At 40.3% G+C, this 72,089-nt stretch overlaps 1 pseudogene; it reads left to right on the top strand.

Annotated features, from left to right (window-relative positions):
• The first annotated feature begins 18,285 nt into the window (after nt 1–18,285).
• On the top strand, nt 18,286–48,781 carry LOC122814105 (annotated as a pseudogene).
• Nucleotides 48,782–72,089: the final 23,308 nt, after the last annotated feature.

Genomic DNA, 72,089 nt, shown 5'->3' with positions numbered 1-72,089 from the left:
TCCAAATTTAGATAGGTAGCCAACAGGCAGTAAAGGGCACCTTTCCTGATGCAATCTCAAAAAAGATACTGGTTTATCTATCCTAGGGCATCTGCAGGCAACTAAAGGTTTGCATTCATATTGGGCCTATTATATACACACACGCGCACACACACACACACACACACACACACACACACACACACACACACACACACACACACAATTTTATATATCTGTATTTTTAAAAATGCAGACACATCATAACTTAGACACTCACATTACAGAGACCAAACCACAGACAATTTATAATTTGTACACATCAAAATATAGATATTCAAAACACAGATAAAGAATACATAAACCTGCATTAAAATAATTGCAAAAGACAGGCAAATACTTTACTTTCATGATCAATTTATAGTTAAATACACTAAAATGAAAAAAATAATTAAATAAACCATACCAATACCATAAGATATGATTTGGCTGAAAGCTGTAGTGTCATGAAGCCATGTCATGAAGTGTCATGTCAGTGTCATGAAGGGAAGCCATAATTGACTCTCCGGCTGACACGAACATCCTCCAAAAGGGCCTTACTGAGACTGACACCTGGTGTCAAAGTCATGGCCTCAAGCTAAATGCCAAAAAATGCATAGTCATCCCGTTTGGAAAAAACAAAACACCCACGAATTACCACATAGGTGGCAGCCCCCTTAATACAGAAGAGGTAATAAGAGATCTAGGGACCCAGGTAGATAGTAATCTCTCCTTTGACAATCATATTGCCAAAGTAGTTAGGAAATCCTTCTGTGTGGCCCATCTAATTACTAAAAGGTTCACATCTAGAAATAAAGAGGTTATAGTGCCCCTCTACTCGTCACTCATTAGACCCATCATAGAGTACAATGCCCTATTTGGGAAAGACCACAAAAATACCTCACCAAGAGGATTACTGGTCTCAAACATATGTCCTATGCAGCCCGACTGAAAAAACTCTGGCTGTACTCAGTGGCATATCGCTTACTCAGAGGTGATCTCTGCTTGACTTTCAAAGCCAATTCCAACTCAGAATTGATGGACATGCTCCACCTAAAGAAATCCAAGCCACTGCAAGCCACGCACTCTAGTGAGCTAAACCTCGCCACAACAATAAATAGAACATGCTGGAAGGATAGATTCCTGTCACAGAAACTCCCCATGCTTTGGAACAAAATTCCAAATTACATCAGGCAGAGCCCCTCACTAACACTCTTCAAGACAAGCCTTGACGAGTGGATGGGTAACAGAAAGTACACCCCTGTAATCACTTCATTGGCTCTACTTGACAGAGGATCAGTTAATTAATCAATGGGGTGGTGAAAGCCGACACACTGTGGCTAGGCTTATAAATGCCCTTGGGCAGATAGCCTAGTACCTACCTATGAACCTATGAAATTTTCTTTTTATAAGATAAGGTGCAGGGTTTAGGTTAGGAGTAGGGTTAGGGTTATTGGTAGGGGAAGAGGCAGAGCTAGGGTTATGGTTAGGGATCTATTCAGGATTAACATGCGTTAAGTATGTGGGCATGACCCCCAACTACCACCTTAGTAATGAATGTTAATCCTGACCCATCGCTAAACTAATCATAAACATAACCCCGATTGTGTGCTTTACCTAAGAAAAACCCATTCTGTGGAAATACCACTACATAAGACAGGGTCAGACACAGAAAAAATCACCAATAGACATGCGCAATGATAAAGTGATCCTCTTACCTAACTTCTGCCAACGCCTGCGCAAACATATTCTCAGCCCTATGACCAACCCACTTACTTCTGTCCACATTGTTGACATTGTGAACTGTCAACATTCTGACCAACTTGCACTCTGACAGTGCCCTTCTGTGTGTCGACATTTGGAATTGTTGACATTCTGAATGGTATATATATATATATATATATATATATATATATATATATATATATATATATATATATATATATATGTATATATATATATATATATATATATATATATATATATATATATATATATATATATTTGTGTGTGTATGTGTGTGTGTGTGTGTGTGTGTGTGTGTGTGTGTGTGTGTGTGTATATATATATATATATATATATATATATATATATATATATATATATATATATATATATATACAAATATACATAGATAGCCAGATATCTATATGGGTCCCGCACATTTTGTCAAGTGTTGTTTCTTCGACAAACACTGTGGTTGCAGTTTAGCATCAGTGGTACAGCTAGCCCAGCCGTGGAAATATCCATGGTGTGTAATGTCAATACAGGTAAGTGGAGTTGAAAGGGTGAGAGTTTGTGGTGGTGTATGTAAGTTAGGTTTAGGGTCAAGGATGAGTAAAGGGTAGGTGTTGCATGTTTGTGTGAAAGTTTATGTATTTTAGGGTTAGGGTTATGGTTAGGTAAGGTTAGGTTAGAGAATAGATATAGTACTGTTTTGGTGTGTTTGTGACTGTTTCTGTGTCCAAGTATGTCTTGTGTAGTGGCAGTGTTACGGAAAGGTATTTATGAAGTTATGGTGTAGGGTTATGGTTGAGGGAATGGGCAGTTTTAGGGTTAGGGTTAGCACTCGTCTATAAAGAGATCAGGGGGCTCCACTGCTATTCAGATTATTCTGAGGCAAGTATTATGCAGGGTTTTAGTGTTAATATTGGGAGAGGAAATAATTTTCTTTTCTCGATATTATTTCATTCAATATTTTTAATTTTTGATATTGTTCAAATTTTTTTTGTTAGTGTTTTCATTTGACATTAATTTAGTTTGATCACACACAACTGAAATATATATATATATATATATATATATATATATATATATATATATATATATATATATATATATATATATATATATATATATATATGGATTCACTTCAGAATCCCGAAATTCTGAAACATCGAATTTCATATGATCGAGACCATATGATCGATGTTTCAGAATATCAAAATTCCAAAAAAAGAACAACAATTTAAATGTTTCAGCAGGTGGCCAAGCCCCCCTGCTCCCCCCACACCACCGCTACATAAGTATTCCAACTCCGAGATTGCACAACAGCGAAGAAAAGGGAAATCACCCATTCCGTTCCATATGCAGATCTCCGTTCACAATTTCGGGATTCCGAAAGTTTGTAAGAGCAATATTTAAAATTTGTCCCTATTTGTCCTCGCACCATTTTAGGCTTTGTCCAGGTTTTTGCTCTAAGAGGTTGAGAGATATGGGGGGGGGGTCATTTCTTTTTAGTTTTTTTATTTTTTTTTATTTTAACATCTTTCCAGTGGTACTAATAGTTTGCTGGAATTACTGATTAGAACATAAGTTACAGCTCAAGTCTACTTTTGCTAGTGGTGAAATGATTAAGAACGGGAACAGAAACATTATCAATTTTTTTTTTTTTCCATTTCTCCATGGTTGTTCCATTGTGATGTTAACAAATTTTAGAAAGAGGATATAGGAAAAACAGCTGATACAGTAAGGGTTCAACAACTTGACGTTATTTTTAAGTGCCTTTACATTATAGAATATGCAACTTCATAAGAATAAAGAAACAAAGCAAAATGCTCAATAAATATAAACTAAAAAGAACATGTGATTTGAATTAACCAATGATGTTGCTGTGACATTAACTTTAAAATACTCATGAAGGAAGTGGAATCTTTAGTACCTGGAGACAGAGCTATATTTATTTTACTGCCAATGTACTTCTTTTTCTAAAATAGATTTAAAATTGCCATACATAAAATCCAACTCTATAGAGTCTTGGACAAGAAAAAAATTGTAAATGTTCTAAAGGTATTACAAGTAATATTGTTCGTTTAATGTGCCTTGCCAAACAGCTTTTTTATTCCATCTAGATATGCAATATATGCATTATACACATGAAATCAGAAAAAAAACAGAATTTGTATGCTTGACAACTCATTGATAAGGTCTTATTTTAGTTTTACCAATGTAAAACACATTACAGATGTCACAAAGAGCTAATTAAGCAATATCAGTTGATAAACAAATGTTTGCTAAAACCAGTGGTACTTGAATAATTAGCAAATAATTACATATGGATCTTCATTAATAAATTGGAATTGTGCACAAAAGACACAGCTGCATGTTCCAGATTTTTGTTTGCTATGACACCAGCTACACTGCATATGGATTCTACTATATGTTTAAAATTACCAATCCTCTTATTTGTAAACATTTTCCAACTGATCTAAATAGATCTGCACATTTCTTTAAAATGTTTCAGTTTTCATCATTGATTTTTTATTTTTTTTTTTACAGTAAGTGTATCAAGTATATAACCACCTTTTAACATGGGTTTGTGCATGCCCCATCTACCCTCTTTAATTTGTTGAAGGATTTCAACAATTTTAGTAGACTTATAACTTCTTTCTTGTTTTGCTAGTTGCCAGGGTGCTCTGTGTCCAGTATAGCATTACAGTAGTGTTTGTCAATTTGCCCTTTTTCTGCTGTTGTGTGATTTCAGAATTTGTATATATAATTAGCAGAGGATGCAGGGGTTAGAAAGCTTTATGAAAGAACTGATAGAACTGATAGAAAAAGTGAGTGTATGTATACATGGGTCCCAGTTAGGTTGTCAAAGTGGTTTTATTCTAATGAAATAGGATCAAATTTATAATAGTCAAAATTCCAGTTCATTGATTGTAGTTTTATGTTTTGGTTTGTCTAAATGTATGTTTTTTTTGTTTTTGTTTTTCATAACAGATTATAGTTTGGTAATAGTTTTATGTACTGGAATTATTTTTGGGAGGGTGCTTGGGTGAGTAGTACAAGATACTTTTTACATTTTTCTTTTCTTTTGCCAGTATTCCCCATTCCAGAGTAAATATACTAGGGAGGTTTCCATTTCTTGAAATGTTGTGTGATCTGGGAGTTGGTTTATGTAAGTTACAGGAGACGTGTTTTTTTTTTTTTTTTTCATTTGCTTGGGATTCAAGGGCATTTTTTTCTATTATTATTATTTTTAGTTTTATTGTTTTTGTTGTTCAAATATGCATCATATAATCGAAAGTGTGTGTGTGTGTGTGTGTGTGTGTGTGTGTGTGTGTGTGTGTGTGTGTGTGTGTGTGTGTGTGTGTGTGTTAAAAATAAGTGAACAGTTCTAACTACTGCTAACAAAATAATATTGTAAGTGCAGGATATCAACAGTACATAATATCAAAAAGTAGAGTGAACATTGCTCTATAATTGAGCTACAAGAGATATTGTTATTGTGCAAATAGACGGTTTGTATCATGATATCTACAATGCAAGTTATATTTTGTGCCGTGTAAATCTTTTTCATTATCTTCTTGCTGTGTACTCCATCTTCCTGTGTCATAGTCAATGCCAGTCAATTTTGCAATATTTTCCAGCAACAGTTTTCTCTTTTTCTTGGAGATGCCTCCTTTCTTTGAGTTGAAGCAACCATTGAGTTGCCTTATATATCTTTAGGAGGTTAGACCCCCCCCATGAGAGGCCACTCTGAAAACAATTGGAAAAGTAACTTTGTGGACAGGAATGCTGATACTTAATTAATTAAGGTAGAGGTATATGTGTCACTGCCTTGCCATATATTGATTTAGTTTTTTAGAGGTGAATTTCAATATCAATTACTGTCTCATATGCTTAGTTGTTGATGTATTTATCAGCATATTTTTTCCTGTGCACAACTGCTCAATTTAGTCAAGTTTTTTTGCAGACATGAGCCCTGCCTATAACATATATAACCACTTTTCTGATTTTCAAGTCATATGCATGGAGACTATAAAAGAGCTCAGATGAAAAAGATAAATCAGGGAGATACAACTTAAACAAGTATGGACTCAGGACAGAGTCCCATGGGTCACCCTAGCTATAACCTAAAATATCACCTGGCCAATTGCTGTACAGTATGTATAAATATATACTATACCTACCTAACTATATAATATATATCTATAAATATCTATCTATGTATGGGTCTACTATAGAAAATTAAAATTAAAACAATACACTTGCCCAATGTTTCCTGGAATTCATTAATTCCAGTGCCCTGGACCAGCTCATTCTTTCACCCCACTAGAGGTAGCAACATCCTTGATCTGGTTATTACTAACATGGGCAACCATAGCTCTACACCAACAGTCAACTCCTCCCTGGTTAGATCCGACCACTAAGTAATCACCTTGGAAATCCACATACCTCCCACCCCCCACCCCCAGCAAAGGTAACCACCATGAAAATCTTCTCCAAAGCTAACTTTGGGCTCCTAAGAACAGAGGTGGCTAAATTCACAGCACCCATGCAAATCGAGAATAGTTGCATGACCACCAAATCATACACCAATACACTGTACGAACATGTACACAAATGCATGGATCTCACCATACCCAATAGAACTAAGATGCTCTCCTCCAAAAAAAGGAAGCCAGTCTGATGGTTCCCTGTCATAAACAAACTCTACAACAGAAGGAGGAAACTGATGCAGAATAAGGTGAAGTCCCAAGAATGGAAAAACTCCCTTATCAGTTTTAAATAAAGGTTGAGATCCCTCATCAAATCCTCTATAGCTAGCTATGAAAACAGAATTGTAGGAGATAGTAAAGGCAGCCTCAAGGCCTTCTATAGTTATGCAAAGAATCTCCATAACAATACCCAGATTTGCTCTGAGCTACTGCACAATGGTACATCCTATACCAAGCCAACAGATATTGCCAATATACTGACTGACAGATTCAGTGACAAATTTACCCCTCCCCCCCAAAGGACCAATCACAATACCAGTAGATTGGCGGGCACCCAGTATTACTGCTGCACAGGTTAAAACAGCACTGTCCAAGGCCAAGAAAACAGATTCTATGGGACCTGATAATATCCTCACTGGCCCTTTTCAAGAGAAATATTGATGAGTGGATGGGAAATAGAAAATTCACCCCAGGGATCACTCCAGTGACTCTACTCGACAGAGGGACTGGAAACTAAGGTTGGGTGGCACGATGCCAGGGTAATCCTATGTGCTAGGCTTGTAAAGGCTCCAAGGCCATTAGCCTAGTACACACCTATGAACCTATGAACTACATTGTCAAATTACTTTTCATTGAGGCAAGTTTGTCAAATGTGCACATAATCAAATTTACATAACGTCAAACCATGGAACATCGAATACAGGTTACTGATGTGTAGTCAGTATCAGTAATGGTAATGTACTTGTAAATATGCTTTTTCTTTGCAGTAGTGCGATATTGGAGTTAGTATATTTAATGTAGGAGGTGGGGGTTGAGCCCCCACATGGGGGGTGCAGGGGACTTACTCACCTGCAAATACGGAGAAATATAGTTTTTATTTTATTTTTTGTGTTGGAGTGCTGTTCCTTTAAGGTGGTGTGGAATTATGGGTAAAGGCAGTAGTGGATGTTGAAGTTGCAGTGTTGAGTGAATTATTTCTTACTGTTGTTAGTCTTAGAGTTTAGGTTGCTGTTTTGTGGTATTTTTAGTGTTGGGTTGGTTAGGGATATCCGTGGAGTTGTTTTGATGTTCTGTGGTCCAATGATGTATAAATTCGATTATGTGCACATTTGGCAAACTTGTCTCGATAAACTTAATTCAGTAATGTGGTATTTTGATTTTATGAAGTAGACCCATATATCTATAACTATATCTATATCTATATATATATATGTTTGTAAATGTATTCTATTTGAAAGCCATGCAGCTACCCATCTTATCGAGATTACAGTAATCCCTTGTTTTCCTAATTTATTCATAAGTGTTTCATATGTTTCTATCAAGGTTAAAGATAGAACTATACAACTTATATTACAGCACACTTTTTCATTCATAGCTATTATATTATTAGGCAGTGGGCTAAATGTACATTGTCCATCTTTTTGGAGAATAAATATTTTCGAAGAGGGTATTAATGTACAGATAAAGCCCATTAAAAAAAGAAGTCTAACACATAGCAGCATATTAACAAAATCTGCAGGAAGGTACATTGCATTAATGTTCCTGCTCCATGTACTCCTGTATGCCACTCCTATACTTAGTAGCCTGCAAGAAACATAATACAAACTCGTTCAGCAATGTTATAATAAAGTCAGAAAATTTTCCACCAGCTTACCTTATAATGCACACCACTGACTTTTTCTTAAAAAAGCTGTTAAAGGCTAGAACTATCCTACTACATATCCTTCTCAGTTACTGTTCATACAAAAAATGACCAATGCCCAGTTCTAAGCAATATTCATCAACATTACTCCACAAGAAGACAGCTCCACTACACTAACAAACTACTTTTGCATATAACACCAGCTAATAATTCAGTAGGTGTCACCATGGACTCAGTCTGTGTATCTAGAATAGGGAACTCTCTCCTCCTACTCCTTATAGAATATGACATTAACAGACTGTTCAGTCTTAAACTCAAACACCATTTATTGGATACATGGTTCTGCCCTTATTCCACAACAGGCAAACTTTATGTCTTCATCCTTCTAGACAGATTTGTTTCACCCCAATTTATAACTTATATTTACCATACAGCGGGCTGGCCTCCATCTTGTTTCCCTATTTTCAACACATACTGATATTCTACCCCAAATGCTTCTTACCTACCTTTTCCACTCCTCATTTTCCTCCCTAGCTCTATCTTTCTATCAGTTATTTTGCTTTTCCAATTCTACTTTCCTTTCTTTCTCTTTCCCAAACTCCACTAACTCTGATTCCTCTAGAACTAAAGTTTTGTTTTCCTTACCTATCTCAGCTCCAATCTCTCAGTCTATAATCTAATAACTCTTCTTTACTACTACCCGTGTTTGTGCCCTGCAGTACATTGAAACTGCTATCCCAACTGTGCTCTGATAGTGCTATGAACTGTATATGAATGTGGCTAATTTTTAAAATTGATCTATCATAAATCTGTTTTGTAAAACTAATAACTATCACTTCCATGGTGGTGCAGCGGTAGCATTGTTGCCTCACAGCAAGAGGTTCTCTTGTTTGATTCTCGGCTTGGGTTGGGAGTGCCTTCTTTTTGGAGTCTGCATGTCCTCCCTGTGGTTGAGTGGGCGTTCGAAAGACATGCGTTGAGTAGGCGTGCCTTTGTTGAAGGTTGGGCGTCAGGCTGGCAACTCGACACCATAAAAAAAACAACTGCCAATCATTAGCAGACCTGAGTTCCGCTGTGGCGACCCCTAAAAAAAAAAAGCCGAAAGACAAAGAAAGAATGGTGACTAACTATCAATATAATTTATTGTAAATCTGTAAGATCAACTCCTGTGTTGCAACTATTTGCTCATATGTTTATTTGTATTATTATTATGTAATCCAGCTTGTAAAATTGTTGAAACCTTTTCTCTTTCATGTATTTTGTCTTGTTTCATATTTTATGGATCTTTTCTCCTTGAGCCTCTACTAAAGAAGGATTACTTTGCTGTTTGCAGTATGGGCTATCCTGGAAAACAATGTTAATAAATAAATATGTAAATGTGAAGCAGGGTCTGAAGAATGGCAAATGGCCAATGCCGCTTGTCTCATGCATTCAAAAGAGACAATGAAGTGGTCTATGAGTTCAAGATAATTATTGTACATAAATATTGTCAGGAACTGTAATTAGAACATGTATTTAAGCTAACTGATTCACACATTACTTCAAACACACTTGCATGTGCATCTCCATTCATGACAGCATTTGCTCAGACTGACTACAAAATGACACTGTTCTTGCACATGCTCAGTACTTACGTCCACACGTTATCTAGCTACAGTAGCTGAATAGTAACAATACACTCAATAATCTGCATCCTCCCTCTTTGAATTGTTCAACATGCAATAGGAGAACAATACAATCTACACACTAGACAACATTTCAGTATTAATAACAAATCAGAGCTCAAGTCCAAGTTGCTGTATATTTTGGATTGAGTTTGGAAATTCTACCTGATCTGGTTATATAAAAACTTTGACCGGGCTTAGCAACAGGGACAGTCTCTGGGGAATTCTTCTCAATAGGAACTTCAGAGATTATATCAGGATTATTCAAGGAAAGTACACTGTCCTCTTAAATTGGAACAAGTGTAGGATCACTCTGAGAGATTAAGTCTTTAGCACAGGCAATCTGCTGTGTCGCTGGTTCAGAAACTGGAAGTATATGGCTTCAGTTCCTTCTGAAATCCATTCCTTCTGATTGTACAATACAAGATTTTGGTTCTTCACAAATATTTTTGAAAATGCCCACTCAGTCATATCCTTTAGATGTCTGCATCATTGCGATCTCTCCTCATCTTAATGGTCTAAGAGATTTGCTAGATTTATCATAGTATAACATTTATGACTGGCATTTCTTTTTCAAAAGTTGATTTTTGACCACTCTGTTATTATTAGCATTTGGAATCAATAGTTGTTTACTGATCGGCAGGGTTATTCTTGTCTGTCTAGATATTAATCTCTCAGCAGGTGAACCAAGCTAGTTATCTCATGGAATGTTTCTGATATGAAGTAGGTTAAAAAAAATCAATACCATCTCTCTTTGATTTCCTTAACAAATGTTTCACACTTTGAACTGCATGATCAGCTAATCCATTAGACTGTGGATACTCAGGACTACTAGTAACATGGACAAAGTCCCAAGACTTGGCAAATTTCTTAAACTGCTAACTTGTAAACTCTATACAATTGTCAGATATAACTTTATGTGGACTACCATGGACAGAAAAAATGCCTCTTCAATTTTATAATGACAGTGCTGGACATTACGTTAAGAAGGTCAATTTCAAACCAATTCGAATAAGAGTCTAACACTAAATAATGCTAACCATTCTATTTGAAAATATCAGTATCAACCATCAACCATGGTAATTCAGGAATCTGCTTTGGCTGAAGTGGTTCTTTTTGTTGGTGCAATTTAGTGCTGTTGCAAATGGAACATGCCAGAGTTTCCTTCTCTATATCTTTTGACATAGAAGGCCAAAATACTATGCCTCTTGCCCTTCTTTTGGTAGAATCGGTACCCGAGTGACCATAATGCAAAATCTGGATATATTCCTGTTGTAATGCTGTAGGAATAACCACTTTCGGACATTACATGATGATTTCATATTCCATTATGACATTGTCTTGGTAAGGAAAATACTTCTGTATGTCAAGTGGTAGACTGTTTTGTTGCAATGACCATCCTTGACTGATAAAATGTGTCAGCTTCTGAAGAATAGGGTCTAAAGCTATATGATTTCTGAGTTCATCAAGGTATGATGAGGAAAAATGTTTGACTTCCATGACTTCAAAGTCTAATTTCTCATTGTCATGCTGTTCTGTTGTTTGTCTAGGCACTTTTGACAAATTATCTGCAAAGTAAAGATATTTGCCTTTTGTATAAACAATATTGAGATTGTACTTTTGCAATTTTAGCATCATGCATTGCAGACATGCTGGGGCTGAATGTATTGGCTTTTTTTAGAATTGTCACTAGAGGTGGTGAGCAGTCTTTATTTAAACAGGTTTGCCATAAATATAATGATGGAACTTCGAACATGCGAGCACTACTGCCAAAAGCTCTTTTTCAGTTTGGGCATACTGCATCTCAGTTTGGGTTAAAGTTCTGAATGCATAGGTTACTGGTATGCCTTCTTGAAGACATACTGCATCAAGACCATACTTTTAATCATAGCATGAAAGAGTTACAGGTTTGTGAGCATCATAATATCTCAAAGTGGGTGGACAAACAATTTTCTGTTTCAGAACTTCAAATACTCTTTGGTGTTGTTCTAACCAGGACCAGTTTATATTTTTGCATGTCAGCTCATGTAACAGTGCTGAAAGTTCACTTACATCTTGGGATAAACATTCCTAAATAGTTGACCATATGAAGAAAACTTTGCAAAGTTGTGACATTGTCTGGAACTGGCATCTCAAGGATTGCTGTTTGCTTAGATGGATCTGGTTGAAAACCAGAACTGGTAAACAAATGACCCACATAAGTAACTTCTCTCAGCTTGAATTTACATTTCTGAGGATTCAGTTTAAGAATTACTTCATTTGTACAGTCTACAACTTTCTTAAGGTTTCCGTCATGTTCATCTTCACCATTGTCCCCTACAATAATGTCGTCTACTATGACAGCACAAGAGTAACCTGAAAAAAATTGCTCCATCATACATTGAAATACTTCACTGGCAGAATTTATCCTAAATGGCATTCTCAAGAATCCATGTCTATCAAATGATGCACTGAAAGTAGTTAAGGAGAAAGATTAGTGGTTCAGCACAATTTGCCAAAATGAACTTTTTGCATCTAAGACAGAAAAAATAGCATAATTTGGCATAAGACCTGCTACTTCTTTTAGTGTGTACATCAGATGATGAGGACATTTATGCACTTTGTTTAAATCTCTGGGATCTATACATATCTGAATATCATCTGAGAGGACATTTAAGTGCTTTGTTTATATCTCTAGGATCTATACATATTTGAATATCATCTCAGCTTTTCTTATGAGCTACGAACATGGATGATACCTATTCAGTTGTTTCTTTTACTGGCATTATCACATCTAAATTCACCATTTTGTCTAGTGCTGTTTTCACTTTGCTCTGCATTGCTACCAGAACTTTCTTTGCTGGTCTGACAATTGGGCCTATTTCTTGGTTTAACTTCATGGAATATGTGACTGACAGTTTGCCAATCTCGTCTTTGAAAATAGCATATTCACAAAAAAAAATTCTGTGTAAAACTATTATAGTTGTTCAGATTTATATGGTGAATCACTTAATTAAGTGAAATCAGTCCCATTCTCAAGTTATATTGGCCTAACAGTGACTGCATGTGTCTTTTGACTACGTAAAACTGCTCCCAGCAGAATGGCGTGTGAAAACTACTGCACCATCAGTTTGATTCTCTTCTCCAACATAAGCAACTAGTTTCACACACTTTGCTGAATCAAGGTTCTCACTAGCTTTTACTTTGGCAAACATTTGTGCTGATATAATGTTGCACTTGGACTCGCTGTGTCTACTTTAAGCCCTACAGGTTTTCCATTAATTCGAACAGTACAAAATATTTCACCCTTTGCTGACAATTGATAATCTACCATATTGACACATTCATCAATCACAGAGGCAGCATCAACACAGAAAGTTTGCTTACGGCTTTCTATCTGATCTACTTGCTTCTTTGGATGCTCTCTTTTAATAAAAGTATTGTCACTTAAAGTCTTTTGAAATTATTCCACATTTTACATTTGTGACATACCTGAACAAAAGCTAAGCACTTTTCTCAATTAGGCTCCTGGTTGCCTCCATAGTTATGGCATTTAGCAATAAGGTCTTGGGTAACAAACAACCTCTTTGATTTATGGTTAAGGTTGGGTGGTGCAACACCCTTTGGTTTATACCCCTTTTTCATCTTAGCTTATTGTTGTACACTATCAACATTAGTTACTGTAAGTACATTTTTCTCCGTAAACATATTTGTGTGGTTTTCTGTGCGCTCTTATATTTGACAAATCTCTCTGACTTTGCTCAATGTTAAATCACTATCTCAAAGCAAAATCTTTCTCACTATATCATTATTAACACCACACACGTCTATCTTTTATCAATTCATCTTGAAAATCACCAAATCTGCATGTTTTAGCTTTATTTCTCAAGTCAGTAACATATACTGCTATAGTTTCACCAGGGTTTTGATTTCTTGTAAAAATATGTGCCTTTTCATTATAATATTCATTTGATTGTTACACATTTCTCTAAATTTATGTTTTAAGCACTCAGGGTCTTCCTGCATTTCAGCTTGTATCACAATATGGAGGTTCCCCCTACCCTGCATACACAGCAGGTGCATACACAAATGAGTGTTCCCTCTCAATGGCTTTCAAGACTGATAAATTAAGAAGTATGAAGGCTTTTGTATGTGTATCTTTATCAGAAAAAGCAGCCTGTATGAAAATGTATTCTTGCTCAAACACTCTCCAATTCTCAGCAATATTGTTACCAAACACCAGCGGTTTGTGGTCTGTGCAATCCCTCTGCCATAATAACAGAATACATTTAAACACAAGCATAGACCAGGTACTTGTACTTATGTTCAAATACACAGCAATCGCTTTGAAAATGGCTTCACTATGACACTGCAAACACTGCAAACATTCCAGAAACTTTTGACACTTTGAATAGCTTTAATAAATATGAAAAAGTAGTACATTGTGAAGAAATGCAGTTGTTTTAGAACTGTCATATATTTTAACATTTCAGAAATTGTTTCAAACACTTTTGTATTTATATCTAATAATTTTATCAGTATGTCACAATTTCTGACATTGTGTTTATCTTGGTAATTATTTTTAACATTTTGAATGCTTCACCATACATTCAGTGACTGAAAAATCATTTAAACAAGTTTAAGTACCTTTGAATAACCACTGACCTGTTTGTGAGTTCACTCCAATATATTCCTCCTGTTTTAACTGTGCACCTCATGGCTTGTGTGCTACTTCAACTTCAGATCCCATTCTGGCACCATGCCGCTTGTGTCATGCATTCAAAAGAGATGATAAGGCTGCATACCTCTCAACCACTCAGAGCAAGAAATCTGGACAAACCATAAGTAAAAGTGGGACAAAGGCCCAAAAATAGTAAATATTTTTAAATATTGCTCTTACAAATTTATAAAGTTGATAGAATAACAGGTTTTACATTAGCATGAATTTTCTGAAGGGTATGAAGTCTAAAACTCAAATGTCTGTCATTATTTTCTAACTTCTGTCTTTAATGAGTTGCCACTAATTTGCTAGAAAACCACACTTTTATGAAAAATGGACCAAAAATAGGAGGCAAAAATCTGGACAGTCTGTAAAAATCTGTACAGTCGAGAGGTATGTAAAGTGGTATATGGGTTCAAGATATTTATTGCACATAAACATTGTCAGGAACTGTAATTAGAAGATGTATTTAAGCTAACTGATTCACACATTACTTCAAACACACTCACATGTGTGTCTCCATTCATGACTGCATTCACTCTGATTGACTGCAAAATGGCACTGTTCTTGCCCAAGCTCAATACTTATATGCAAATTCTATCTAGCTACAGTGGCTGAATAGAAACAATGCACTTAGTTATCTACAGCCAACATGTTTATGCTGTATAAATGTTGCTTTGCTTTTTAGCATCATGAAATAATTAATAAAAAAGGTAAAGAAGCACTCACCTAGCAAAATTAATTGCAATAATAGTTACAAGGACTTGCCATTTCATTTTCTCCTCATAAATCATAGTTTAAAAGACTACAATAAAGTGATGTGGAAAAATAAAGAAAAAAACTCAACTAAGAGAGAGAGTGTGTGTGTGTGTGTGTGTGTGTGTGTGTGTGTGTGTGTGTGTGTGTAAGTGCATGGAAAGGGCAAGTGAGCATGATAGACAGTGAGTGAGTGAGTGAGTGAGTGAGTGAGTGAGTGAGTGAGTGAGTGAGTGAGTGAGATAGGGCATACCTCTCAAGTCCTTTGTTCAATAACTCAGATCCAAACATACTTTTCAGTAGCAGTCATTATCTTAACAAAAAAAGTATGAAACTACAAGGTCTAGCTTTATTGACTAACAGTAATCCTTAGCTACTTCCAAAACATAAAAGAGGCATATCAGGGATATTCTGCAAAATTGTTGATTTTAGACACAGACAACAGTTTCACACAGTTTGGACATTTATGCTTTGACTTGTATTCTTTGTTGAACAGATTTTCTTTTCTCCTTCAGTAGCTAGTTTTTGATATATTAAACACAGGACCACAGAATTTTGTATTGAAGGTTGTGTCCTAGATCTGCTTCAATAAACCATTGATGTCAATGTAGTTTGAACAGATGATTCAGCCAGAGCCTCTAACTACTACATAGCATCATAGCTGATGTTATTTTCTTTCACCTTATCTACTGTACTACAAGCTGATATGGAAAATGGTGACCCAAACTCAGAAGATGTTTTCAAGAGATCATCAGAGACTTTCATGCTAGCTGGAAATGCCAGCAGAAACAAAAGGCTTTCAGTTCATGATATAAATGGGATAAATAACAGGAGTCTTCCAGACATGATGAAATGTGAAGTAGATTAGCCAGTTACTTATACTCAGTATGTGTAAAATGTTTTGCATTCTACACAGGAAAAACTGAGAGGGCTCTCAAGGACAGAATCTATGAACATGCTTATAATATTATGATCAAAAAAGAGGCTAGTGCACTATATAAGCATTCCATTTACTGTTCTGGCTTTAATGGTTTTAAATTTGGCATTATAGACGTGGTTAAAATGAATCCTAGAGGGGAAGATGTTAAAAATCTATTGTTGAATAAAGAGTTAAAGTGGTAACTACGATTAAAATCTAATATTTTTCCAGGCTTAAATGAATATATTACTATTAAACCAGTGTTATTAGCTAAAGCTACACAAGTTTAACTAATTCATAAAAGTATGTTGTATGTACTACATTTTTACCACTATACAGTTATGAAAGGTTATTTTAAAGTATTTTTAAAGATTCAGTGTATATTATATTAACTACCCAAGTGGTTATATATGAATTTTATTAAAAGGCACTGTGTGTCTTTAAATTTTAACTAGACTTAATGGAATAAGGTATAAATGGTTAAGAAATGTAATATGGAGGCATCTGATGAAGTCTTGTACACAAGACGAAAGTGCTTCTCCTGCCTGTGAATAAAGTGTTTTGCTACTATCTGTGGATTTGGACCCCTGTTCTGTGGTTTTTTGAGTTTCTACAATTATACCGTTTAGCTGGTTACTTATACTCAGTAAGACAGAGGTGTATACAATATAAATAATTTACATAATGCAATAGATACAAGACTGGCACAATGCAAAAAGCTGTGAATGGAATATAAGGGCTAAAGCCAGGAAATGCTGAAAGCAGTTGCTAGATGTTTAAGGTTTAAAGTTAATAGGTAAAATCTTTAATTACTTGCAAATATCAAAAAAGGTCCTGGCAGTTAAAATGAAGAAAGATTGATTTGCAACCAGGTGCATCAGTAGGTAGGGAAGACTGGTCTAGAGTTTACCAAATTTCAAAATATACAACTATACCAAGAAGAATAAAAACATGCACATGAGAGGTAACCCATCCATATCTGCCAGCTCTCAATTTAGTAAGGTGTTAGATTTTTGAGGGCTAGGAGACTGGACATCAATTGTCTACAGCTATGACTTAAAATTTACATTTAAATCTGAGAAAATATTTTAATAACAAGAAAATCAGATTGTTCACATTGTTGCTTAGTACAGATCTTGCCATTTTATTATATTATTTGCACATCACAAGAAATAAACCAACTTTAAGTAACAGCAAAATAAATGGCAGTAACAACAATCACAAATTTACCATTCTTATACATTAGCAATAAATAATCAGTAAAGAAAAGGAAGAACAAAAAACAATTAGATGAAACAATCATGTCAGCGTGATTAAAAGGAGATTTTTTTACTAATACCTATTCCAAGTAGAGCAAGAGAGCATTTTTTTCATAGATAAATCTGAAATTTCACATAAATTTCAAACACTTGAATCACTTCATTAGGTATACGCTCACTATGAGCATTGTATAGTATTGTCATACACAGATATCCAATCCACTTTTCAAAATGTGTCTAACCAAAATTTGTGTATATAACACAAAATAATGAGTATCAGATGGAAAAAAATGTCATAAAACATAAAGCAAAGAATGGAATGAAGTCATGTTCTCACTTTTAAGCTGCTTAATTATGGTGGTGAGTACCATACATTCAGTACTATAATTCAGCTACACAGTAACAATAATAATTTGTGAGTTGCATAATGTAGGCTTTACTGAGACAAGACAGCCCACACAACAAACACTGCAGTTGTGAATCAGTATACACTACAGGCATTTGTAATGGCATGAATTAGTTAAATTAAACAATACAATTTTTAGAATATATGTTGGAGATAAAGACAGGTTTGGGTCCTGGGAGGAAATATTCTGGGAATCTAATAAGCCAAAGTATAAATAGATTATGCGGAGTATTTATAGAAGAGACTGTGTTATAGAAATATTAACTATTTTTTTTGTGTATATCAGTGGAAAGATTGCTGTGCCATAAAACTATGTACAGAACTGAGTAGTCTACACCTGTAGTAAAACCAATGTCAAAAGTTTGTTTCAGTTATAGAATTAATCTGTTTTAATTTTGAGAAATGGGTCACATAACTGGACTTTGTACTAGTGCTTACCAGCACTCTTATACCTCTGAAAGCTATAACCTCTGAAAAGCATGCTATCATGTACTGAAGGAATATTAAATGTCAATGGTTCAGTCCGTCTGGACCTCATCACATTTTATAAGATATTTCTACAAGAGGCACATCGGCAACAGTGGATTGATTCCATTGAGCAGCACAAGACAGAATCTGGTTATGGCTCAGAATCAGTTTGCGCCGTCATGGCTCCATGCTCTCTCTTGTTTCAGGAGCAAGTGGATATTCTGCCACATCCACCTCATCATTTAAGAAAGGTCACAGTTTACGTGAAAAGCTTGTAGAAATGGAAACTTTTAGGGACATCTTGTGCAGACAGTTCGATACTCTGCAAAAGTACTTTGATGCTTGTGCTGATGCAGTCAGCAAAGATGAACTTCAGAGGGATAAAGTAGTGGAAGATGATGAAGATGACTTTCCAACAACCCATCCAGAAGGAGAATATTTGCACAATAATAATGACAGTAAGGAAAAGCTATTCCCATGTGTGACAGCAAAAGGAATCAATGGCATAGACTTCAAAGGGGAAGCAATAACTTTCAAGGCTACTACAGCTGGTAACCTTGCTACTCTGTCTCACTGTATTGATCTCATGGTGAAAAGGGAGGACAGCTGGCAGAAGAGGATTGATAAGGAAGTTGAAAAAAGAAGAAGAGTAGAAGATGCATACAAGATTGCCATGACAGAACTTAAGAAAAAATCTCATTTTGGAGGACCAGACTATGAGGAAGGTCCTAACAGTCTGATTAATGAAGAGGAATTTTTTGATGCTGTGGAAGCAGCACTTGACAGACAAGATAAAATCAAGGAGCAGTCACATACAGAGAAAGTCAGGCTACATCGATAGACGTCAATGCCTTTTGGAGATGCATACTCTGCAGTGGGCACTCACAGATTTGCCAAGAAGGTGGAGGAGATGGTCCAGAGTCACATTACCTACTCTTTACAGGATGTAAGTGGGGATGCCAATTGGAAGCTAGTAGTGGAAGAGGGAAAATGAAGGTGTACAGGAGAGAAGTTGAAGAGAATGGTATTGTTTTGGATCCTTTAAAAGCAACACATGCAGTGAAAGGTGTTACAGGGCATGAAGTCGCCACTATTTTTGGAATGTTGATGTCCGTAATGATTGGGAAAGATGTGGCTCAGGTCCATTTGTTAGCGGTGAAGCAGATGACGGCATACCACAGCCAGCAGGTCCATCTGATGGAAGTGAAGCAGATGACAGCATACCACAGCCAGCAGGTCCATCTGATGGCAGTGAAGCAGATGACAGCATACCACCGCCAGCAGGTCCATTTGTTGGCGATGAAGCAGATGACAGCATACCACAGCCAGCAGGTCCATCTGATGGCAGTGAAGTAGATGACAGCATACCACAGCCAGCAGGTCCATCTGATGGCAGTGAAGCAGATGACAGCATACCACAGCCAGCAGGTCCATCTGATGGAGGTAAAGCAGATGACAGCATACCACAGCCAGCAGGTCCATCTGATGGAGGTGAAGCAGATGACAGCATACCACAGCCAGCAGGTCCATCTGATGGAGGTGAAGCAGATGACAGCATACCAGAGCCAGCAGGTCCATCTGATGGCGGTGAAGCAGATGACAGCATACCACAGCCAGCAGGTCCATCTGATGGTGGTGAAGCGGATGACAACATACTACAGCCAGCAGGTCCATCTGATGGCGGTGAAGCGGATGACAGCATACCACAGCCAGCAGGTCCATCTGATGGCAGTGAAGCAGATGACAGCATACCACTGCCAGCAGGTCCATCTGATGGAGGTAAAGCAGATGACAGCATACCACAGCCAGCAGGTCCATCTGATGGAGGTGAAGCGGATGACAGCATACCACAGCCAGCAGGTCCATCTCATGGCGGTGAAGCGGATGACAGCATGCCACAGCCAGCAGGTCCATCTGATGGCAATGCACCAGATGACAGCATATCACAGCCAGCAGGTCCATCTGATAACAGTGAAGCAGATGGCAGCATACCACAGCCAGCAGGTTCATCCAATGACAGTGAAGCAGATGACAGCATACCACAGTCAGCAGGTCCATCCGATGGCACTGAAGCAGATGACAGCATACCACAGTCAGCAGGTCCATCCAATGGCACTGAAGCAGATGACAGCATACTACAGCCAGCAGGTCCATCTGATGGCAGTGAAGCAGTTGACAGCATACCACAGCCAGCAGATCCATCTGATGGCAGTGAAGCAGATAACAGCATACCACAGCCAACAGTGGAATGTCAAGAAGATGTGGATTGCTGTCCTCCTCAACACCATGAATGACTTGAGCAGACACCATTAATCAGAAATGGTAGTGATGAGGAACTCTTTAGGAGCCCGAACCATGCAGCAGAGGGCAGTATCAACATACCCACAGAGCGGGGCACTGTCATTGAAGAGCCCACTGCCATCAGCTTTGTAAGTGCCCTAAAAATTCCAGGTGTGTTGGAGTTTTCCCTCTGCTTACTATTTGCCAAGCTTGTCAACTACACCTTCCTTTACTGGCTACCACTGTTCATTCCCAACGTAGCACATTTGGAGTCAAAAGGTGCTGGAGATATATCTACGCTCTTTGATTTTGGAGGAATTTTAGGTGGGATAATTGCAGGTATAGTTTCTAACTACATGGGAGGGAGAGCGACAACCTGCTGTGTGATGCTCATTGTAGCAGCTCCCATGTTGTTCCTGTATAACAATATCGGTCAGAATGGAATTGGAACCACAATTGCTATGTTGATTGTGTGTGGAGGCCTGGTGAATGGTCCATATGCTCTCATCACTACAGCCATCTCAGATGATCTGTTTCAGCTCCTGCTTCACATCTGGAATACATTTTGGATTGCACCTAGTTTCTACAACAAGCTTTCTGTACTTTTTAAGGGACCAAGATGGGGACCAGGAAAGCTAAGACTGGGTCTTCCAGAGGAAATTCCCAAGGTTTGCTGTACTGTGAAAGTAGAACCGGTATACCTGAAGAAGAAAAACAGTAATTCTTCAGATATGGGACTGATGCACGATTATCAGTACAAGCAGAGGTCATTGTCACCTTTTCATGCAAATGTCCGAGAGCAGCGAACAAGACATGGTGGTTACATTGGTGAAACTGGTGGACTTTCAAGAGAAAAAGAGCGACCTTTGGAACATTACAGTTTGCATGATGAGCATAGCACTTCATACACACACCAATATCATACACACCCCCACCCTCTCTCATACATACACCACACCTCACATATATATATACTACAATGCCCTCCTTCCCACAACAAGCTCTACTACTATCTACCCTTTTAATATCCCTAACCTACATTACCCAACTTAGCCTCCACACTAATACATACATACCTCTAACCACCACCTCACACCCCCCAGATATATCCCACTCATATTCATAGATCTCTCCGGGACTTTACTCCTCCAGCCCATCCAATCTTTTCAAACTCTCCTTACTCCCTACATCACCATCTCCTTACCCCACTCTATCTACTTTCTCTAAGACAACCCTCCCCCCAAAAAAACATACTTCCCTTTATCCTCTACTTTTCTTCAATCAGCTCCTCTCTCATATCTCACTCTCTCTGTCAGGTGACATCCACCCTAACCCAGGCCCAACCCCTACCTGTACCCACCCTAACCCTAGTTCTAATCAACAAAAACACAAGACTATCCACCTCATGACCCTAAATACACAAAGTCTCCATAATAAAATCCCCAACCTTCATGCCTGGCTCTCTTACAACCAGCCAGACATAACCGCTGTCTCTGAGACCTGGCTCAAACCCTCCATCAGAGATAATGAAATCCTTCCTCCAGGCTACCACATTATACGCAATGATAGAACTCATAGAAAAGGAGGTGGCCTAGCAATTATCTACTCCTCCACACTCACTTTTACTCCATTGATCAACCCCATCCCAACATTTGCCAATGAAAAAATGACTGTAGGCTTTCTAAAACTTAACAACTATAAATCCATCTGCATCTGCTCCATCTACATCCCACCCGGAGACACTACCAAAACTCTGGAAGACATCCTCTCTTGGTTTAACTCAAACATCAAATATGAAACCTACATTCTTGGTGATGTAAATATTAACAGAACCTCCTTCCTCGTAGATACCCCATCTCACTCTATCAACCTCTACAATTTCACCCAACTCATAGATCTCCCTACTAGGCCAAACAAAGATGGTTCCTCCGGTACCATCTTAGATTGTATATTAACAACACATTCCAACCGTATCTCGAAAGCTGGTGTAATACCAGACCCCCTAGGTGACCACTTACCAGCCTTCACTGACTGCCTATCCTCACACATAGAAAAACAACACATTTTCAAACAATCCCGTAACCTTTCTTCCTTCAACCCCGAAATCTTCTCTGAATGCCTCAAGGTTACTAATTGGTCCCCACTGAAAATCCTTCCACTAGATAACACCGTCACATATTTTAACCAAACCGTCCTTACCTTACTTGATAAAGTAGCCCCTTTACAAACCAAATGTATCAAAACAAATTCCTGCCCCTTGCTATCCCAAGAAACTAAATTGATAACCACTCAAAGAAACAAAATGTGGAAACTGTACCAAAAACAGAAAAACCCCACCACCCTCCAAGAATATAAACATCTTCGTAACCTGGCCAAAAAATCAATAACAAAAGATTGCAAAAACTACTACAGCAGTCTGCAATACAAACACTCAAACAATCCTAAGAAATTCTGGACATCCATCTCTTCAATACTCAACCCTGGTAATACTTCCAACCCCTGCCCCAATCCCAACCTCTCAAGTCTTGAAACGGCCACTAACTTCAACACATTTGTCATTGATTGTATAGCTAAATTATCCTCCACTTTCCCCAATCCATCCATCAATATTAACCCCTCACCCTGCACCCCAAACCCTCTCTCTCACCCCCTCCTCCACCACTATTCTCACTTAAACCTGTCTCCACCTATACTATAAAAAGACTACTACAAAAGCTAAAACCATGCCGCAATGCCCCTGACAACCTTCCAGCAAATTTTCTTCAAATATCAGCCGAAAATGTAGCCTATCCCATATCCATCCTCATTAATAGATCCATTCAGGAATCCTATGTACCAACCATCTGGCGTTATGCATACATAATTCCTCTCCACAAAGGTGGTAAAAACACAGACACTACCAACTTCAGACCCATAGCTATACTCTCTCCTCTCTCTAAAATTCTAGAGAAAGCCATCCACTCCCAGCTCATGCCCTACCTAATCCAGCACAAACTCCTCTCTTCCACCCAGCACGGCTTCTGCCCAGGCCACAGCACCATGACAGCCCTCATTTCCTTCCTCGAAACAGTCAACCTAGCACGTGAGAGCGGCAAATATGTATCTTCTCTTTTTCTTGACCTCTCAAAGGCATTCAACACTATTTCCCATTCCCTCCTCCTGTCCCAGCTCTCACACTTGCATCTATCTCCTTCAACCCTAGACTGGTTCTCCAGCTACCTTTCCACGCGCCAGCAGGCTGTACAATGGAAAGAGTCAACCTCCTCTTTCTTTCCTACACCCACTGGAGTTCCACAAGGATCAGTACTTGGCCCTCTGCTCTTCAACTTATTCATTAACAACTTTCACCTCTCCATCCCTGAAGTCTCAGTCATCCAATACAAAGATGACTCCACTATCATCTGCTCAGCCTCCTGCCCCTCCAAACTTCTACTTAATATCCAAACAGCCTTCTCCAAAATTGAATCATGGATGCAATTGCATCACTTGGCCCTAAATGCCAGCAAAACAAAGCTAACGATATTTCCTCCCACTAAAACTTCCCAGTTCCACAAAGTCCAATTTTCCATCAAAAGCCACAATAACATCCCTCTTGAAATCGTTCCTAGTACCAAACTACTTGGCATTACCATCGATGAAAACCTAAAATTCGACTCCCACATCCTCCCAGCAATCAAAAAAACCCACCAGAAAATCGGCCTCCTCTACAGACACAACTACTACCTTACTCCATCTTCCCATCATACCCTTGCATCTACCTTCCTTCTCCCCTCTCTCTTGTATGGTGCTCCCCTATTCTCCAACCTACAACTCGGACTCCGTGCTAAACTTGAGGCCTGTTACAACAAAATCTGCAAATTTGCAACCAATTCTAAGAACTCTTCCCATCACTGTCACTCTCTACATACCCTAAACTGGCTAGAACTCCACAACCACCTAAAGTACCTACAACTTACAACAGCCCACAAACTCATCTTTAAACCAGCAGAATGCCCCTCTCTTGCTAAATCTCTAACACCCTACACACCTACCCATACCCTGAGATCCACAGGCCAAAACCTCCTGCATGTACACAAACCCATCCACCCTACTGGTAAACTACTACTATCCCACACTATAGCCAAACTATGGAACAATCTCCCCACACCACTATGTAATATACCTAACCACAACAATTTCAAATCCATGCTTCTCTCCCATCTCTCCTCCAAATGGGAATGTCCTTCACATGCTCCCACCTAAAACTCCCACACTGCTAACTCCACACCTAAATCATAATTTCTTTGCCTACTTTAACTTATTTCAGAGATCTTGCTCAGAACGCCTTTTCATAAATCTTTTGCATGCATGCCTCTGGACTACCTTACTCATATTCTCAAACTTTCATTGTTTGTTTTTCTTATCCATTGTACCCATAATATTGTTTTCCTCTGTAGTATTGTTAATTTGTCTCTATTCGTATGTATTTGTATGTCTGTTTGGGGCTTTTCCCCTTGGGTCTCCACTGAAAAAGGGTAATTCTTACCCAGCTGGACCAACCCAGTTAACAAATGCAAATCAATAAATAAATAAATAACAGAAAATGTTTGCTTTAAAAGATCTATGCTATTAACAGGTGTTCAAAACTTGAAATATTAGCAACCACAGTTTTATGCAAATATGTTTACTGATGTGGAAATTTTGTGTAATTTTAACCAATACAAATTGTCTTTAGCAAAAAAAAAAAAAGAACTGCTTAAAATGAATTACAGTATGTCTGATGGAGGTCTTTATCAGTTCAGTGAAAAATCAGTTCAGTGAATGGCATTTTCAGTGCACTTACATCAAACATGCTGTTCATCAAACTGTTTATACTGAGATCACTGTACAGTGAGGATCAGGAAATTTGCACTTTCCCCACTGTAGTGCGATCTTGGTGTTAGTATATGTGATGATTGGGGAGAGATGGGCGAAAGCTGCCAGCCTAGTCAAATAGAATTTGATACATAATTCTATCAACTGTATAAATAAATGTAAAATACAGGCATGATTTTTTGAGTGAAAAAGAATACTGTGAATTGTGAAACTGCAAAATATGTGGCAACATTGCACTCTACTGGCCCATTAAAGCATGCTGTGATCCTTTCATGTTTTACAAGTCGGCTCCAGTGAGTCTGGATGAAGGTTTCTCGCTCATTGTTTTAAGGCTAAAGTTTGTGACCAGAATTTACATGTGGAAGGTGCTGTATTGTTCTGGTTTCTGCTAGAGTGTATATGTGAATTGTCTTGTATTGTTGTAGTTTACTGAGCAGGTGTTAGCTTGCTAAATAATGCAGTTTGTGGCCTGAGAAAACCTAAGTGTCAAAATTATGTAATTTGAGAGGGCCTCAGCAGAGTTGTTGGTTAGTGTTTAAAAACTATTGTTCAGTGAGAGACTGGGAGCATTTTGACTTTGGACATCTAACTCAGCACTTTGCCTTATGCTCACATGTAAGTTTTAGCACTGTGATTTCTTGTAGGAATAGTTAAAGCTAGTAAAGATTAATTAGGTATTTTTCTTTGAAATCAGACCTGTACTACTGTATTATTTTAAGTTTCTGTGTGATCTCGGAACTCTTAGATATATCTGTAGTGTAATAGTTTTGTCTTGTGTTTTAGTTATTTATTATTAAATATTTTTAAAACCTTCTACCTGTGGCTGGTTTATGTAGAGATAAAGTATGCTTTAGAGTACATTATATATTTATAGAGTTTATTGTAATAAGCCCTTCCAATAAGCCTTGAGGCTGATTAGTCATGCTACCATTGGATTATAATCTTGCACAGTAATAATTGGACACCCTTTTAAGGGCCTTTTTGTAGCTGATAATTAACTGGGTGGTGGCAGGAATTACTACCATATGGTCTGGGGGCACAGCTGGAGAACCTGTGCCAGTCATTTCCCTGGAAAGTCTGTGTGGTTGTATAACCTCTTCTCAAAGTGTGTGTGTGTGTGTGTGTGTGTGTGTGTGTGTGTGTGTGTGTGTGTGTGTGTGTGTGTGTGTGTGCGTGTGTCAGCTATCTGGGCAGAGACACGAAGCACTGGTTGGACAAAGAGGGTACTAGAGGTTTTAGCTTGCCCAGTTAGGCTGTGACCTGGACCCTATAGCTGTGCCAGTGGGGAGTCTTATTGGGGACCCGGTGAGCAAAGGAGCAACCAGCCCCAGACTGACTGTGATCTCTGTGTGCACTTAAAGGAAATTGTGCTTTACTGTGTGTATTAGTTATCCTTTCCTCTTCTAGGAGATGACCTCCCTGGTGTTAGTGGTGAGGACTGAGGCTCCTTGATTGCTGGGCCAGGGCACAGCTGTCACATGTGGTTTGCAGTGGTGAGATCTACTTCACACACTAATTGGCTTGTAGTGGTATGGGGAGAGTAAATCCCTATAGCTTATGTACAGTGATCTCTAAAAGTGTTTTGTACTCTAAAACAGCCATGCAGTCTATACTCAGAGTTCAGATCACAATTGTTTTATTTCTTTTGTTAGCTTAGTTTTAGTCAGGGTGAGCAGGCAGCATGTCAGCAGAGGAGTATGGAAAGCTGACAAGAAGCCAGCTGGCGGAGATGTGCCAGGCTAGGTGACTGGTACATGGAAACCTGACTAAGGCAGACCTGATTGCAGCCTTGGTTACAGCTGCATCAGAGAACAGCAGCCTGGAGGACAATCAGACTGACAGCAGAGATACAATATCCTCAGGGAATGGACAGCTCAACCTTTCTGCATTGGGCTTAAAAATCCAGCTGGAGCTGAAGAGACTTCAGTTGAAGGCCAGGCGTATGGAACTAGAAGCAGCTGAGAGAATGAGGAGCCTAGAAGCTGAAGAAGAGGAATGGCAGAGAAAGCATAAGAGGATAATGCTGACTCTTCGCCGGAGTCATGGACGTAATGGGGAAGTGAGTAACCTGACCCCAGAAGCACAAAATGTCAGTAAATTCCTTCCACAGTTTAAAGAGGGAGATAATGTTGATAGCTTCATTCATATGTTTGAGCGGGTATGTAAACAGTATGGAGTTGACCAAAGGCTCTGGGTATGGTTTCTGACCCCCTTATTCCATGGTAAAGCTGTAACTTGTTTAGCAGAAATGCATGACACTGACTGTTTTGATTATACTGCTATAAAAAGACATTTATTAGAATGTTTTAAGGTAACACTTGAAATGTACAGGAAAATGTTTTGTGAGCATAGACGCAAGGCAGATGAAAATGTATGTGAATATCTTCTTGAACTGAACACTTATTTTCATAGTTGGGTGAGTGGATGTCAGGTCACCACTTTTGAAGGGCTGGCAGACCTTTTAGTAAGGAAACAAGCCCTTAGCACTTTGCCTGAGGACATGAGAATCTGGTTAGCTGATAAACAGTGTGCTACTTCAAAGGAGTTGGGGAAGAAGAGAGACCTATACATAGCAAGCAGGGCAGCCCTGCACAGGAAAGGGACCCCCAGTACTGCTCATGGGTCTAAAGGAACCCATGGTGGGCAGCACAGACTGCCCCAACAGAATCTGCCAGTAACAGGGGAAGCCAATAGTCCAGGTACATGTCCAGGACCTAGGGTGAAATGTTTTGAATGCAACCAGTGGGGCCAGGTGGCATACAGGTGTCCACAGAGGCAGGGTGGGGAACCAAAGGTGAGGGAGCCAGTAAGTGATAAAGACAAAATGCCAATAGTAGGTTGTCTTGAGACAACAGGGGTATGAAACTGCCATCCTGCAGATGTCCTGAGAGGGAAGGATTTGGAAAAGGCAGTACCATGTACTTATGCAGTTAAAAGCAGTCAGGCTAGGAGACAAGCATTCGAGTCTGGTAGCCTGGGGAGACCCAGAGAGACCGCTTACTTACAGCCAGGACTGGTGAGGTGGTTACTTCAGGGAGTGAGCTTCTCTGTAGGAGTGAAGCTGAATGTGAGGCACAACTGCTTGTGGGTACTGATGTTCAATTGGACGGGGTAACTGCAAGGGTAGAGGTGAGTAGTAGTACCCAGGCTGACAGCGAGGCACCACTGTCAGAGGATGCTGGACTTCCTGTGGAAGGGGAGCTGGGAAGGGTTACAAGGAGAGACTTAAGACAGGCTCAGCTCTCAGACCCTACATTACAAGGCCTGAGGCAGGTAGCTAGGGAGGCACCTGATTCTCAAGGGAAGGGGGAATCTGTATACTGGAACAAAGGGTAACTGGTAACTGTACAGATAGTGGACTGCTGAGGGAGGGCTAGAAGGTGAGAGAGTACAGCAGTTGGTAGTGCCTAGAGATTACCCTCTGGCACTTCTAGCCATAGCCCACGATATTCCCTTTGCAGGGCATATGGGCATACAACATACAAAGAGGTGTATTATGCAAAACTTCTATTGGCCTGGAATTTCCAGAGATGTAACAGGGTACTGCAGGACCTGTGACCAGTGCCAAAAGGTAGGCAAGGCAGGAGACAAGGTGAGAGCTCTTTTGATGTCTTTGCCTGTGATTAAGGAGCCATTTCAGAGGGTAGCTATGGATATTGTGGGTCCTTTGAGTACCCCAAGTTCCACACGGAAAAATTATATCCTAGTGATAGTAGATTATGCTAGACAATACCCTGAGGCAGTGGCTTTGTCCTCCATTGAAGACAAGAAGGTGGCAAATGCTTTGCTAGAGATTTTCAGCAGGGTAGGTTTCCCAAAGGAAATACTGTCTGACAGAGGTGCCAGTTTCATGTCAGATCTGCTGGCTTGTCTGTGGAAGTCCTGTGGGGTGAAGCACATGAAACCCCCCCCTACCATCCCCAGACTAATGGTCTTGTGGAGAGGTTAAACTCTACAATCAAGTCCATGCTATGGGCATTTGCAGATCAGTTTAAGAGGGAGTGGAACAGATATTCACTCCATCTATTGTTTGCTTAAAGAGGTTCCCCAGGAATCCACAGGTTTTTCACCCTTTGAGTTTCTGTATGGGCATAGGGTAAGGGGACCTCTAGATTTAATATGAGATGAGTGGGAAGGTGAGTGTGAGTCTCACAAGGAGCCTGTTGTGGCATATGTCCTGCACCTCAGGACAAGGCTCAAGGAACTCATGGGCCTGGCCCAAGAGAACCTGGCAGAAGCCCAACAACAGAAAAAGATGTGATATGACAGGAATGCTGGAGCTAGAGTGTATGCTGTAGGGCAGCAGGTAATGGTTCTCATTCCTGTCAGACACAACAAGTTGCAAGCAGCTTGGGAGGGACCCTACAAGGTGGTAAGAAAGGTAAGTGATGTTAACTACATGGTGAAAGTGCTAGGCAGATGGCGGGGGCACAAATTGTACCATGTTAACATGATGAAACCTTACCATGATAGGGTAATGTGCTGAGCATTTGCAGTGGATTACAGGAGGAGTCTGAGAGAGATCTGGTGACTGATCTCCTCAGTGAAGCTCGGGCTGACACCTTGGTGGAAGGGGTAGCAATGTCCCAGCAGCTATCTCCTATCCAGGTTTGAGAAATCTGAGTAGTGTTGCAGGAGTTTGGGGGCATGTTCACCAGGAAACCAGGGAGCTCCCACCTGGTGCAGCACTAGGTGGATACAGGACCCCAAAGACCTATTAGGCAAGCCTCTTATAGGGTGCCTGAGAGAGTCAAACAGACCTTGAGGGAAGAGGTACAGGAGATGTTGGAACTAGGGGTGATTCAAGAGTCCAACAGTCCCTGGGCCTCGCCAGTAGTGTTGGTGCCAAAGAAGGATGGCAGCACCAAGTTCTGTGTGGATTACAGGAAATTAAATAGTCACACAGAGGCAGATGCGTACTCCATGCCTAGGCCAGATGAGGCCCTAGAGCAGCTGGGTGGGGCTAAATATCTTACAACCGTTGACCTTACCAAGGGTTACTGGCAGGTACTCTGACTCCCAGTGCTAAAGAGAAGTCAGCCTTTGTGACTCCTTTTGGCTTGTATGAGTTCACAAATATGCCCTTTGGAATGAAGAAATCCCCAGCGACTTTCCAGAAGCTGGTAGATAATATCCTAGCAGGAGCAGGAGGGTTTGCCCTTACTTACCTAGATGATATTACCATCTACAGCTATTCCTGGCAAGAGCACCTTCAGCATGTCAGGGAGGTGCTGGGCAGACTACAGAGGGCAGGGTTGACCATTAAGCCAAGCAAATGTTAGGTGGGCATGGCAGAGATCTCCTACCTAGCACATAGAGTGGAGAGTGGTAAGATTTTTTTTTTTTTTCTTATAACTAGCCAGTTTTCTAGTTTCAGCACTCAAATCTGTTTCTTTGATCTCAGCACTTGTTCAGAAAAAAAAAAAAAAAAAATTTTCATCTGCTTTTACTGTACTTGTGTTTTTACCTACTTCTTTTTACTTTTGCATTATCTTAAAATACTCAATTGTATTTATTACTGCTTGGTGTAACTCATTCTAAGCCTTTTGGTTTAAACACTTGGGCTTCGGACCAGTTAGTTGTTTTGCACTGAGAGGGTTTGTGGTCTGCACTGTTGTGGCAGAACAGGTAGCTTACATCCTTCTAGGTTGAGAACTGCTGATTGAGGGCTCAGTGTCTGTTATTCTAAAAGTGTATTAATTCTGGTTTAAGCACTTGGGCTTTCAAGCCAGTTATTTTACATTAAGAGGGTTCGTGGTCTGCACTCTTGTGGGAGGAGAGGCTGGACTCTGCCCTTCTGAGCTGGGAATTTCTGGTTGAAGGCTTATAGTGCATGCATATCTGAACTGTTTCTTACTGAAGTTGGTGCGCCTTGTTTGCTGTGGCATAGACTGGATTCGGGCCTGCTGGATCTAGCTTTGTTTGTGTAACTTGAGCACTAATCCAGACATTCTCTATAGTATTCAATGGTATTTATTACTGCTTGGTTGTAACTTGATTAAAGTGTAGCTATCATTCAAGTCTTTTGGATTAAGCACTTGGGCTTCAGACCAGTTGTTTTACATTAGGAAGGTTTGTGGCAAGCACTGTGGTGGCAGGACAGGTAGCTTTCATCCTTCTAAGTTGGGAACTGCTGATTGAGAGCCCAGTGTCCAAGTGTATTAGTTCTGGTTTAGGCACTTGAGCTTCAGGCCAGTTATTTTACATTAAGAAGATTCGTGGTCTGCACTCTTGTGGGAGAAGAGGCTGGACTCTGCCCTTCTGAGCTGGGAATTTCTGGTTAAAGGTTTATAGTGCCTGAATATTTGAACTGTATCTTACTGAAATTGGTTCACCTTGTTTGCTCTAGCATAGACTAGATCCAGGCCTGCTGAATCTAGCTTTGTTTATATGCTTGTTGTTTGTTTGCTTGTTATTTCCCTGGAAGCTAATTCCACCTAATACGCAACTTCTCAGCTTCTGTGGATCACTAGTGATATCTGCATTGCTTACTGTACTTATTTCCTTGTTTCACTTGAAAGAAAGTTACTGTTTGTCATTTTTGCATTTAGTTACTTGTAACACATTGCACTCAAGTTACCTGGCACTTGCTCACTAAAGCAATTATATAAGTCAGCACTAAAAATTAAAAGCACTACACCCTCACTCCCCACTGGCCCTTGTTTTCAATTAAGGAATTCCCAATATTATTCTAGCATGTCCAAAGGTCAGTTGTTAATCTTCTCTCCGGTCCAGCTGGTGAATCTGGGAATCTTGAGGCAATGTTATAACTGCCTCATGTACACAGACAACCCTCTCCTCCTCCCACATAACACAAATACTTGCGAGAGATGCAGCTATTTAGCCAAACTGGAGGCTGAGCTCTCTCAACTCAGGACTGGCAAGACCAGACAGGAGGAGAAGGCAACTACACACACCACAAAACCAGCCTCACATAATGCTACCACTCCACTGAATCAAACACATAAACACACAAAGACATACTGAGGCTCTGAGTAAAAATTTACCTAAACAGCAGAGGCCTCCAAAGCAGACACCCAAACAACTGCTACCTCAAGACACCCCACAAGCAACACATAAACCACAAAAGCAGTGTGCAAAGCAGTCACAGCCCTTAAGGCCAAATACAACACCAAACATACTTGTCATAGGTGACTCCATAGTCAGACACACTGACGTCCCACTCACCAGGCTGAACAAGGAGAGGGTCACAGTAAGCTGCCTATCGGGCGCTAGAATCCTCCACATAACACAAGCACTCAGGTCACTCCACGGCAAGTACAAATATGACACAGTCATTGTCCATGCTGGTGTGAACGACCTGAGATGTACCTCCCTGGACTACATGAAAAGAGACATAGAGGAGCTCTCTGATTATGTAGCCCAGGCAGGTATGACCCTAACCCTGAGCAGTATCCTTCCTTCACCAAGAATGATGCCACAATATAGAGACAAGATGATCAGCTTTAACAATTGGCTTAATGTCTGGTGTCATTCAAAGGGGATCCAGTGTCTGTCTGCCTGGGATGACATGCTTGACAAGCCACGCTGCTTCGCAAGGGACGGCTTGCACCTGTCACCCCTGGGATTCCGGATATTGGCTAAGGCTCTTGCCACCCCATAGTGCCTTTTTTAGGCAAGGCTCAAATTCTAAACCTACCACCATAGAAAACAAAAATGGGAAGAAACTGAGGGTAATGCTGCTCAATGCCAGAAGTCTAAATCTCAAAATGCACGCACTCGAGGCCCTTCTCAGTATGGAGAACATTGATGTCTGTGCTGTAACTGAAACCTGGTTCAAGGCTCCTGAGAGCACCCGGCACTATTAGGTTTTACCTCATATCATGCGTTCCGGCCCCAAAACCCGGGCCACACCACAAAAGGAGGGGTGTATCCATATTCATAAAGGATACCCACACCTCCAGGTTGGTGGCAACGCATCAAGCTTCGAAACCATCCAGGTGCAACTAACCATAGGCAAAACTGCTCTACAAATTGTAGCATGCTACAGGCCACCCTCTCAAACTCAGGAACCCCACACAGCCTTCCTGAAGACACTGGAGGGTATAAATGTATCTCCAAACACCATCATATTGGGTGACTTCAACTACCGAATATAGACTGGGAACATTACTCAAGCCCTAACTTTCTAGCCCAACGGTTCCTGGAGTTCATAAATTCAAATGCCATGGAACAGCTAGTCACTGTTCCCACGAGAGGAGAAAATATACTAGATCTCATTGTCACAAACATGGGGACAAAATGCTCTACACCGGAAGTATATCCCTCATTGGTGAGATCTGATCATAAACTAATCTCACTGGAAATCCACATCCCCCCCCACCCCCAACAAAAAAGACCATAGTGAAGAACTTCTCTAAAGCAAACTTCACACTACTCAAGACTGGTGTGGTATCCTTCAAGGCCCCTGAGCCAGTGGAAACCACAACCCAAGCTGCGGAAGCCCTTACAAATGCCTTCTATGAACACCTCCAGGACTGCATGGATCAGGCAATCCCAAATAAAACCAAGACTCTTTCCACAAAGGGCAAACGTCCAGTCTGGTGGACGCCAGCCATTAACAAACTTTACAATAAGAGGAGAAAGCTATTACATGATAGAACAAAATCCATAAAAGGGAAGTCACCCCTGATCATTATTAGTAAAAACGTACGAGCACTCATAAAATCAACTAAGGCCAATTTTGAGAGAAAAATTGCCATGGATTCAAAGGACAATCATAAGGCCTTTTTCAGCTATGTTAGGAACCTGGGTGGAAACACCCAGATATGCTCAGAATTAGTCCAAAATGATACAAAAATCACTGAACCCACAGACATTGCCAACATACTGGCAGACAGGTTCAGTGCAAACTTCACCCCCCTCTCCCCCCCTAAAGGAGAGATAACTATCCCAGCCGAGTGTAGCCTCCCGGACATCTCAAATGCGCAGGTGAAAGCTGCTCTCTCTAAAGCTAAAAACACAGCATCAATGGGACCGGATGGTGTCCCCGGCTGTGTGCTACACGAGCTAAATGAGGAATTAAACCCGCACATAAGGCAGCTGTTTAATCTCAGCCTTACCACAGGATACGTGCCCAAGGAGTGGCGTACGGCAACTGTTGTCCCACTCCACAAAGGCGGCGCCTCTATGGACCCTGGTAATTACCGCCCCATAAGCTTAACAAGTCTAGTCTGCAAAGCTATGGAGAGGATCATAATGGAGCTCATAAACAAAGATAAAGGGGACTTGCAGACATTGGACCCGACCCAGTTTGGCTTTGTCAAGGGAAGATCATGCCTTTTGAACTTGGTCGACTTCTTCAAAACAGTCACCAAGGCCATTGATGAGGGAAAGGCAGTCCATACAACCTACCTTGACCTTGCAAAGGCTTTCGACACAATACCCCACTCGGGTATTGTAGAAAAACTTACCAGCTTAAATGTAAACCCATATGTCACAAGATGGGTTGCAAACTGGCTTAAGGACAGAACCCACAGGGTTAGAGTTGCTGGCGCTGTGTCAGACTCCAAGCCGGTCACAAGTGGTGTCCCACAGGGCTCGGTCCTTGGCCCCTATTGTTTGGCATCTACTTCTCAGAAGTACAGGCCAACATAGGAGGACTTTGGCTGACAAAGTTTGCAGACGACTGCAAACTGGGCCATAGTGGAAAGTGCATCAGACACGGATATCCTTCAGAAGGGACTCACGGAAACAGATAGCTGGTGCCAGAGCCATGGCCTGAAGTTAAACGCCAAAAAATGTATAGTCATACCCTTCGGGAAAAACAAGGTAACCCCAAGCTACCATATAGGTGGCAATCCACCAAGCACAGAAGAGGTTATCAGGGACCTGGGGACCCAGGTTGACAGTGGCCTTTCTTTTGACACTCACATTGCTAAAGTGGTTAGAAAGACCTTCTACATTGCCCACCTGATCATGAAGGGATTCACATCCAGATCTAGTGAGGTCATTGTTCCCCTGTACTCTTCACTTATCAGACCAATGATCGAGTACAATGCCCCATTCGGGATGTATCTCACCCGACATCTGCAGCAATTGGAGAGACCCCAAATGTTCCTCACCAAAAGGATAAAGGGACTCCAAAATCTGTCATATGCTGCCAGATTGAAGAAACTCCAGCTCTATTCAGTCGCATACCGTCTGCTCAGAGGTGACATGTGCCTGACATACAAGGCCATGTCCAACCCGGAATTAATGGACATGCTCCACCTCAAAAAAATCCAAATCCACCAAAACCACTAGAGCAAGTGACTTAAACCTTAGCACGGATATAAATAGGACGTGCTGGAGGGATAGATTTATCACTCAGAGACTCCCTATGCTGTGGAATAAAATCCCGGTCCATGTGAGGCAGAGCACCTCGCTGACTCTGTTCAAGAGAAATCTAGACCTGTGGATGGGAGATCGTAGGTTTACCCCGGGAATCATCTCTGTGTCACTGCTGGACAGAGGCACAACAAACTAATGAGCACAGTATTTTTTCATATAAGGGGTGGCGTAAGCCACAATAATTTGGGCTAGGCTTATAAATGCCTTAGGGCAGATAGCCTAGTATAAACCTATGAACCTATGAACCTGTAAGGTTAGAACCTGCCAAAGTGGAAGTTATTCTGGCATGGCCTGCACCTGTTAACAAAAAGCAGGTGAGGGCATTCTTAGGGACAGCAGGGTACTACAGAAAGTTTGTTCCCAATTACAGTACCATAGCTGCTCCCCTCTCAGACCTGACAAGGAAGAACAGGCCTGATAAGGTAGTGTGAACCCCAGCATGTGAGCAGGCATTTCAGAATCTTAAGGAAGCTTTGGGATGACTCCCTATGTTAGCCAGTTCAGACTATAGCAAATAATTTGTTGTGCAGGTGGATGCTTCAAACTATGGGGTGGGGGCTGTACTTAGCCAGATTTCTTCAGAGGGAGAAGAGCACCCAGTGTTTTATCTCAGTTGTAGGCTCCAAAACAGGGAGGAATGCTATGCAGCGGTAGAAAAGGAATGTCTAGCTGTAGTGTGGGCACTACAAAAAACTTCAGCCTTATTTGTATGGAAGAAAATTCACTGTGATGACAGATCACAACCCTCTAACATGGTTAAACACAGCCAGTCAGCAAAATGCCAAATTGCTAAGATGGAGCTTGGGGTTAAAACATATGATATGTCAGTGCAGCACCACAGTGGGAGTAGCAATGCCAATGCAGATGGGCTCTCAAGATAGGGAATGGGGTGAGGTACACCCAGATATACCTGACACTCTAAAGTGACATTTCTCAAGGAGCACTTGAAAAACTAGCTTGAGTTCCCAGGGGGGAAGACATGTGATGATTGGGGATAGATAGGCAAAGGCTGCCAGCCTAGTCAAATAGAATTTGATACATAATTCTATCAACTGTATAAATAAATGTAAAACACAGACATGCCCATTGTTTTAAGGCTAAAGTTTATGACCAGAATTTACATGTGGAAGGTGCTTTATTGCTTTGGTTTCTGCTAGAGTGTATATGTGAAATGCCTTGTATTGTTGAAGTTTACTGTGTAGGTATTAGCTTGCTAAATAATGCAGTTTGTGGCCTGAGAAAACCAAAGTGTCAAAATGATGTAATCTGAGAGGGCCTTAGCAGAGCTGTTGGTTAGTGTTTAAAAACTATTCTTCAGTGAGAGACTGGGAGCGTTTTGACTTTGGACATCTAATTCAGCACTTTGCCTTATGCTCACATGTAAGTTTTAGCACTGTGATTTCTTGTAGGAATAGTTAAAGCTAGTAAAGATTAATTAGGTATTTTTCTTTGAAATCAGACCTGTACTACTGTATTATTTTAAGTTTCTGTGTGATCTCTAAACACTTAGATATCTCTACAGTGTAGTAGTTTTGTCTTGTGTTTTAATTATTTATTATTAAATATTTTTAAAACCTTCTACCTGTGGCTTGTTTATGTAGAGATAATGTATGCTTTAGAGTACTTTATATATTTATAGAGTTTATTGTAATAAGCCCTTCCAATAAGCCTTGAGACTGATTAGTCATACTACCTTTGGATTGTAATCTTGCACAGTAACACTTGGACACCCTTTTAAGGGCCTTTTAGTAGCTGATAATTAACTGAGTGGTGGCAGAAATTACTACTGTATGGTCTGGGTAATAGAGGCACAGCTGGAGAACCTGTGACAGCCTTTTCCCAGGAAAGTCTGTGTGGTTGTATAACCTCGTCTCAAAGTGTGTGTGTGTGGATGTGTCAGCTATCTGGGCAGAGACACGAAGCACTGGTTGGACAGAGAGGGTACTGGAGGTTTTAGTTTGCCCAGTTAGGCTGAGACCTGGAACATATAGCTGTGCCAGTGGGGAGTCTTATTGGAGACCTGGTGAGCAAAGGAGCAACCATCCCCAGACTGACTGTTATCTCTGTGTGCACTTAAGGGAAATTGTACTTTACTGTGTGTATTAGTTATCCTTTCCTCTTCTAGGAGATGATCTCCCTGGTGTTAGTTGTGAGGATTGAGGCTCCTTGATGGCTGGGCCAGGGCACAGCCATCGCAGTATATATAATTAGCAGGGGGTGGAACTCGAGGAATGGCATTTCTGATGAAATGCTATTCACTGAACTAATGTTTTGATATAGTGACATAGACCCGTCTGATGGTTCTTCAAGAATAACCAAAAATGTAGATTTTGCAATTGTGCAATATTCCATATAGAGTCTGTATTCCAGTTTATCTAAGTGTTATATTTAGATTATTATTATTATTGCCAATTTTATTCATTATTTTTATATTATGTAATTTAAACTCCTTAATTTTTACTTGTATATTTTATTCTTATAAATAAATTGTTTATGTCTGTAGAGGCTACTATGTTTACATTCACTGTGATATGAAAGTTTTAGCAGTTTTACATTTCCCTGGGATTCAATAATCTCTGTGTAGGCTTCACACAAGGCCTACAAGTTTACATGTGTGAGCAGTGATGGGTGGTGAGCAGCAGCGCTCATTGCATATTCATGCCATGCACCGCATTTAAATGTAAATAAGTGAGGTTTTGTGGCTAGAAACAGTGTTGCTAGCCAGGAAACCATGTAAGCAAACATGAATAGCAATCCTGTTTAAATCAGAGCATTGAAAGTCTGCAGTTTTGCACAGAATGCCACAGTGATCACCAGGGCTTAACAGATAGTTCTCAATTTCTTAATGCAAGACATCTAGAGAAAGGCCAAAATAATGGGGGGACAATGACGCAGAAATAGGGACATATTTGACATATTTGCTATTTAGAAATGTGCTAGAATAACTAGAGGGTTGTGTTAAGATACATGTTCTGAAGGATTTGAAGTCTGAAACTCAAAGGTATGTAATTACTGAGTCACATCAGTCCTGAGATCATTCCATTGATATTGCAGAAAACCACAAACTTGATAAGGAACACACCAAAAGATAAAAATGCAAAAATCTGGGCATTCTGTGAAAATCTTGATAGTTGAGACATACGATTGTTAAGTATATGCTCCAAAGACATTACAGGACAGTGTATCTACAGTACAGATTATTGTAAATCCCATTCTGTACTGAAGTTGTGTAAATGATCTGTAATGGTACATAGACTGCCATATAAAATAAATATTCAGGAGAAGTGTGTTTATTGAATAGGGACACACATATGAACTGTGAGAATGAACACAGGGAAAGAGGACAGGTGAAACGACCTAATGTACAGCAGATGAAGCCAAGTCAATGGAAAACTGTTGTAGTAGCAACATCAATCAAATATCAATTTGATACAGTAGGGACTGCACAGTGAAAATGTGTATTATGTGACTGTCACACAAGGTGACATAGCAATGGGGAGGATGTATGTGCAAGATAAGCATCCTTACATAAACAATGCACAGAACATCTATCGGGGAAGTTATATACAATTGGGTTAGGGTGCATTTTGTGAAGCTGTGCAATCTTATTTGCCTGAATATGAGTGCAATCTCAGCAGAGGTCTCCAGCAAGTGGGTCACAAGTAAAGGCTCATGGACATCATAAAAAAGCATTCAGAATCATGGACAATATCAGAATAATACCACCTGTAATCCCATATCTCTGATATAACATATTTGATTTAGAGTGATCAGAGAGGGTTCTACATAAATACTCTTGTACAACTATTATGTAACACCATTATACCTGTCTGTGACATTATGATCAAAACAGGCTAGTTGACTGGTGTGCATGGTTTATGTGTGTGTGTGTGTGTGTGTCTATATATATATATATATATATATATATATATATATATATATATATATATATATATATATATCACAATCTACACTGTCACATATGTTACTCATGCCATTAATGTTGTCAAATAGCTTTGTATGTACTGTGTTCATCACCAGAATAGGTATCACACATGCATGTGGTGTAACACCTACATGGGATTTCCACACTATCAGATAGTAATCTTTATGCCACAAAAATAATGCAATAAGATGTGTGATGGATCACTGTGGCAAAGGTGGTACAATTCAGTTACACATCACTGGAAGATCTGTAGGGAGGTACATGAAGAAGGGTGCATTGTACTCATTATTGGTGTGATGAAGGCTGCAAACTATGGAGGTATTTTGGCCTCTCATGTGGATGCCCTTTACATACTCAGTAGTTGTGTTACATACAAGGGAGTACTGTGGCCACATGCTGATGTACATTCCACATACCATCTATTCCAGGACAGAGGTCACGTACCTATTGGTCTGATTATAGGGTGTGATGTCTACATTATGCTTAAGTTGTGTGTTTGTTTTCTTGATGTAAACAATCCCTCTCATCTTTTTTGTGTCATTGCAGGTGTTGTCATGGCTATGGTGGTAATCTTTGGTGTGTTGATACTGTCTGTTTTATACTAATATCACAACTGGAGAAAATGATTGCCCACAAACTGCAGACCTTCAGCCAGTTGTTTGAACACAAGATGTATATGTCATTTAGGATGTCTGTGACTTAAATAGTAGACAGGAAAGGACCTAGCAGACAGCCCTGATGTACTGACCTGATCACTGGACCTGAGATATACTTTCCACATTTCAGCACATTTCAATGACATGTATGTGATGCATTGGTCTCCCCACTTGGTGATATAGATGTTTGTGGCCACATTTGATAGTGTTGAGTGAATACCTGTGTGTGGATTTGCATCAAATGCCTTGGCCTGGTCAAGTTCAAAAGGATGACAGTGTTGTTGTCATGCATGTCCTCGATGACCTATTTGAGGACATCTAACAGATGTAAAAGACATGATGGAGCATTAACAACTCACACAGGTCTATTGCACAGAACTGGGATATTATTAGTGTCTGTTTAGTAAAAGGTCCATGATGGCATGTTAGTCTATTTCACAGATGAGGAGAGTTAGGGTGTGCATATAAATGCATGCATTGGTTGCTCCCTCCCAACTCACATGGATGCATGTTGATATACACCCTTCTACAGGAACATAGTCTGTGTAGAGAGTACATTGGACATAGTCTGTGTGGAAGATATGTTTAAGTGTTTATTCAACTGTGTCAGGAAGGTATATGTGCTGAGCCATGTGATAGGCAATCTGTGATGTTGCCACAGTCCTTTGATTTTGTGTGATAGGCCTGGATGAAGGCAGGACAGTGCATACTAGCTATCCTGATCTGGCCTAGGGTTTGGACACAATCCCCCATGCAGGTATCATTGAAAAACTCACCCAGTTGAGGATTAACCCTTACATCACTAGATGGTTAGCCACTGGCTCACTGACAAAACACATACTGTGAAAGCCGGTGAATCAACCTGTACCAGTAGAGCTGTCACCATTGGCATACCCTAAGGATCTGTGCTTGACCCTTTACTGTTTGGACTCTGTTTCTTGGCAGTTCAGGCTAAGGTATATAGCCTTTGGCTTATGGCTTTTCCTGATTCTTGCATACTGGGTACAATCATTGAGTCCACCTATGATGATAACATAATACAATAGGGGCTAACACAGACAAATGACTGATGACAAATAAATGCAAAAATGTATCTTTATGTTGTTCTTCCGCAAAGTGGAATTCCCTGTAATTACAGCATTGACAACAGTCCCACTATGTAGAAACCCAGTGATGTAAGTACTGAGAACACACATAGATACCAATCTGAATTTCGACCAAGTGTCCACGCTGTTATTGAAAGCCTATGTTGTACACATTATGAATCATGCCATTGTATTCAGATCTGAGGATTATATTACAGCACCATACTGGAAGCTCATCAGAACACTAATAGAGTATAATGGCCTCTTATGCACGTACCTCACCAGACACATGCAGCAGCTGGAGACACCACATGTGTTTCTCACCAAGAAAACACAAGGCCTACAAAACATGCCGTGATGTATGTGGATAGATTGAAAGCCATGTCACTGTAATCTGGTTCTTATAGGATGATATGACTTCTGCCTGGCCTCCAGGCCAGTTTCTGACCCTGACCTGGAGGGAATAGTGCTCATTCCCAAATCAGATATAGCTGATGACATCAGTGGTTTCTGGTGAGGAGAATATGGTAATAACAGTGTCCCACATGCTGGTGTAAAAGGTTCATTGTAATGTCAACCAAGAGCAGAAACACACATGCACACACGCACAGTTGACTGAGGTGAGATTAGAACCTCTACCTATCCAAGTACAGTGACTACAGAACTTTACATTTAAGGCAAGCACTACAACTCAAGTCTGACTTGAAGTGTCTCAGACAACACTTTATAGCTGATGACATCAGCAGTGTCTGGTGAGGAGAATATGGTAATAACAGTGTCCCACATGCTGGTATAAAAGGTTCTCTGTAATGTCAAGCAGAAGTACAAATACATATCTCCAGTTGACTGCAGTGAGAATAGAACCCCTACCTAACGAAGTACACAGACTACAGAACTCTGTATTTAAGGCAAATGCCACAGCTAAAGTGCGATTTGGAGCATTTCAGAGAACACTTTATAGCTGATGACATCAGCAGTCTCTGGTGAGGAGAATATGGCAATAACAGTGTCCCACATACTGGTGTAAAATGCACTCTGTAATCTAAGTACAAAGACTACACAATTCAGTACTTTACACAAGCATCACAGCACAAGTCTGACTTGTATAAGACTACAGGTCAGCTTATAGTGGATGTCATCAGCAGGGCATGTTGGAGAGAAGATTTTGGGAAGCCTGCATGGCATGGATGTATAGGCATGTGCAAGTATCAAAACTCTGTCAATCCATGAGATTGGAGCAGTAACTGTAGGATACACACTTCAGCTGTTTGGGCTAAACACACACACACACACACACACACACACACACACACACACACACACACACACACACACACATACACACACACACACACATGCACACATTTGACTGCATTGAGAACAGAACCCCTACCTAAGTACACAGACTACAGACCTCAATAATTTACAGTACTACAGGTCAAATTATAGTGGATGACATCAGCAGAGAATGTTGAAGGAAAGATGTTGGGAGGCCTGCATGAAACGGATGTGTAGCCATGTGCAAGTATCAAAATGCTGTCAATTCGTGGGTCTGGAGGAGTTACTGTAGGATATACACTTCACTCATCAGGCTGGACACACACACGCACACACACACACACACACACACACACACACACACACACACACACACACACACACACACACACACACACACACACACACACACACACACACACACACACACACACACACACACACACACACACACACACACACAAACAAACACACACACACTCACACAGTTGACTGCAGTGAAAACAGAATCCCTACCTATCTAACTGCACAGACTACAGAACTCAGTACGTTACACAAGCTGCATAGCACAAGTCTGACAATTACAAGACTACAGGTCAACATTTAGTGTAAGACATCAGCAGGGCATATTGGAGTGAAGATGTTAGGAGGCCTGTATAGGTTTGTTGCTTAAGAGGTTTATAGGAGGTCACCATCCTATTGGCCCTAGAGTGTTTACAAGCCTAGACATGTAAAACACCAGTACCCTTATTGATCATAGTTAGATAATTGTGTTAGAGCAATTTTGTGATCGGCGCCAACTGGGCCTGCCCATGAGGGACACAGGTACCACACCAGGGGTGAATTTACAATCACCCATCCAGTTGTCAAAGTTGCACTTGAATAGGGTCATTGAGGAGCACTGCTTCACAAGCTGTGGCAGCCTATTACAGAGGAGTGGCAATTGCTGGGAGATATATCTGTCTCCCCAGCATGCACTGTTTAATTCACAGGCTAGGTTGAGATCCCTGAAACAAGTTATTCTTGTCCCATTTGATTTGCAGATGTCCAACATTTCCAGTAGGGCAGGGTCTCAGACTGCTCTGTAAGCTAGGCATAGGTCACCTCTCAGCAGCTTGAATGATACTGAGTACAATGACAGATCTTTCAGTCTTTCTATTTCTGTCATGTATTGGGGGACCTGGATTCTCTCAGTCACAAACGTCTGTGTTTCCTCCAATTGCTGCAGGTGTCTGGTGAGGTACAGGCAGAAGGGAGCATATTACTCACTTAGTGGTCTGATAAGGATAGAGTACAGCAGAGATATGACCTCCCTGGTCTTGGATGTGATGGGTCTATATATGACGTGCACAATGTAGAATGTGTGTTTCACCACTATGGACACATAGTAACTGAAATGTAGATTGCTATTAGTATGTGTTTCCAACTCTCACAAAACTGAGTTTGAGCTTAGAGGGGTGCTATGTATATCATAATTAGCAGGACACTTCATTGCCAAAATGGATAATGAGGCATTTTTAAGGTTCAGTCTGCGAGTTTGGCACCAGTCATTTGTCTGTATCAGCCTTTTCTGTAATATGTTAATATAGTTGGGGAACTGTATATGGCTTCATCCAGTTGACAGGCATCTGCAAACTTGATAAGCCACAGGCTTCAGAGATATAATTTCCAAACAGTTGAGAGCCCAGGACAGATCCTTGTGCCATGCCACTGGTAAGTGGTCTAATGGTGGACATGCAATCCCCAACTTTGACAGTGTGTGTTCTGTCAGTGAGCCAGTTGGCTATCCATGTAGTAATGTAGGGGTTAATCCCCAGATGGGAGTGTTTATCTATGATACCTGAATGTGAGATAATGTTAAAGGACTTGTATAACCCAACATAGTGGCATGTCCTGTTATCCCTCATGCAGGTCTTTGGGGTCATTATCAAAGAAGTCCACTAGGTTTAATAAGCAAGATCTACTTTTGACAAAGCAAAATGGGTTGGATAAAGTGTATTGAAGGTCACCTATATCCTTGTGGATTAGGTCCATGCTGATATCTTCCTTAGCCTTGCAAATAAGGCTTTTTAGGCATATGGGTCAGTAGTTCTAGTTCTGCATGTTAACAGATTGATGTGCATTGCATATCACACAATATTTGATATTGATTTTTGTAGTGTAGGTGATATATGCATGAAAAACGTACTGAGACACCAGAGTTGTAGTACTTGGGGGAGGCAACACATGGCTGCATTATAAATATGTAACATATTATTAAATAGAACCTTCAATTTGTTATGCTTCCACATATAATTTCATTTCATAGACAGAAAATGGACAGTAAACAGCAATAGTACATAATATTTACTTTTCAATAACGTGGTGAGCAGCAGGTTTGCGTGAAGGTTGGCAAAGTGTTTGTGCAAGCAAGATACACATTTTCAATCATTTTCATGTTTACATGTAGTTAAGCAGTGTGCAAATGTGAGCCATATTGTTTGAGAATTAGTATTGAGTCTATAAAAAATACCTGCCACTTAACTGACAATGCGGCTGCAGGTATAAAATGCATTGTTAAATTTTTTTTGATCCTGGATGATACCGGGTTCGAATCCAGGTGTATCGAATACTTTTAAAGTGTTTTAAATAAACAGTGATAATGCAATGACATGAATTCTTTATAGTATGTGTACTGCTGTGTGTTAACATAACACAGCAGAGTTAAGTGAGGTCACATGGTGATAACCACAGCATTGTACAGCAGCTCATTGTCGCTTGGCATTATTGTGCGATATAAAACTCAGCGCAAACATATAGAGGCCAAAAAGTGAAGGGATACATTACTTTTTCTGCTACTTACTTGTGTTGTGTGTGATTCCATTTTTTGACCAGATTATAGGTGTTAAAATGGGGTTGATAGGAAGGTGGTGAAATGAGGAACAAGTAGGGAGAAGAACAAAGGGAAAGCAATACAGGAATGTGCAGGAGGGAAGTTGGAAAGAACCATAGCTGTAGATTTCTCATTTGCTTGATGTTAAGTGGAGAGCAGCAGTACCAAGCATGGAAGAATTAAATAATTGAAATTGTAATGAATAAAGAGGACCAGTGGAGTGAATGCTCAACGGAACAACAAGCTCAAAGATAAATAGTTAAAAACAAACACCGCTGAGCAAAACAATGGAGGATTGCAGTCTCATTTAAATCACAAGTAGCTCCTAAATCCAATAGCCAATGATGAAAATAATCCAAGTGCAGGCGAGGTATGTAAAAAGCAGGTTTATTAATAAAAAGAGGTGAGCGCTTTCGCATGAGCTTCTTCAGACCTATACAACTAAACTGTATGTAAACATCAGTTTAAAAAGCCAAAATGGCTCCAAAATCCTGTCCATTATTTAAAGGTACATGGCTCATTAAAAATATCATGTAAAAAAGTCATATATAAAATTCCTATACACCATCATAAAACAGTACGGCATTTCAAAACAAAGCCATTCATATTCATATCCATTATTGGAATAAATAAATCAAAAGTATGTGTGACAGATGGGGGGGGGGGAATTTTAGTAACATAACTATCAAAACATTGACAGAGCATCTATGCATATAAAGGTTCAAAAGACCCTACTGGCCACAAAGTAAAAACTCTTCATAGCCTCTTAACATCTTTTGGACAATAACCTTCTTGATTTCAGCAGAGGTCGCAGGGGAACCCTTCCATTGAGACCTGGGGTGATATCTGCCCTAAACTTAATAATCCAATGGATTTCCCTGGTCTCTGTATAATTGTTAATGTCCCTCTCCTGTATGTCCTTGAGATCTGTTCCAAGATCCTGAACTTAAAACGATGCTCTTGACCTTTGTCATTAGTGTGTTTGGATAGTGCATTATGTGTAGTACCTCTCCTTGTGTGGTATACATGCTCACGAATCCTATCCCTCAGTGTCCTATTGGTCTTGCCTACATAGTAGGCTGGACAGACTGTGCAGCAGGCTAGGTAAACTACATCTCTGGACATACAATCCCCCTTCGTCCTGATGTGGTAAATACCGAACCATATGGATATCGGAAGACAGGGTCGGTTTCTATATATGGACAAAAATTGCATTTGTCCATGTGGTCATGTAGGGACCCAACAAAGCAGGTGGATCATTATGGACCCTTGGGTAGCAGAGCAAACTCTTTAAGTTCTTTTATTCCGTAAACGAATCTAGGTCGAGTACCTGTAAGGCTCTTAATAGTTGGGTCAACTGATAAAACGTGCCAATGCTTAGAGAAAATGTCTTTAAGTGTACCTACATCCCTGGTGTAAAAAATGGGAAATGCAATTCCATTGTCCATATTTGAACCGCCCTCTTGGCTATCCAAGCCATCACTGGCCTCTCCAGATATTTCAACAGCACCATCTGAGAAATATGGTTTTGCTCTGTCTATCCTCAGATCTGCAATGCCCGCCATCCCTCTGGAGATATCTAAGTGGTCATAGCCACGTTCCTCAATTTGCTGCTAAGGTCTCCTAATTCACTTGCCAGATGACTGTCTAGGGGTGTATATCTAGACATCCGCATTGATTGTCCCTTCACTATGTTCTTGTATACATAGCCAGGATGCATGCTCGAACGATGCAGCAGTGTATTCCTATAGCAGGTCTTGCGATAAACACCCGTGTTGACTATCCCACAGGGTAATTTATCAACAAAGACATCTAAAAGGAATAGTGGTCTTGACCAATCCATAGTAAACTTCAGAAAGGTGACAGACATGTTGATCTGTGTAAAAGGACTCTAATTGTATTGTAGAGCCACTCCACACAAGGAAGAGATCATCCACAAAACGCCTATAGAATGGTACTGACTCCTGAAACAAACTATTCTGAAACAAGAAGCTATGTTCCCACTCTGCCATCACCAAGTTGGCGTAGCTATTGGCACAGGAAGTGCCCATAGCTACGCCATCCTTCTGCAGAAAAATCTTGTCATGGAAACAAAAAGATTGGATTCTAAAATAATAGCCAACAACATAAGAATCAAATCAACATCATACTTCAGAGGGAGGTCGGTTCTCCTCAGATATGCACCTACCATTGCTCTACCTTCCTCATTGGGTATAACCGTAAATAAGGACTGAACGTCCATGGTGACCCATATGAGGTCTTCAATTCCAGAACAAGTGTTGATATATTGGTAGAAATCCAACAAAACTGTCTGGTATCCTTAAGAATGAACCTATTGGCATCAACCAATGGTCTGAGTTGTGCCTCAACAAAAGTGACAGGGTTCAGTTGACCACCCTCTCCCTGCAACTATGGGTCTAAGAGGTGGATGTAGTGAATCCTTATGGATCTTTGGGAGACCCTGAATGGTAGGTAATAGGGGATGAACCACATTGAAAAATTCATATAGAGAAGTATCAATAACACCATTACCAACTAGACCAAATAATATGGAGCGTATGCTCTCAATGATGCTGTCCACCCTATCATTGGTAATAGGAACATAAAACTTGTCATCAGCCAACATTAGTAGCATATCATTATTATACCTGTCCATGTCAAAACCTACAATCCCACCTCCTTTGTCTGCGGGTCGGATAATAATCTCCCTGTTGTTACGTAGGGAGTCCAAGGCCCTACGTTGTATAAGGCTGAGGTTATATTTCCTTCTCCTGTTGCCAGATTCTGACCCATTCAACCTATATATCTCATCTTCTACCAGTTTGCTATATGCCGCAACCAGAGGGTGTATCGGAGGGAGGAATGTACTAGGTGTCCTAAACACAGTGGTATTAGCCTTCATCTCTGTGCTGTTGAAGAAAACCTTCAGGGACAAATTCCTGACAAAAAGCTTAAAGTCTCTTAAAGTCTCTTCGTATCTACTATCTGAGGTTTACATACCTCGCCTGCACTTGGATTATTTACATCATTGGCTATTGGATTTAGGAGCTACTTGTGATTTAAATGAGACTGCAATCCTCCATTGTTTTGCAGCGGTGTTTGTTTTTAACTATTTATCTTTGAGCTTGTTGTTCCGTTGAGCATTCACTCCACTGGTCCTCTTTATTCATTATAGATTCTTAGAGCTTATCTGAACCAGTGGAGGCATGATTGGAGGAGATTCGACCTCTATTGAGCTGCCGTATACTCCATCTAGCACCAAGGAAGTACCGATGACATCATGTCCGTCTTTGGACCGTTTTGCAGACTGCTTGCGCACTGGAATGAATCCATTGGCGTCATTCGTAGAAGAGGATGTTGGCTCAGCCCCCACTAGTACCTTGGATTATGATCGTGAAGGGCTAAATCGAGCAGTGGAACGGTTGGAGCAGGATTTGTTCAAACTAAAGCGCATGCAAACCCAGAGACAGCATTTGAGGTTTGCTTACAGCGCTGGTGCCCAGAGGACTAAGGGTATTGAAGATGCCGACAACTGGCACCCTCTACCCGGAGCTATTGTATGATTGGCAACAGCTTAATATTGAGGTAAGCCTCAAATATTTGAAACTTATGAATGCTTTTTTTTCTCCCGTTAGAGGAGAAACTTAAAGAAGATGTCAGGAAGGCGAAGAATGAGATACTCAATGTGTTTCCGGTCTCTGTCGTAGACCATACCTTATCTGTTTTGTTGGACAATGTTACGGTTTATGAGCGGCGCCTTCTGAATCAGAAAAGGGCCAAGTTGCAGCGGGACTCAACGGATTTCCGTCTGGGCAACATCTTCACTTGGCCCAGGCACAATGATTACAACAATACCAACAATACAAACAGTGCATTCCGTCAGGCCCCCGGAACTTGTACCTCTTCCTCCATCACCACAGGGAATACCAGTGACTCAGGGAACACGGACCGTGCTCCCAATAGAGATGCAATCGATGTAGGCACGGTTGTACTTCCTGGCTCATGCCTGGACAACGATCACACTGGCTCCAACAGCAACATTGGCCCAGCCATCCCCACAGACCAAGCTGGTCGTGCAGGTACCATTGCCAACGCTGTACCCATCGGAACGGACTCTGTGCTGGAGCCGACAGCTACCACCGACTTGGATGCCAATGCTGATTCAGTAAGAAGGGCTGAATCTTCAGTCAGCAGGGCTGAACCAACTGTCCCGCCTCTTGAACCAGTCGTTAGGAGGAAAGTTTCCTCCTATGCATCGAGTAGAGATCCTGATGGATGGGATCCCATTTCCCCCTTGGATTCCACTTTTCACCATTCTCCCTCAGAGGGATGGCAGACACCCTTTTCCCATCAGGGTGCCTACGAGCGAGGAGAAGTCGTTCCAGAATGCCAAGGGAGGTACAAGAGGAAACTTTCGCGGATCGTCCATCCAACCGGACAATCAAGAAAATGTGGGAGGAAGCATTAGGACTCGTGTTCAATTTGTCCAGTCATGTTTTGACTGAACATGAGTCACAAGTCCTCTCTAAGGGTCTCACTTTTATTCCAACCTCAGATAGTAGATATGAAGAGACTTTAAGAGACTTTAAGCTTTTTGTCAGGAATTTGTCCCTGAAGGTTTTCTTCAACAGCACAGAGATGAAGGCTAATACCACTGTGTTTAGGACACCTAGTACATTCCTCCCTCCGATACACCCTCTGGTTTAGGCATATAGCAAACTGGTAGAAGATGAGATATATAGGTTGAATGGGTCAGAATCTGGCAACAGGAGAAGGAAATATAACCTCAGCCTTATACAACGTAGGGCCTTGGACTCCCTACGTAACAACAGGAGATTATTATCCGACCAGACAAAGGAGGTGGGATTGTAGTTTTGACATGGACAGGTATAATAATGTTATGCTACTAATGTTGGCTGATGACAAGTTTTATGTTCCTATTACCAATGATAGGGTGGACAGCATCATTGAGAGCATACGCTCCATATTATTTGGTCTTTTGATAATGGTGTTATTGATACTTCTCTATATGAATTTTTCAATGTGGTTCATCCCCTATTACCTACCATTCAGGGTCTCCCAAAGATCCATAAGGATTCACTACATCCACCTCTTAGACCCATAGTTGCAGGGAGAGGGTGGTCAACTGAACCCCTGTCACTTTTGTTGAGGCACAACTCAGACCATTGGTTGATGCCAATAGGTTCATTCTTAAGGATACCAGACAGTTTTGTTGGATTTCTACCAATATATCAACACTTGTTCTGGAATTGAAGACCTCATATGGGTCACCATGGACGTTCAGTCCTTATTTACGGTTATACCCAATGAGAAAGGTAGAGCAATGGTAGGTGCATATCTGAGGAGAACCGACCTCCCTCTGAAGTATGATGTTGATTTGATTCTTATGTTGTTGGCTATTATTTTAGAATCCAATCTTTTTGTTTCCATGACAAGATTTTTCTGCAGAAGGATGCGTAGCTATGGGCACTTCCTGTGCCAATAGCTACGCCAACTTGGTGATGGCAGAGTGGGAACATAGCTTCTTGTTTCAGAATAGTTTGTTTCAGGAGTCAGTACCATTCTATAGGCGTTTTGTGGATGATCTCTTCCTTGTGTGGAGTGGCTCTACAATACAATTAGAGTCCTTTTTTACACAGATCAACATGTCTGTCACCTTTCTGAAGTTTACTATGGATTGGTCAAGACCACTATTCCTTTTTTAGATGTCTTTGTTGATAAATTACCCTGTGGGATAGTCAACACGGGTGTTTATCGCAAGACCTGCTATAGGAATACACTGCTGCATCGTTCGAGCATGCATCCTGGCTATGTATACAAGAACATAGTGAAGGGACAATCAATGCGGATGTCTAGATATACACCCTAGACAGTCATCTGGCAAGTGAATTAGGAGACCTTAGCAGCAAATTGAGGGAACGTGGCTATGACCACTTAGATATCTCCAGAGGGATGGCGGGCATTGCAGATCTGAGGATAGACAGAGCGAAACCATATTTCTCAGATGGTGCTGTTGAAATATACGCTGGAGAGGCCAGTGATGGCTTGGATAGCCAAGAGGGCGGTTCAAATATGGACAATGGAATTGCATTTCCCATTTTTACACCAGGGATGTAGGTACACTTAAAGACATTTTCTCTAAGCATTGGCACGTTTATCAGTTGACCCAACTATTAAGAGCCTTACAGGTACTCGACCTAGATTCGTTTACGGAATAAAAGAACTTAAAGAGTTTGCTCTGCTACCCAAGGGTCCATAATGATCCACCTGCTTTGTTGGGTCCCTACATGACCACATGCGACAAATGCAATTTTGTCCATATATAGAAACCGACCCTGTCTTCCGATATCCATATGGTTCGGTATTTACCACATCAGGACGAGGGCAATTGTATGTCCAGAGATGTAGTTTACCTAGCCTGCTGCACAGTCTGTCCAGCCTACTATGTAGGCAAGACCAATAGGACACTGAGGGATAGGATTCGTGAGCATGTATACCACACAAGGAGAGGTACTACACATAATGCACTATCCAAACACACTAATGACAAAGGTCAAGAGCATCGTTTTAAGTTCAGGATCTTGGAACAGATCTCAAGGACATACAGGAGAGGGACATTAACAATTATACAGAGACCAGGGAAATCCATTGGATTATTAAGTTTAGGGCAGATATCACCCCAGGTCTCAATGGAAGGGTTCCCCTGCGACCTCTGCTGAAATCAAGAAGGTTATTGTCCAAAAGATGTTAAGAGGCTATGAAGAGTTTTTACTTTGTGGCCAGTAGGGTCTTTTTGAACCTTTATATGCATAGATGCTCTGTCAATGTTTTGATAGTTATGTTACTAAAATTCCCCCCCCCCCCATCTGTCACACATACTTTTGATTTATTTATTCCAATAATGGATATGAATATGAATGGCTTTGTTTTGAAATGCCGTACTGTTTTATGATGGTGTATAGGAATTTTATATATGACTTTTTTACATGATATTTTTAATGAGCCATGTACCTTTAAATAATGGACAGGATTTTGGAGCCATTTTGGCTTTTTAAACTGATGTTTACAGACAGTTTAGTTGTATAGGTCTGAAGAAGCTCATGCGAAAGCGCTCACCTCTTTTTATTAATAAACCTGCTTTTTACATACCTCGCCTGCACTTGGATTATTTACATCATTGGCTATTGGATTTAGGAGCTACTTGTGATTTAAATGAGACTGCAATCCTCCATTGTTTTGCTCAGCGGTGTTTGTTTTTAACTATTTATAATTGAAATTGTAAGGTTAATCTGACACTTGGCCTTAGTTTGAGGGGTGTCTACTGTTGTTGCCTTTAAATATATATTTGAAATTGGAAGGTAACTGTTAGGTGAGTTAGGTTTGCAGACATGCACTGGGGGCATAAATGTACTGACCTGGCACATTTGTTTTTATCTTTATACATTGAGAAAATTGATTTTTACACTGTGAGATTCAAACCTAGGCATAAGGGACAAAACATTTTCTTCCACAGCATTGATTTCCCATCTTTGTCACAGAAGAAATGGTGTTCAGACATATTCAATCATTATAGATAAATACAGGTGTCAGTTTGAGCTGTTACACATGTATGTGTGTGACCTGACAAGGTTAATGGATATAGATTTAGTTGTGTATGTGTCTTATGTAATTGTGAAGACCATGCAAGTCAAAATAGCTGAATTATGCTTACAAAAACATTGTAGACAGTATACCCTCAGTCATACATCTAAAAATGCAGTAATGGTGTCTCATCCCTTATACATATGATTCATATGAGTTCCACTATCTAAATTGTTATACATAAGACTGGATATAATGGGAAGTGGAACAGCATTAAACGTGCATGGAATATCCTGTATTACATCCCATGACCATGTGTATGGCAGTCCTACACTTATACCTGCTGCCACAAGAATGTTGAAATAACACTTGTCTATTTTTTCAGTTCATTTCTATAAACTGCATTATTACAACAGTAAAAAAGGTTGCACACCCTGTACTAGAACCTAGGGCCATCTGCACTCCAGCCCTACACTTACACCTGCTGTCACAGGACTAGTTACATGCCATTCCCTAGTTTACTAATCATTTTTAAGGTCTCTGTGTTAACCGCTATGTATGCTGTTTAGCTGTTTAGTATGATTGTGCAGTGCCCAGCCAAATTAATTGAAAGCATCTGGTTACAATTATTGACTGTCTGAGTCTTCTCTTCAGGTGTTTGATAGCTGCAGCTGCTAGGTAACCTTGCTAACCACCATGCAATACTGCTATGTGCAGTTGCATGATGAAACACAGAAATTGCAACATTGTATTATTGTTGACCTTTGCCTTTTTACAGATGCATTGTTTACTGGTGTTCTGCAGGTGTTCTGTCTGGTTCCTGGGTTGGTAACTAGTCCAGTTTGTGCAGTGCTGTGCTTTGCACAAACAAGATAGGCACAGCCAAACCTGACATTTATTTTCTTGGTTTCCTGTGTTTTCGCTAAGCCACACATCACACAAACAGTGACCCCCCCCACACAAAAAAAATAGACAAAGAAAAATAAAGAAAAAAGGGAAAAGCAATTTAAATAAGGAAAAGCAATCTGCGACATAAACACTTCAAAATGCTGGGACACATGACATATTTCAACATGGGTCTGGATTTGAACTCTCACTCCAATGAACATTCAGAACACAGTAGAGGTGCCTTTTCCCTCTTTGCCACACAAACAAATTTGCAGCAAGGAAGTGAAACAAATAAAAAGTAAAAGTAGTTCAACTGAAGCAAAGCAGTTTATGAAATAAACACTACAATATGTTAGTACACATTAAATATTTCTACATAGGTCTGGATTTGAATTCTCACTCCAATAAACCTTCAGAACACAGTAAGGGTGCCTTATCCCTGTTTGCCATACAAACAGCTTTGCAGCAAGGAACTGTAATCATTCTGCATACAACCAACTGTAATATAATCTACAGTAATAGGAAACCATACAACTTTTATTTGTACATTTATTATTGTTGAATGTATTGCACTAAGTGATCACACAACCAGTTATGAGTATCGCTTGCAAATCTACAGCTCTGTCTTACCTCTCTGTGATTGCTGGTCATTCTTCTCTTATCTGACCAGGATTCTGAGACATGCAGTCTGTAAGCCATTTTATATTATTGTTCTTAAAATGTGTGAGGATATTAAATAGCAATAATATAATATGCAGTTGCCAAAAATAAAGGGGAGGTTACATGTTAATAAACAGAACCTGTGAATTGTGTGCTGCTTACTTACATTATTAACCTTGACAAAATTATATCTAACACTTTGTAGGTCTAAATTGACACACCCACTGGATGTATGTCAGTCTGCATTGCTATTTTGTATTCCTTCTCCCTACCAGTAATCATTCACAGTTGCAATCCATTAAAAACAAATAGTGAGGGAGTGCCTGCAGTATGTTTACATCTGAAGACAGTGACAAGTATTTGGGATTCAGCAATTCTAATGAGTTCACACCTCATTTGCATCTTCACTGTGCTGAGAGCCCTGAATCTGCACCATAAAAGGCAACCATGTAGCTAGGGAAACTGAAGAAGAGGAAACTTGTTTATGTGCAGAATACAAAAAAAAGAGGGTATTACTTTGGGATATATCTGCACAGAGGTTTATTGAACTTCAGAAGGTATCCTTGCATTTTGTCAGCTGCATACTGCAAATGCTGACATTAAATTAAGATCTGTATAATAGTTTAAGATATAATATATATATATATATATATATATATATATATATATATATATATATATACACACACACACACACACACACACACACACACACACACACATATATATATATATATATATATATATATATATATATATATATATATATATATTGAATAGCAAAGGCTTTTACACTTTTTTCTGTATGCATTAGTTAGAAGTGTACTGATATCATGGACATGTTTGTCAGAGCATTTCACAGATATACATGATTGGCAATACCGTAACATGGAATGTTCTCAATAAATCTGTAGACATGTTTCAGGGACAGTTCATTTGACAGCACTTTTAGGATTTCAAATATTGTTTGTTAGCAAAATGTGTCATTTGCCTGTTCTTTTTTGGGGGGGAGCATAGCTGCATTTTTGTAATGGCACAAACAAGGATATGTTGCTATTGTTGCTCTCCTTTTTTGCATCTAGCCTGTTGTTTGTATTTCAAATCTCTAGACTGTTTTATTTTTCTCCTATGAGTATTACTGAAATGTTACATTTTCTGTTTTATCTGGGAACACTTATTTTGAAGTTATGTCATACTTATACATATTATCCTTCTGTTGTCTTTTAGGACACCTAGAACTATGCCACCCACCAGGCATCTCAATCCTCAAAAACAATCCTTCACTGACCCTGAGAATCAGGTCATTGTTAAAGCTTTTAGGCAACATAGTGCCTTCCTGCTTGAGAGGGGACATGGAGGTATGGCATGCAGAATGCAGATCTGACAGGAGATCATTGCAGACATTAATGCAGTGGGTGGCCACAGCAGGACATATGCCCAGGTGCACCACAGGGCCACTGATGTGATCACATCTGCATGGAGGAGAACAGCTGCAGTGGCCATGACTGGATAGGTACCAAGGGGGCCTGCCACCACTTACAGGAATTGAAGAGTTTCTGTCCATGTCAGTGATCCAGACAGATGCCAGAAAAATGCAGAACAGCATGTCCTTGACATTGGTGCTACTGGTTCAGGGACATCAAGCATGGCCCAGGAGGAGCTTCCAGGTAGGATTTTGTATCTCAGTTGTTAAATATTGTTCTATAGTAAAACAATTTAAATCAAAACATTACTTCTGTTTCACAGTATTTTTTTTTTCTGTTGGCAGTGATTGAAGACTGCTATAGTTAAAAACACATTCTGATTAATTAACTTAGGATGGAGTTGTCATCCAAGTTCGTGTTGAATGCGTAGGTAATGGAGATATAAAGGGGGAAAAGTATTACCCCCTGTGTTACTGTTAATTGTTATGATGTTGTCCTTACCTTTTGTTTAACTTCTTCTGGGATCACATGACATGCAGAGGATATCATTTTCTGCACATGGTAAGCCAAACATTTTTATGTCAGTACTGATGAATAATTCAAAGAAATATTTTACTGTGTGATGTTGATATGTATATATAATGTCAACTCTCTTTTAGTTAGATATACTCTTTTTGTTTTTCTGTTTGTGGTTTCCTTTTAACTGTTTTTATCTTACTGCAAATACCTGTGTATGCCTTACTATAACATCTATGCCTTCTCTGTCTACACCTCCCCACCTCTTCTACTTACCTGCTGACTCTCACTGTGTGCTCATCTGGCCTGCTGATTGTTTCTTGTGGTGACTGCCATTTCCTGGCCCAGAATACCCCTTTACTCTCCTGTCTATCTCACTCTGAATATACTACATTTCCCTGCATCTTCCTTTACCTTCCTGTCTATCACACTCTGCATATACTACATTTCCCTGCATCCCACTCTTTCTCTCTCACCCTTAATCCTCTGGGGGATTTTTAAACTGTTAGTGTTTCTGCACCATTTTGTTTTCCTCTTCCTACTAGTCTGTGGCTTCATGTCAGTGGTGTGCAGGTCCCTAATATTACTGATGTAAACAGCTTTTCCCTTGTACTCAGCATTTAAACTGCATTTACTTCACCTGGAAGAGCTTTGTATGCTGTTGCAATGTAGTTGTGAGACTTTGGTAAGCTCCTTTTCAAATATTTGCAAAGTCATGGCTTGACTGAGTTATTGTCTCATGCCACACAAGTCAAAGGCTGTACATAAATTGATATAGGTTATTTTTTTATCTACTTTTGGATATATTTCTATTTAAGTAGCAGTTGCTCTATTATACACTTTTACCATATTTCTGTAGACTGCGGTTTGAATTTCTTTAGGAGTGTTAACTGGTGACAGTTGGTTTGTAGAATCTAGGTACTGCATTATTGGGCATTTAACTTGTACAGTGACTGCTTTATGGCATGACCTCCATGTCAACTATTTTTAGTAGCAGTCTTATGGATGTGAAGCATAGCTCACTTTGTTTAGTTCTAAGTTCTGTTGCCGTGAGACTGCCAATTGTTTTAACTCCTTAACCTGGCTTGTAGAATTCAAGAGTTAAAGTATAGAACTTCTGTTTAGCTATATTCTCATATCTCAGTTAGTTTGATTATTTCAACTACAAAATGGGACATGTTTATTACATGAATTACAGCAGACATTTTTATAGTCAGTTGTTTTACACTAAGACATCATGGTTAATAATTTTACCATTGTGTATGTGAAAGTGTTGTAGCAGAAGTAAGTTACTGAACTTTTGTCTCACATTGTTACTGCTCTAATCTGTAAAGTTAATATCATATGTACTTTATCATATTTATTTCTATATTTTTCATATTTTATTTCAGCTGACTCCTCTCTAGCTGTTATCAGTAGTTGTGTGTATAGTACCTCTGTTGTTTTTGTTTTTTTCCCTAGCTTTTATATTTAACACACTCTCTCCCCTTCTGTTTTCCCTAGGTTTTAAAAGCAAAGTGTCTTCCCTCAAGACTGCATCTACCTTTACTGATACTGCTCCAACTCATGGAATAACACCTGTGCTCTATTGTATAGCCAGTTTACATTAAAAGTATGTTCTAAGTTCATACCACAAATTAGTCTTACTTTGTCTACTGTACAGGATACCTGCATACCACTGAGACCCCCCCCCCATACTCACCTGCTTAGAAACCTTGCCTCTATCTCTCTTTGCCATCTATAAGTTAATTGCTACCCTAGTGTCAACTCTCTCTCTTAGTTAGCTAAACTCTTTTAGTTTTTCTGTTTGTGGTTTCCTTTTAGCTGTTTTTATCTTACTGCAAATATCTGTGTATACCTTGCTATAACAGCTCTTCCTTCCCTGTCTACACCTCCCCACCTCTTCTACTTACCTGCTGACTCTCACTATGTGCCTCTTAATGTTTCCCTCCTGGCCTGCTGATTGTTTCTTGTGGTGAGTGCTTTTTTATACATAACCACCTAATCCCTTCCAGCCCTAACTCCATCTCTTCCTGTGTGCTAAAACATTCTAAACACCTTATCCTCCCCTACTTATCACTTCATAGTTTAGTCTGCTGCAAATCCTCCTTCTTCCTACACATGTCCTACTCCCCCCTACAGGTTGTTTCACTTCAATTTTACTTCAATTCTTTAACAGGTCCAACAACTTACTTTTCCTAGTGCCTTACCCACTCTATCCCAATCCTACTTCCCCACCTTAGGCCATGACTATTGTAACCCTCTCTATTTTCCTCTTGCCTCCATTACTTCACCTTCTCATTCTTACATCTTGTACTACTCCATTGCCACCTGCTCATAGAGATCCCACTAATCTCAATACTAACTGCTTCTCATCTCTGCAGTACTCTATTACAATGTCCTCCTCTATCTTTTCCATGAACATCCCTCTGCCTAAAATCAAACTTCCTCCCCCTCACTCTCTAGCATCTAAAACCAAGACTAAGTACTTGACTTACAACCCATTTAAATTCAAACTTTACCAACTTCATGTAGCCCTGCTTCTATCAGGAGACATACATCCAAATCCTGGGCCCATCCATCACCCCACCATGCATAACTCTACCTCTCCCTACTTAATAAACTCCTCCTCTCCAAACAAACATATTTACTTTTGCTCTATGAATGCCCATAGTATTCTAAACAAAGTTAGTGAAATCCATGCCTGGATAGACTTCCACACCCCTGATGTCATCACCCTAACAGAGACTTGGCTAAAACCTCAAACCTCTGATAAAGACATTCTCCCCCATGGTTCTAATATAATGGACATAGATAGCCAAACCAAAAAAGGGGATGGCGTAGCCATCCTCGACTCCAACCACCTCACCATTACAAGTATTATGAAACCTATCCCATCCTTTTCTCATGCTGAACTACTTACAGCTAACCTTAAAATCAATGACCACACCACTATCACAGTAGCAGACATCTATATTCCTCCAGGAGACAACATTCCTCTGCTTGAAAATATTCTTTCATACTTTTCTCAACACATCCCCAATGAAACTATCCTCCTTGGTGATGTCATCATTAACTGGTTAACTCTCAGTAATCCACACTCTAATACTCATATTAATTTATATGGCTTTACACAGCTAATCTCCCAACCTACTCATAAGAACAACTCTCACACATCTAGTACTCTTATTGACTGGGTACTTGTATCTAATCCTTCCAAATATCATAACCCTGAAACCCTACCAAACATCCTGCGTGATCACTCTCATATAAAAGTGCTTAGGTTCACTCCCCACTTCTCAAAACCTCCTAGATATATCACTTGTCGCAAACTCTCTAACTTCCACCCAGAAACCTTTAATGCTCTCCTCTGTAAAGTAAACTGGAAATTGCTTACCCAACTCCCACTAGAAGAAGCAGTCCTAGCTTTCAACTTCACCTTCTTTAGCATCTTAGACTCACTTGCACCCCCTCGCAAAGTCCGAATTAAGTCCACCATATCTCCATGGCTTTCAAAAGCCACTCGTACCCTTATGATAACTAGAGAAAAATTATGGAAAAACTGGTCACAAACTAAGCTCCCTGCAGATTTGCAAAAATATAAAGAACTCAGAAATCTGACAAAAAAATACATAAACAAAGATAAAAAGGACTTCTGTAACAAACCTCCCACAGCCCTAAAATCTAATCCTAAAACATTATGGAACTCTATTAACCAAATATTACATCCTGGTAATCTTAGCTCCCCCAATCCATGTCCAGACAAGACATCTGAAAAAACTGCCACTATCTTCAATACCTATTCTATCGACTCAATATCTAAGCTACTGAACCCTAACCCAAACTCCTCTACTACTAACAACTACAACTTTTCTAAACCTACTCCTAATACAATCTCCTCAAATACCTTCTCCCTCAAGCCTGTACTTACTAGCTACATCAAAATTCTACTCTCTAAATTAAAACCATGCTCAGCATCAGCTGACAATATTCCTTCCACTTTTCTTCTACTAGCAGCTGACTCTCTTGCTCTCCCTGTATCTATCCTAATCAATCGCTCTATGTCTGAATCTAAAGTCCCTTCCAACTGGAAACAATGCTACACTCTACCTATACACAAAGGAGGTAACTCCTCTGATATCTCCAACTTTAGACCTATCGCTATCCTCTCCCCTGCCTCTAAAGTACTAGAAAAATGTATTCATAATCAAGTTATGCAGTATCTAATACAGGAAATTCTGCTTACACCCATGCAATATGGCTTCAGACCCAAACATAGCACCACTACAGCTCTATTATCCTTCCTCAACACTGTCTCTATAACCATGGATGACCATAAACTTATTTCTTGCATATTCTTGGACCTCTTGAAAGCTTTAAACACTGTCTCACACTCTATTTTGCTGCACAAGCCGGATAACCTCAACTTCTCCTCTGATACTGTTGCAAGGTTCTCCAGCTATTTTACTGATATTTCTCAATCAGTGAAATGGCACTCTGCACTCTCCTCTTCTCTCCCTGTAAAAATGGGTGTACCTCAAGGGTCTATCCTAGGGCCTTTACTTTTTAATATCTTTACTAATCAGCTAGTGGCGGCTCATGCCATTGGACTGCAGAAAAATATTTACTTTAAAAATAAAAATTATTAAATATTTTTACTACTGGCTGGCTGCTGTAAGCTTGTCTGACTGACTCGCAAAGTCCCGGAACACGAACTGCGCATGCTCGCCAAGTTTCTTTTTTTTTTTTTTTTTCATTTCTCCCTGTAAATCTGCATCTGAACTGTTGCAAAATCAGTCCAGATTAAAGAGAAAAGGCATCGGTGTGATACCCAGAAGTCTGTGTGGTTTAATCACACAGTAAAGAGGAAGGGAATCGGACTGCCACGTCCACAGGCATGTACGTGACATGGACGGCTGGATGGCTACTGATTACTTCTTGCTCTCTTCCCAAAAAAGAGAGTGTGAAACAAATCATTAGTGCAGGTAGCTAGCACCCACAGTATAATTTCTTTACTTGTTATGGACTGGTGCTACAATAACTGTTGGTGAAATAACTTGTGTGTTACTGTTATTTGCTTTTTTTTTTTTGGCTTGACAGTTCGTTTGAACAGAGGTTGGTTAACTAAACTTGCAGTCACACTCGCATTGCAAAAGAATTTTGATTCCAAAACCTAATCCTAATAATTTGATTTCATTCCTATCCCAGCTATCCACTTCAGTTCATGATCAGGCGGAGATGGCCAGTCGCTCATTTGTTTTACTTTTAAATTGAGGTAGGTTTCCGAGTCTGACTCCTACAATCCAAGTGGACATGTTCAGTTTGTAGAATATTTATTTATTTTTCAAGGAGTAATACTACTGGTGGACTGAGTACTCACCAGTCTACAGTCTTCCTACATATATCCACCATGATGGACTTAGCCTAATATCTTTTTAAGAGGGTTTGGGCTTGATTTGAGTAGGAATCTTTATGGGTATCGCCAAAAAATTTAATATACTTGTGGGTTGTGAAGCACATTTTTTTTTCATATTGACATTGCTCGATTGGCTTCCTAGTACTCTTGCAAACAGGAGCATGAGTGCAAAAGTGGAAACAGTATGTGTGCGTACAGTTATTTAACATATGAATGCTAAGCTGGTTCGGGGCTTATCTTTTTTTTCAGGGACTTTCAGTTTTTTGTCATTTTTGTCACTGTCATCATGGAGCCTGCTGTGGACATTAATAAACTTGGCACCCCTTTTCCATTTTTATGAGTTTAGGTGGAGGATTAGAAAACACAATATTTTTTATTGTTCTTTAAATTGTGTCCAGATGATGGTTCTGTTTAGTTCTGAAACTGGTGCAAGTAGCTTTAACTGACAAAGGGCTGCATGTTTGCCAGTGATATTGACTTGTAGCTACTAGAAATAATAATACAGCCAAGTGCCTAGTACAGTTGTTGGTGTTTCTAGCCTTCATATAGTTCTGATGTCCTTCATGGTTCACTGTTGCAGTCATCACTGTAGGGTTCTTCCTACCAGCAGCAGCCCCCGATCGGCCAGAATCCCAAAGTCTGGATCGGGCGCCAGCTGAGGTCGCATTTATCCTGACGTCAATGTGCCGGAAGGTATAAAAACCTCAGCTTACGCCATTTCCCCAGTCTTTCTTGCCGCGTGGTGCCCTTTGCAGTTCACTGATGCCGGTCGGCCTGTTCCTGTTTGTTTTTCGATATAATCCCAGGATTTTCATTTTTTTTACAGATAAGTACCCCATTGGGGAGGTCTTTTTCTTGCTCCAGTCAGATGTCAGAAAAAGGTAATAATCGTATTTCTTGTGGGAAGCAAATACCTCATAGGGATTTTCACTCTTACTGTATTCCCTGCCTGGGTCCTGAACACAACGTTGCTAATTGTGTGTTTTGTGCTAGATTTAATCAGTGTACTATTAGGCGTAGATATAACTTTGCCTTTTACTATTTTGGAAAAAGGTTTAATTATAACATGTCTTCAGATTCTTTTCCAGCTTCTGGGGTGTGTAAGAGGCGCAGGGATGCAGACAGGCCTCCGAGGTCCACAGCAAAGGATGTTACTCAGTTATTGCCAGTTGCTGGTTCGTCGGTCGTTAGTGAGGCACCTTTGCAGCCCCTGTCATCCGCCTCTTTTGAACCAATTGCCTGTACCAACTCCGGTGTGGAGCTGATGGGGTCTTCAGAATTGCCAGGGACTAGACCTTCGGATACTGCTTCCTCAGTTGGGTCTGGAGCAAGTAGGCAGGTACCGGCTTCTGAGGGAGTTCTCAGGCCTTCACAGCTTCCTGTAAATATGGATTCGGGTTTACATGCTAAGTCAAAGTCTAAGGCTCCAGCTAAAGTGAAGTGGCTAGCACAGGCACCTTTTGATCACAGTCATAGGCCTCAGAGGCAGATGCTTAGGATGGCTGAAGATCTCTTAACTATGATCAGGGGTTCTCACCCCCCTCCTGACAAGAAGCCTAGATTACAGTCCAATTATGATTCTTCAGACCAAATTTATGTTTCTTCTGCTTCTTCCCTTAAGCAGGATTATTCTTTTCCTCTTTATGAGGATTCTGATGCTGAAGATTCCTTTCCTTCCGCCTCTCCTCCTGAGGATTATTCTTTTGGTGAAACTTTGCATGATATGAGGGTGCATTTTCACTGGGAAGGGCAGGAATTCTCTGAATCTAAGAAAAGGTTCAGGGATTTTCTTTTTCTCCCACAGCATAGGCCTCTGGCTATTCCCCCTGTACTGGACATTGTTGATGATGTTTTCTCGGAAGCTTCTCTCTCTCTTGATTCTTTTCCCCTACTCCGGCCAAACTGGATAGGTATTATAGGGTTCCAGATTCCCATAAATTTCTTTTTAAAAATCTTTTGCCTGATCCGGAAACAATTTCTCAGGGTCCTAAGGGTGTTAAAGCGGCCTCTGCTAAAAATCCTGTTCCCTTTGACTGAGAGTCCAGGGCTTTGGAGAGATGGGGTAAAAAGGTTTATACTTCTGCTACATTGTCTATTAGGGCTTTGAACTGTCAATTTCACATGCTGAAGTATCAGCAATACCTTTTGTCTGTATTTCAACAAAAGATGTCAGCTGTGTCTGTTGGTGCAGATAATCAGGAGTTACAGGATTTATTTCATGCTATTGAACAAGTGGGTAAACATACCCTGCATTGTGGTTTTGATTCTTTGGAAGCTTCTTGTAGGGCTGCAACAACTGGCGCTGTTATTAGAAGACATGCTTGGTTAAGGGATCAAAGCTTGCCAGATCAGATTAAAGCCAAACTTTTGGATGCCCCTTTGCAGCACGATGTTCTGTTTGGGTCCAAAGCTAAAGAGGTATTGAAGAAAATGGAAGACAAAGCCAAATCTATGCAGACGGTTAAGGATTTTCTACAGGTGCAACCTCCTAGATTTAGCAGACACTGGCCAACTAAACCTTGGTCCTTTCCAGGCTCGGACAGGTCTCAGAGAGGCAAATTCAGGCATTCCAGAGGTAGGGGACAGTCACAGTCCCATTTTAGGAATAGGCAGTGGAGTGCCCCCTCTCCCAAGGGAGGTGAAGATAAGTCTCAACCCTACCGACTCTCCCTTTCTGGTTCCAGGGGCTCCTCTCCTGGAAGCTCCTTTTGGGGGGAAGGATTTCTCTTTTTTATCAAAACTGGAACCACATAACCCGGGACAAATGGGTTCTGGACATAGTCTTAAGAGGTTACAGATTTAATTTCCACACTTTGTCAAAACCGAACGGTTGGCCAGACCTGCCAAATCATCAGTGGGCAGAGGCACAATGGCAGGCTCAGTCCCTCCTGGCTATGAGGGCCATAGAATTGGTGCCAAATTTAGAAATAGAGCAAGGTTTTTATTCCAGACTTTTCCTGGTTCCCAGGAAGGAAAATTCGTGGAGACCTATCCTGGAACTCTCTGTCCTAAACACCTTCCTAGATATGCCAAAATTCAAGATGCTCACTCTGCAGCAGCTGCTGCCTATGTTGGGCAAGAACGCTTGGATGGTGACTTTGGACTTAAAAGATGCTTACCTGCATATTTTTATAAGGCAAGAGTGCAGAAGGTATCTGCGTTTCAAAGCAGACTTGAAACATTACCAGTTCTCTGTGCTGCCCTTTGGCTTATCTACTGTGCCCAGGGTCTTTACAAAGTGCCTGGCACAGTAATGGCGTTTTGCAGACAGAAGGGGATTCAAATTTACCCTTATCTGGATGACTGTCATCTTCAAGCGGATGACAAAGACACTCTACTTTGGCATCTAGCCTTTGTGCAGCGTCTTCTTCAGTGCCTTTATTTCACAGTGTATCTAAAGAAATCAAACCTGGTACCCACGCAACAGATTACTTTTCTGGGTGCTCTTCTGAGTACTTAAACCCAGATGGCTTCCCTGACGCCAGACAGAAAAGTTCAACTGGCTTCTTTTTTCTGACACCTGGCTTCAATGAAACAGCTGACTGCAAGAAAAATTCTGCAGGCTTTGTGTTACATGGCCTCCTGTATTCTGCTAATACCATATGCAAGGCTGCATATGAGGAAACTGCAGTGGTACCTCAAGAGTGTCTGGTCTCAGCATTACCACAGTTTGGAAACAGTGGTCACGATTTTGCCTTGTCTCCAGTGAGAGTTTCTTTGGTGGGTCGAAGCCTGTCTACAGAACAAGGGGAAGCATTTTTGTCCTCCGCCGACCAACCAAGTTCTGACAACGGATGCTTCAGATTATGCATGGGGAGCCCACATGCATGGGAGATGTCTTCAGGGTGTTTGGACAAAGGAGCAAACGCACCTGCACATAAATTTGAAGGAGATGCTAACTGTACAGAATGCTCTGATAGCCTTCAGGGACCTTCTTCTACCAGGACAATTGTTGATATGGACAGACAACACTACAGTGATGTGGTACATCAACAAGCAGGGGGGCTCTCACTCTTACCTCCTGTGCAGATTAGCCATAAATCTCTGGTACACTGCTCTGACCTGCGTTGTCAACTTACAGGCGCAATTCCTGCCAGGGAAAGACAACACTCTGGCAGACGCATTGAGCAGATGCATTTCAGATCCAAATGAATGGATGTTGGATGTTCGGATATTCAGGATGATTATAAAGGCTTGGGGGTGTCCGGACATAGATCTCTTTGCATCCCCTCAGAATCATCAACTTCCAACATTCTGCACAAGGACCTACCACAAACTAGCATGGAAAGTGGATGCCCTCTCATTCAGTTGGAAACACCTCTCAGTATATGCTTTTCCTCCCTTTCCTCTTCTACCTCGGGTATTTCTGAAGATAAAACAGGACAGACCGCACATGATTCTACTGGCTCCCAGTTGGCCTCGGCAATTCTGGTATTCCACTCTGATGAACTTGGTTCAGGAGCCTCCCTGGATTCTGCCTCAAATCCCTCATCTACTGTCTCAACGGGACGGCCGGATACTGCACAGTCATGTTGAGACTCTGCATCTAGCTGCCTGGTGGATCCAGGGTCTGTAAACACCTCTGCCCTTTCCAAACAGGTATTGGATGTAATCCTTGAAGCTAGACAGCCCAGCACTAGAAAATCTTATGCAGGAAAATGGAAATGATTTTGCTCCTGGAGTCAGGTCCAGGTGGTGATTCTTCTGTTCCGAGCATTCCTCTGATTTTACAGTATCTGACAGAGTTATTACATATGGGCCTATCTTTTTCGTCTGTTAAGCTTCATGCTTCTGCTATTTCTGCACATTACGATACGGATCCTCAGATTTTTTCTCATCCATTACTTAAACAATTTCTTAGAGGGGCTGAGAATATTCGGCCCCCTATAAGGGCTCCTGTTCCCACTTGGGATCTTAACTATGTTTTGGAGAAATTAACTTTGTCTCCTTTTGAGCCTGCAGCTTTCATGGATTTAAAATTTTTGTCTTGGAAAACTGCTTTTCTTTTAGCTATTACCTCTGCTAGAAGAATTTTGGAATTGCAAGCACTCATGGCTGTGGAACCCTTCCTTATTTTTCATCAGGACAGGGTATCTCTATGGACTAATCCCACATTTATGCCCAAGGTTGCTTTGGCAGTGGCCTTGAATCAGTCTATTCATTTGCCTACCTTTTATCCTAATCCTCAAAGTGAGGAAGAAAGTCTTTTGCACTCTCTAGATGTGCACAGACAGCTTCGTCTATACCTGGGCAGGACCAAGATATTCCGGAAATCTGATCAGTTGTTTGTCGCTTATGCTCCTACTGTTCAGGGGAAAGCAATCACTAAGCAAACTATTTCCAAGTGGATTGCCCATTGCATCAAGTTCTATTACTCTTATCATGGCAATCCGGTTCCTGTTAATGTTAGGACTCATTCTACCCGGGCTACTGCTACTTCAGCAGCTTTTCTTTGTGGGGTTCCTACCAAGGATATTTTGGAAGCTGCTACTTGGAGTTCTGTACATACTTTTTCTAAGCATTACAACCTCCCTCTCTATTCTAAATCCAGGGCAGGTTTTGCTTCTGCGGTTTTGCAAGGTTTTGTGACCACTCCCTCTGTTTCTTCTTCAGCCACCCATTCTTAGCTTTGGAACTCAACCCTACAGTGATGACTGCAACAGTGAACCATGAAGGGCATAGTACAGTTGTGTACTCTTACCATAAATGTAGATGTTCAAGTGTGTTCACTGTTGCAGTCAAGTTTACCCTCCCTCCTATCCCCTCTTTTGTTTTTAACTTGAGTATTGTCTGTTATGAGGTATTTTGGCTGCTGAGGTTTTGGGCTTGGTTTCTTTTTTAGCCTTTTCTTTCTGGGCACCTGACATCTGGGGCAAGAAAACTGGGGAAATGACATCAGCTGAGGTCTTTATACCTTCTGGCACACTTGACGTCAGGATAAATGCGACCTCAGCTGGCGCCCGATCCAGACTTTGGGATTCTGGCCGATCGGGGGCTGCTGCTGGCAGGAAGAATCCTACAGTGATGACTGCAACAGTGAACACACTCAAACATTTACTTTCTTTGGTCATGGATTCAGTTGAAGCCAGGTACAAAAGCTATATGGGTGGTGTCAGCATTGTAATAGTTTGTAGTTCTGGTTTGTACAGCTTCACTTTTCTTGCATGTGTGGGGCTGATTAAATGAGATAATTTCAGTTGGCAACTGTATGGCTCCTAAAAGATCACACTGCATTTACTACCACAAATCTCCAGCTAGATATATCCCTGCCTGCCAGTTACCTCTTCTATCATATTGGACTACTGTCATAGTAGATTTTTTGACTCACTAAAAGATAGGTCCCATTTGCTTGCTTCCACATATCTCCTGATCTCAGACATACCTGTCTGTTAGTACCACTTCTGTCATAATTGTATTTGATTGCTTAAAAAATAATACTATGGCTGGACTCTGTTAAAGATGCTAAACTTTAAGAGGCTGACTGGCAAAAACATACTTATGTAGCCCAGAATACATTCTTCTTCAGATAGTAGTAGCAAGGTACAATCATTCCTTATGGGAGGTCACACAGTAGAAATCTGAGGAGAAATGGTTTGTACAAAAGACAAATAAGTAAATAAAAAATAAAAATAAAAAATACTGCTATCAAAATGGCAGTCAGTGAAACAGAAAGTGAGACCATTGGTGCTATTAGCACAGGATGGTACATAAAGAATGACAGTTTGTAAGTCAAGGTGGCAGATTATGGGATGACAGATAACTTGAGGGCAGATTATAGACTCACCTGATTTAAAGAAAGCCACATCAAATTACTTTAAGAAAGCCTTCCAGATAAAGATGTAATTAGTAAAAAGTGTGTGGATGTCTATATCTTTTGCATATGGGCAAAGAGGCTTTCACTGGTGCTCAGGACCCAGTAGAAGTAATTTGTGATAGTGTTTGTCTTTTTGCTGTTTTTATCTATACTCTATTCATCATACCTTCTTCATAATATTTGTGATTTGTTGCATTGCTTTTTGTGCATAGGAGAAAAGCTAGCACCACCCACCTTTAAATAGGACAGACAGACTGTTCCACTGATCTTATTGTAATGGTAGCTTTTGCAAAACACTGTCGAGTTGGGGTATGAAAATATGTATGATCCTTCTGCATGTGCATGCATATACATACCAAACCAGCAGTCCGGATTAATCCCAGAAGTCTATGCAGTTACAACTGCATAGACTGGCAGGAGATCAGACCACAATTTCCACAGGTTGGGTAGCACCCAGGTTGCTCTCGCGGGAAGGACTTGCTCTCATCGGGAGCTTTTGTACTGCAGGAATGGATGGATTTTACTGCATGAAGGAAACTGGCATTTACAATGGACTCTGGGCAGGGGTGCATGTGTCATGATACATGGTGGTGGATAGACAATACCACAGGCTTAAACCCTGTACTTTGGGCCCACAATTATTTGTAAAAAAATTGCAGATTTTTGCCTCATATTTGTTCTGTTCTGTTCCTCATAAAATCTGTAGTTTCTGTATTTTTGTCTCTTTACACAGTCAGTAGTGCGGTGGTACAGTGGTAGCATTGTTGCCTGACAGCTACAGGTTTTCTGGTTTTATTCTTGGTTGGGGTGCCTTATGTGTGGCATCTGCATATTCTCCCTGTGTTTGTGTGGGTTTGCTCTGGTATCCTCCCATCTTACAAAGACATGTGTCTGGAGTGTTTCTCTCTGGGCATCTTTGGAAAATTGGCTTTTGTTCCAAGTCAGACTTTCCTGGTTAACAAATGTTAAATAAATAAAAATGACAAGCATTTGAATTTCAGACTTCATATTCTTCAGAAAGTACATGGTAACACAAAACATTTTATTCTAGACATTTTCTAAGTTGATAAGATGGATATTTGAAATCTGTCCTTATTTTTGGGACTGTATTCCCCCATCGTTAGCTTTGTCCAGATTTGTTGTGCTAAGGTTGAGAGTTATGGTAAGAGCTTAATTCACTGAATATGCTTGGGGACTGTAATCCCCCATTACTGGCTTTGTCCAAGTGTTTTTTGCTAAGAGGTTGAGAGCTATGGTGAGAACTGAATTCGGTGAATATGTTTGGGGGCTGTATTCCCCCATTATTGGCTTTGTTCAGGTGTTTTGTGCTAAGAGGTTGGCAGCTATGGTGAGAACTGAATTCACTAAATGGTAGCCATTTAAATTTCAGTCTTCCACTCTTTCACACAGCACCTGATTTGGCATAGTGATATGTTGTTCTGATTGTTTTGCACAGGGTCCTGGATTTAAGACTTGGCAGTGAGATGCATGATGGTAACATAGCATTTTATTCTAGCAACTTTCCAACATTATACAAGCAACAGGTGCTACAAGGTTATATTGGTCCTTGTGCTATTCCAGTTTCACGTATCTGTGATATTGCTATAATATCAGCTGCTATTTCAGCTTGTTGTTCTTCTGATTTGTGGATTTTCTTCCTTGGTGCTGACTATAAAATTCTGCAGTCACTGAATAAACTGTATTTTTGAAATTTACTTAAATAAGTGGAGTTTCTGGCATTTAGTATTTTGTCTTTATTTGCTACCTTTGTGGTTCATGGATTATACAAGCAATGTTTAAAATGTTTCCCTGGTTTTTGGGCTTTTATACCCCCCCAATTAATTTTGGCTTTTTCCATATTTCTTGTGCTGCAAAGTTCAGAGATACAGATGAGTGTTGAGTAGATTTTAAAATGAGCTGAGAGCTGCAGGGAATAAAACGTTTAGTGCTGCTTATGCTGAATCTGGTTGCATTGTTGATAGCACAACAGGTAGTCTACTTGCTTTTGATGCAGAAGGCTGTGGGTTCTACTCCCACAGTAGATAGATGCACTGTTAATACTGTACTGTGTTGCAAAGGGGGTGTATACTGCAGTCCTTTTTGGTGAAGATACCTTGTAACTATGAACCTGTTATCAGTTTGCCATCCATTCCCTATTGCAATATTGCTAGCTTATCATTCTTTTTAGTGTAACATAGGCAATTTATTCCTTAAGGGTAACAGGCACTTTATTTGTAGATGAAACAATGAAATATAAAATTGTTTGCTAGCAGCAACCTCTTTATTAGTTACAGATCTCTTTAATGTGGAAGTAATTAGATGACTTTTACTTCTTTAGAGATTGTGCATATTTACTGATACTGGTGGACTGTAGAAGTTTGAGTAGACTTTTATGATGGAAATGTTCTGAATTGGGCAGTTTTGTCATTATTGGTGCATGCATTTTGTTTCATTGTTTACTGGAAAAATGTTCAAAACGATAAATTTAAAACGGCCTGTAAAACTGTACTGTATTGTACAAGGAATATAATTTAATAGAGTCAGGAAGGTGCATCAAAGAGCATGTGTATGTTTCATGTGCAAGGGGCCTGTGATTTGAAAACAGCCCACAGTTAATCTTTATTTGGCACTGGCAAACTGTATGTTCTTTGTATGTGGGTTTCAATGCTGTTTCAATGAATGGGAGTTTCAAGGGGCAGAGAAGATTTAATGCTGTCTATTTTCATTGTGAGACTGCACTGCTTTGTTTAGCAGATATCTATTAGTGTTTGTGCTGTAAAATGCAAAATAAAACTTTCAAATGAAATCCAAATCCTTGCAGATATAAAGCAGTATGCACATTACAGTGTTTATGGTAAATTGGGCGAAATAACCAAGGAACGGGACATTGGAATGGTTGCAGGGGGGGCTCCATTCGACCATGATTTTGTGAGGGGGGGAAGGGCAGCAAACTCAAAGACAGCCCCGGCTGAACTTTACCTCTCAACTGTCCAGATTTTTGCAGAATGAATAGATTTTTTCTTCTTATTTTTGGTTTGTTCCTCAAAACATTTGTGGTTTTCTGGCAAATCATTTAGGAATGAAGTCACTAAATAATGACAGACATTGAGTTTCAGATGTCATAACCTTCAGAAAAATGCATGCTAAAGCAAGACCTGTTATTCTATCAAA

The sequence above is a fragment of the Protopterus annectens genome, chromosome 10.part0 (assembly GCF_019279795.1).
Source record: "Protopterus annectens isolate FY-2018-M chromosome 10.part0, PAN1.0, whole genome shotgun sequence".
Lineage (NCBI taxonomy): Eukaryota > Metazoa > Chordata > Ceratodontiformes > Protopteridae > Protopterus > Protopterus annectens.
Note: the sequence above shows the minus strand (reverse complement) of the source record. Positions and strands in the feature narration are given on the sequence as shown.